The sequence below is a fragment of the Herpailurus yagouaroundi genome, unplaced genomic scaffold, assembly GCF_014898765.1.
Source record: "Herpailurus yagouaroundi ecotype Mexico unplaced genomic scaffold, PumYag 77, whole genome shotgun sequence".
Taxonomy (NCBI): domain Eukaryota; kingdom Metazoa; phylum Chordata; class Mammalia; order Carnivora; family Felidae; genus Herpailurus; species Herpailurus yagouaroundi.
Genome location: NW_024412388.1, coordinates 52,737,608 through 52,809,696, shown reverse-complemented (window position 1 = coordinate 52,809,696; position 72,089 = coordinate 52,737,608). Strand labels below are relative to the sequence as shown.

The following is a 72,089-nucleotide window of genomic DNA, read 5'->3' as shown; positions in this document are numbered from 1 at the left end:
TGGTGGGACATCCATCTCTTGATTTTGGCTCAGGTCATGATCTCATGGTTCATGGGGTCAGGCCCCGTGTCAGGCTCTGTGCTGATAGTGGAGAGCCTGCTTGGGAATCTCTCTCCTTCTCTCTACCCTTCCCTGCTCATGCTCTCTCTCTCTCCCAATAAATAATTTTCTTAAATGAGTTTTCTCCTTAAAAAAAAAGAAAGAAAAGAAAAGAAGAAAGATCTAAAATCATGATCTAAGCTTCTAAGCTAGAAAAGAAAGAAGAAAAAAAAAGCCTAAAGTAAGCAGAAGAAAGTAATAAGGATTTTTAAAATTCAATGAGATAGAAGACAAATAATAGAGAAAATCAACCAAGCAAAAAGTTGGTTCTTTGAAAGTATTAATACAATTGATAAACTGCTAATGATTTTGATTAATAAAAATCAGAGAAAAGATGGGGTGCCTGGCTGGCTCAGTCCATGGAGTGTGCAACTCTTAATCTTGGGGCTGTAAATTAGAGCCACATTGGGTGTAGAGATTACTTGAAAATAAAATCTAAAAAAAGAATAAATAAGAGAAATGAATCCACAAATTACCAACATCAAGATCAGATCCTAGATACATTAAAGGAGAACTTCATGCTAACCCATTAAACAAGGTAGATGAAATAAATGAATGTTTTGAATACCACAACTTAACACAACTGATAGATTTAGATAGCTGTGTACCTATGAAAGAAAATTGAATTCTTCACTTAAAACCTCTCCATAAAGAAAATCCCTAGCCTAGATAGCTTTATAGGTAAATTCTATTCAACATTTAAAGAAGAAATAATACCAATACTACACAAACTCTTTTACAAAATAGAGGAATAGAGAACGGAGAACACTTTCTAACTTATTTTATAAGCTACATGGCCTTAATATCAAAGCCTGATAAAAGATATTTCAAGAAAGGAAATATTCAAACCAATATCTCTCATGAACTAGATATAAAACTCTAACAAAATATTAGCAAATTAAATTCAATAATATAAAAAGGATAATATATTGTGACTAGGTTGGGTTTATCCCAGTAATGCAAGGTCGCTTTGACTTTCTAAAATAATGTAATTCACAAATCTAATCAATGTAATTAACAGAGTTAAAGATAAAATTATTTAATGAGCTCAATAGTTAAAGAAAAAGCACTTGAAAAACTCCAACAGGCATTTGTGATTTTAAAAAGAAATATCTTATAAAACTGTAAATAAAAGAGAACCTCCTCAATCTGATAGAAGGAAAATCTATAGCTAACATCATGATTAATGGTGAAATATCAAACATGTTCCCCTTAATATGGGGGACAAAGCAAGGATGTAGAATCTCACCATTTCTATTCAATATCACATTAATGTGCTTGCCAGTGTCATAACACAAGATCAATAAAAGGCATAAATATTGGGGAAAAAATAAAATTGTCTTTATTTGGAGGCAACATGAGCAGACATAGAACACCCAAAAGAATCAACAATACAATGTTTAAAACCCTAGTACTGATGGGCGCCCGGGTGGCTCAGTCGGTTAAGCGTCCGACTTCAGCTCAGGTCACCATCTCGCGGTGTGTGAGTTCGAGCCACGCGTCAGGCTCTGTGCTGTCTGCTCAGAGCCTGGAGCCTGTTTCAGATTCTGTGTCTCCCTCTCTCTCTGACCCTCCCCCGTTCATGCTCTGTCTCTCTCTGTCTCAAAAATAAATAAATGTTAAAAAAAAAAAATTAAAAAAAAAAAAACCAAAAAAAAAAAAACCCTAGTACTGAATTTGGCAAATGAATTTAGCAAGGTCTCAGTATACAGGACCAATATATAAAAAGCCATTGTATGTCTGTCTTTTAGCAACAAGCAAGTGGAAATTAAATTTTAAAATAAATTCCATTTATAATAGCACCAAAGGACATAAAGAATCTATGAATAAATTTAACAAAAATAAAAAGACCTCTGCGTTGAAAAACTACAACACATTATTGAGAGAAATTAAAGAAGACCTAAATAGATGGAATGCTATATCATGCTTGTAGGTTGGAAAAATACTGTAAATATGTCATAGAGGCAGAAAAATATATAAATAAAAAGGAATAGAGTCCAAAAACCAAAGCAAAACAAAACAAAACAATAGAGGGTCCAGAATAGGCTCACACATATACTGACAATTGAATTCTTTTTGCAAAGGCAGCAGTGCAATTCAATGAAAAAAGGAAAGTCTAACAAATTGTGCTGGGGAAAAAAGTGAATCTTATCTGTGCTTTATGCTATAAAAAAAACTAATTTGAGATGAATTAGGGCTTAAATGTAAAAGCTAAATTATAAAGCTCTTAGGATAAAATATACATTAATATCTTTGTAAATAGGGGCTAAGCAAAGATTTCTTTGGACAGGGAAACGAGAAATTCTAAAAGAGAAAATTGATAAATTAGAATTCAACAAAATTAAAAGCGTTTGTTCATCAAAAGACACCTTTCAGTGAATGATCAATAACTCACAGAAAAATGCTCAACATCATTAGTCATCAGGAAAATGCAAATTAAAATCACAATAAGCTATTCACATATCCACTAGCAATGGCCAAAATTAGAGAGACTAAAACACCAAATGTTAAGAGCCTGAAACCCACTGGGTTTCTCATATATTGCTGATAAGAGTAAAAAATGTTATAACCACTATGGTAAAGTTTTAAGAGCATTTTATAAAGCTAAATATATACCTACTTAAAATTGAACCATTTCATTCAGAGCTACTTACCCAAAAGAAAATAAAAATAAATGTACAAATGTTTATATACCAATATTCATTGCAGGTTTATTCATAACAGTGAAACTTTGGAAACAACCAAATGTCCATCAACAGAAATATAAATAAAATGTGGCAAACTCATCTTATGGCATAGTAATTAATAATGGCATAATAATGCCATCTTATGGCATAATAATTAATAAAAAAAGGAAGAGGTGGCCAAAGGATGCAACAGCATGGATAAATCTCAAAAATATTATGCTCAGAATAAGAAGTCAGACACAGAAGAGTACTTACTCTATGGGTCATTTTTTTTTAATTTCAAGAACACACAAAATTCAGCTACAGTTAGGTGTTTTATAAGTGCTTGACTCTAGATGGGGAGCTAGGATACCTCTCTATTTCTCCCATGGATAAACTGGAGAGGGACAGGAGGGAAATTTTTCTGGTGATGGAAATGTTATATATCATAATTAAGGTGGTACTTATAATTTTGAAAACATAACAAACTGCACATATTAAAATAATGTACATTTTAATGGTGTATACTTACACTTGAAGTTTTTTTTTTTTAATTTACAGCAGAAAACAAATGAGAAAGACTTGGGAGTAGGTAGATGCCCAGAGCTCAAATCATCACTTTCAGGTTTAAACTATTTCAAAAATTTCCCCAGATTGTTAAGCCACACTCCTGTGGCAGAAGTGAAGATACTAACTACAGTGATCCTTCCAGAATCTCAAGGTTGATTCCAGGTCCGCTGCAGAGTAGCTCATTCGCTTAACCTCCTGAAGGAGGCTCATATGTAATAATAAATAGAATATTTATAGAATTGCCGAGGCTTAACATTGCAAAGGGTGATAGAGGGCATGTAGCACTGGGGTAAGAGATCTATGCACCAAGAGTAGCAAGGCTGGGAATGGAAATGAATGAGTCCAGAGCAGTGGGACCTAGGTAGACCAGAGCATCATTTAGGTCCTATGGAGCACCATCATGTGGGAATGCAGGCCAGTATACCCAGATTTTCTGTTTCTTAGACAAACTAGAATTTCATGTTTATTTTAAAAAAATTTTTTTAATGTTTGTTTATTTTTGAGAGAGAGAGAGACAGAGCATGAGCAGGGGAGGGGCAGGGAGGGAGAGAGAGAAAGACACAGAATCCGAAGCAGGATCCAGGCTGTCAGCACAGAGCCTGGCACAGGGCTCAAACTCATGGACCCTGAGATCATGACCTGAGCCAAAGTCGGATGCTTAACTGACTGAGCCACCCAGGCGCCACTCAAGTTTCTTACATAAAATCATCTAACTTTTAAATATTGGCAAATAATTTTTAAATTCTATAGAAAAAAATGTAAAAATATAGGAGAAAACTTTGTGACCTTGGAATAGGCAAATATTTTTAAATTATTGACCAAAAGCACAATCCATAAAAAAATTTATAAATTTGACTTTATCTAAATTAAGAACTCCTCCTTTTCAAAGGACACTGTTGAAAGATGAAAAGATAGGCCATAGACTGAGAGAAAATATTTGTAAGTCATATATCTGATAAAGGACTTATACCCAGAATTTACAAAGGATATTCAAAACTTAATAATAAGGAAAAAGAGGGACTTCTGGGGGAGATAGTGGAGTAGGAGGACCCAAAGCTCACCTCATCCCACAGACACAATTAAATAACACCCACATCAGCATAAATAACCCAGAAAGCAACCTGAAGACTGGCAGAATGGATTCATGCTCCACAGCTACATGTAGAGAAGAGGCCATATTGAAAAGGCTAGGAAGGGCAGAGCTAAAAGGACCAATGGGACTGTCCTTAGGAGGGAGGGACACAGCAGTAATGGAGAGGGGGAAGAAACAGACTGTCACACTGGCTAGCCCACACAGAGAAGATGAATCCCCATTAACATAAAGCTTTCAAAGCCAGAGGAGCATAATTTCATGAGTTCTTACACTCAGCAGTAACTTTAGCATGGAACTTTAAAAATCAGTAGGCTCAGCTCTGGGAGAGCCAGGAGAGTGAGAAGAAACGGAGGGGCGCCTGGGTGGCGCAGTCGGTTAAGCGTCCGACTTCAGCCAGGTCACGATCTCGCGGTCCGGGAGTTCGAGCCCCGCGTCAGGCCCTGGGCTGATGGCTCAGAGCCTGGAGCCTCTTTCCGATTCTGTGTCTCCCTCTCTCTCTGCCCCTCCCCCGTTCATGCTCTGTCTCTCTCTGTCCTAAAAATAAATAAACGTTGGGAAAAAAAAAAATTAAAAAAAAAAAAAAAAAAAAAAAGAAGAAACGGAGTCCCTCCCCTTAAAGAGACAGCACAACAAACAGCCTCATAAAATTACAGCATAGAAGCAACAGCTTGAAAAATGCCTGGTGTATACAGGAGGGAGATTTTTTTTTTTTTTTTTTACTAATCTCAGATCATGTGCTGGAGGTACAGAGAACTTTGAGAGACTTTTCTAGGAACAAAAGAACTGGTAGGTGCCATTTCCTTCCCTTGCCCCTCATCCTAGACACATGGACACCTGCAGGAACCAGCACAGTACCAACACTTTCTACCTAACTTAATAGGGCACCCAGGCCCTGAGTTCTCCTGCAGACATGCCTCCTCCTGCCTGACCTGGTTCTGGTACCCCTCACACCACACACCTGCCCAAACACTGCTAACACTGCACTCCCCACCTCCACATTCTCCTGTTAACCTGCCCCCTTGAATACACCCTTGACCAAACCCATCCAAAGTGGTGCCACAAACCTGGAAGTGTGCAAGCAGCCCCAATGGGCCACCACCACTCCAAAGGGACTCCTGAACTGGGGAGAAAGGAAGAAAACCACACATGCCCGTCCAACTGGGGCCTTAACAACAAGCTTGGGGTAGATATTAGGTCTGACTTCAGGCCCTATCCACCAATGAGAGAGTCTCAGGGAACAACACAGGGAATGAGCCCTGAAGTTCAGTACTACTGCATCTTTTTTTTTTTTTAACGTTTATTTATTTTTGAGACAGAGAGAGACAGAGCATGAACGGGGGAGGGTCAGAGAAAGAGGGAGACACAGAATCTGAAACAGGCTCCAGGCTCTGAGCTGTCAGCACAGAGCCCGACGTGGGGCTCGAACTCACGGACTGTGAGATCATGACCTGAGCCGAAGTCAGCCACTTAACCAACTGAGCCACCCAGGCGCCCCAGTACTACTGCATCTTTACCAAATGCCTAGTCTGACTCAGCTCAAGCCCAAGGTGGCCCCTGACTAGCCCATTAACAACACAGGGACCAAACTCTGCCCATAACAGGCAGAGAGAGCCATTGCAGATACCTGGAATACAGGCAAATGTGGCTCAGCCACAACAGTTGGGCTCACGCAACACACATAGGTGACAACCCTGAAGTACCAGTTTCTAGTGAACGGAGGACACTGCACTGCAGAGCACTATAGGACCTTTTCTTCATAAAGCCACTATTTTCAAGACCAGGAGACATAGCTGAATTTTCTAACACATGGAAACAGACACAGAAAGTTACACACATGAGGAGACAGAGGAATATGTCCCAAATGAAAGAACAGGACAAAACCACAGCAAGAGAGCTAAATGAAATGGAGATAAGTAATATGCCTGATAGAGAATTTAAAGTAATGGTAATAAAGATATTCAGTGGACTTGAGAAAAGAGCAGAGGACCTCAGTGAGACTCTCAACAAAGAGATAGAAAACATAAAAAATAAAGAACCAATCAAAGACGAAGAACTCAGTACCTACAATTAATAATACACTAGATGGGGGGCACCTGGGTGGCTCAGTTGATTGGGCATCTGACTCTTGATTTTGGCTCAGGTCATGATCTCATGGTTTGTGGTATCAAGTCTCACATGGGGTTCTGCACTGACAGCATGAAGCCTACTTGGAATTCTCTCTCTCCTCTCTCTCTGCCCCTCCTGCCACTTGTGCAAGTGCTCACTTGCTCGCGCTCTCTCTCTCTCAAAATAAATAAACATTTCTAAAAAATAAACTAGATGGAATAAATAGTAGACTAGACAAAGCAGAAGAACAGACCAGCAATCTGGAGGACTGAGTAATAGAAAGCAATCAAGCTGAACAGGAGAGAGACCAAAAATAATAATAAATGAAAATAGACTGAGGGAACTCAGTGACACCATCAAGCATAACAATATTCTCATTACAGGGATCCCAGAAGGAGAAGAGAGAGAGAAAAAAGGTGGCAGAAGTTTTATTGAAGGAATAATAGGTGAAAATTTCCCAAATCAGGGGAGGGAAACAGAAATCCAGATCCAGGAGGCACAGAGATTCCAACAAAATCAACCCAAGGAGGTCCACACCAAGACACATAGTAATTAAAATGGCAAAAACTAGTGATGAAGAGAAACTTTTAAAAGCAGCAAGAGAAAAGAAAACAGTTACATACAACAGAAACCCCATAAGGCTACTAGCTGATTTTTCAACAGAAACTGCAGGCCAGAAGGGAGTGGCATAATATATTCAAAGTTCTGAAAGGAAAATACCTGCAACCAAGAATGCTTTACCCAGCAAGGATATGATACAGAGTAGAAGGAGAGACAAAGAGTTTCCCAGACAAATAAAAGTTAAAGAAATTCATGACCACTAAACCAGCCCTATGAGAGATGTTAAAGACAACTCTGAGTGGAAAGGAAAGACCATAAGCAGGAGTAAGAAAAGTAGGAAGCACAAAAGCAGTAAGATTAAGTATATCTATAGAAATCAGTCAAGGAATTTACAAAATAAAGAGATGTACAGTATGACACCATATACCGAAAACATGGGCAAGAAAGGAATAAAGAATGGGTTCAAACTTAAGTGACCACCAAATTTAATATACACAGCTATATGCATAAGATGTTATATACAAACCTAATGATAAGCACAAATCAAAAACTGTTAATAGATATGCAAAAAATAAAAAGCAAAGAATCCAAGTATATTACTAAAGAAAGCCAGCAAATCATGAGAGAAGAGAGCAATGGAAGAAGGGAACAGAAAAGAACTACAAAATAACCATAAAACAAATAACAAAATGGCAATAAGTACATGCCTATCAATAATTACTTTGAAGTAAATGGGCTAAATGCCCCAGTCAGAAGGGTGATGGAATGGATAAAGAAGCAAGACTCATCTGTATGCTGCCTATAACAGACTTATTTCAGAACTAAAGACACATGCAGATTGAAAGTGAAGGGATGGAAAAGCATTTATTATGAAAATGGAAGTGAAAAGAAACCTAAGGTAGCAGTATTTATATTGGACAAAGTAGAGTTTAAAATAAAGACTGTAACAAGAGACAAAGAAGGACACTATAATCATAAAGGGGAAAATCCAACAAGAATATATAACCTTTGTAAATATTTATGCACCCAACATGAAAGCACCCAAATATATAAACAGCTAGTAACAAACATACAGGAAGTAATTGGTAATGATACAATAATAGTAAGGGACTTTAACATCCCACTCAATGGATAGATCATCCAAACAGAAAATCAACAAGGAAACAGTGGCTTTAACATCCCACTCAATGGATAGATCATCCAAACAGAAAATCAACAAGGAAACAGTGGCTTTGAATGACACATTGGAACATATGTATCTAACAAATATATTCAGAATATGATCCTAAAACAGCCGAATACACATTCTTGGTGCACATGGAACATTCTCTAGAATAGATCACATGGTAGGCCACAAAACAAGTCTCAACAAATTCAGAAAGTTTGGAGTCATACCATGCATCTTTTTCTGACCACAATGCTATGAAACTACAAATCAACAGCAAGAAAAAGTCTAGAAAGAACATAACTACATGGAGAATAAATAACATGCTACTAAACAATGAATGGATTAACTATAAAACCAAACAGGAAATTAAAAAATAGATGGAGACAAATGAAAATGAAGACACAATGGTCCAAAATCTTTGGGATGCAGCAAAAGCTGTTCTAAGAGGGAAGTTTGTAGCAATACAGGCCTACCTCAAGAAGAAGAAAAATCTCAAACTAACAACCAAACCTTACACCTAAAGGAGCTGGAAAAAGAAGAACAAACAAAACCCAAAACAAGCAAGAGAAAACAATAAAGATTAGAGCAGAAATAAACAAAATAGAAACTAAAAAAAAAAAAAAAAAAAAAAAAAAAACAATAAAACATATCAATGGAACCAGTAACTGGTTCCTTAAAAAGATCAATAAAACTGATAAACCTTTAGTCAGACTTACAAGAGAGAGAGAGAGAGAAAGGACTCAAAGAAAAGCAGAAATGAAAGAGGAGAAATCACAACTGACACCACAGAAATACAAAAGATTGTAAGAGAATATTATGAAAACCTACATACCAACAAATTGGAAAATCTAGGAAAAAATGGATAAATGCCTAGAAATATATAACCTCCCAAAACTGAATCAGGAAGAAATAGAAAATTTGAACAGATTGATAACCAGCAATGAAATTGAATCAGTAATCAAAAAAAAAAAAAAAAACTCCCAACAAACAAAAGTCCAGGACCAGATGGCTTCACAGGTGAATTCCACCAAACATTTAAAGAAGTTATTATCCATTCTTCTCAAACTATTCAAAAAAATAGATGAGACAGGAAAACTTTCAATTTCACTCTATGAGGCCAGCATTGCCCTGATACCAAAACCAGACACAGACACTAGAAGGAGAACTACAGACCAGTATCTCTGATGACGAAAGATGCAAAAATCCTCAACAAAAATTTAGCAAATCAAACCCAGCAATACATTTAAAAAAATATGTAATCAAGTGGGATTTATCCCTGGAATGCAAAGGCGATTCAATATTCACAAATCAATCAACATGATACATCAACAAGAGAAAGGATAAAAACCATATGATCATTTCAGTAGATGTAGAAAAAGCATTTGACCAACTACCACATCCATTCATGATAAAAACCTCAATAAAGTAAGATTAGATGCAACATACCTCAACATAATAAAGGCCATATGTGACAAATCCACAATTAACATCATACTCAATGGTGAATAACTGAGAGCTTTTCCCCTAAAATCAGGAACAAGACAACGATGTCCTCTCTCACCACTTTTATTCAACCTCGTACTGGAATTCATAGCCACAGCAGTAAGACAAAAAGAAATAAAAGGCATCCAGAATGGTATAGAAGAAGTAAAACTTTTATTATTTGCAGGTGACATGATACTATATATAGAAAACTCAACTAAAGAAATTCTAGAACTGACAAATGAATTCAGTAAAGTTGAAGGATACAAAATCAATGTACAGAACTCCATTGCATTTCTATATACTAATGATGAAGCAGCAGAAAAAGAAGCTAAGAAAACAATCCTGGGTCACCTGGCTGGGTCAGTCAGTAGAGAATGTGATACTTGATCTTTGGGTCATGAGTTCAAGCCCAACATTGGGCACAGAGTTTACTGAATGAATGAATGAATTTAATTTAAAAATAAATAAAATTTAAAAATAAAAATAGTTTTTAAACATAACTATCTTAAAAAAAAGAAAAGAAAAGAATCCCACTTACAATTGCACCAAAAATAACAAAATATCTAGGAATAAACTTAACCAAGGAGGTGAAAGACCTGTACTCTGAAAACTACAAAACATGGATGAAAGAAATTGAAGACAATACCAACAAATGGAAAGACATTCCATGCTCATGGATTGAAAGAACAAATATTGTTAAAATATCCATACTACCCAAAGCAATCTACAGATTTAATGTAATCCCTATCAAAATACCAACAGCATTTTTCACAGAACTAGAACAAATAATCCTAACTTTGTATGAAACCACAAAATACCTCAAATAGCCAAAGCAATCTTGAAAGAGAAGAACAAAACTGGAAGTATTATAATCCCAGATTTCAAGATAACTACACAAAGCCGTAGTAATCAAAATAGTATTGTACCTGCACAAAAATAGATAGTGGAACATAGATCAGTGGAACAAAGACCCCAGAAATAAACCCATGATTATATGGTCAATTAATCTATGACAAAAAAGGCAAGAATATGCAATGGGAAAAAGAGAGTCTCTTCAACAAATGGTATTGAGAAAGCTGGACAGCCCACATGCAAAAGCATGAAACTGGACCACTTTCTTATAGCATACACAAAAATAAGCTCAAAATAGATTAAGGACATAAATGTGAGACCTGAAACCATAAAAATCCTAGAAGAGATCATAGGCAGTAATTTCTCTGACATTGGCTATAGCAGCATTTTTCTAGATATGTTTCCTAAGGCGAGGAAATAAAAGTAAAAATAAACTATTAGGACTACATAAAAATAAAAAGCTTCTGCACAGCAAAGGAAACAACCAACAAAACTCAAAGACAACCTACTGAATGGGGAAGATATTTGGAAATGGCAAATCTGATAAAGGGTTAGTATACAAAATACATAAAGAACTTATACAACGCAACACCAAAATTACAAATAATACAATTTAAAAAATGGATGGAAGATATGAACAGACATTTCTTCAAAGAAGACATACAGCTCGCCAAAGGACACATGAAAAGATACTTGATATCACTCATTATCAGGGAAATGCAAATCTGACACCTGTCAGAATGGCTAAAATAAAAAACATAAGAAACAGCAAGTGTTGGCGAAGCTGTGGGAATAAAGGAACCCTTTTGTACTGATGGTGGGAATGCAGACTGGTGCAGCCGCTGTAGAGGAGCCACAGTACAGAGGTTCCTCAAAAAATTAAAAATAGAATTACCAAGTGATCTAGTAATTCCACTACTGAATATTTACTTATAGACTACAAAAACATTAATTCAAAAAGATACATGCACCCTTGTATTTATTGCAGCATCATTTACAATAGCTAAATTATGAAAGCATAATTTATGTCCATAAACATGCCCATTGACAGACTAATGGATAAAGAAGAAGTGGTATAGTTCCTCAAAAAATTAAAAATAGAACTACCTTATGACCCAGCAATTGCACTACAGGAATTTATCCAAAGGACACAAAAATGTTGATTCAAAGGGGCACATGCACCCCAATGTTTATAGCAGCACTTATAACAATAGCTAAATTATCGAAAGAGCCCAAATGTCCATCAACTGATGAATGGATTAAGAAGATGTGGTGTGTGTATACACACACACACACACACACACACACACACACACACACAGTGGAACATTGCTAGGCAATAAAAAAAGAACGAAATCTTGCCATTTGCAATAACATGGTTGGAACTGAAGTGTATTATGCTGCATGAAATAAGTCGGTCAGAAAGACCAATATCATATGATTTCACTCCTATGTGGAATTTGAGATACTTAACAGATGAACATAGAGGAAGAGAAGGAAAAATAAGATAAAAACAGAGAGGTAAGCAAAACATAAGAGACTCTTAAATACAGAGAACAAACTGAGGCTGATGGGGGTGGATTAAAAGGGTGATGGGCATTAAGGGGGGAACTTTTCAGGATGAGCATTGGGTGTCATATATAAGTGATGAATCACTTGGTTCTACTCCGGAAGCCAAGACTGCACTGTATGCTAACTAACTTGGGGGAAAAAAAAGAAGTGGTATACATATGCAATGGAATATTATTCAGCCATAAAAAAGAAATCTCGCCATTTGCAACAAGATGGGTGGAGCTAGAGAGTATAATGCTAAGTAATATAAGTCAGAGAATGACAAGTACCATATGATTTCACACATATGCAGAATTTAAGAAACAAAACAAATACACTATGAAAAAAGAGACAAACCAAAAACAAACTCTTAAGTAGAGAGAATAAACTAGTGGTTACCAGAGGGGAAGTGGAGGTCTTGGGATGGATGAAATAAGTGAAGGGGATTAAGAGTACACTTACCATGATGAGCAGTGAGTAATGTATAGAATTGTCGGATCGGTATATTGTACACCAGAAACTAATATAACACTGTATGTTAACTACACTGGGATTAAAAGTAAGTAAATAAATAAATAAGAAAGTAATGTGATAAAAGCAAGCAAAAGACTCACATTACCAAAGAAGATATGCAGATGGAAATTAAGCACATGAAAAGATATTCAACATCATTAGTCACTAAGGGACTTTAGATTAAAACCACATTAAGGACAAATACATACTGATTAGAATGGAAATTATAAAGATTTCTTATCCAAAAGTTGACCATGATGAGGAGAAACTGGAACTCTCAGACATCGCTGGTAGGAATGTAAAATGGTACAGCTTTGGAAAGCAATTTAGCAGTTTCTTTAATAGTTAAATATACACCTACTTATAATCCAGCCATACCACTCCTAGGATTTTAACCCAAAGAAATCATATGTTCATACAAAGACTTCTAATAGAGTTATGGCAGGTATATTTATACTAGCCCCAATCTGGAACAGCCCAAACTGTCCATCAACAGGTGAACAAATAAACTATGGTACTTCCATATAATGGAAGTATTCAGCTATCATAAGGAATGAACACACTACAACATGGACAGATAACAAAATAGTTAAGCTGAGTGAGAGAAACCAGACCAAAAAGAAGAAGAAGAAAAAGAAGAAGAAGAAGAAAAAGAAGAAGAAGAAGAAAAGTACAACCTGTATGTTTCCATTTATATAAAATTCTAGGGAATATAAAAAAATGTATAGTAAAAAGAAAGCAGGTGAGTTGTTACCTGGAACAAAGAGTGGAAAGTCAGGGATGGATTACAAAGGGACATAAGGAAACTTTGGGGGGTGATGGATACGCTCATTATCTTGATTGTGGTAATAGTTTTCATGAGTATGTTCTCGTGTCAAAATTTATCAATTTGTACACTTATAACATGTGCCCTCTCTTTTGTGTCAGCCATACTGCCTCAATAACTTAGTTTTTTAAAAAAACAAAACAAAACAGAAGAACATTATTTAGGTCTAACCAAAGATATCTCTGAGTGAAATATAGCCATTTAAATATCAATTTGAATTTTTGCTTCAATCTTACTTCTCCCACTTAAGAGTCAAAAAAACTGAGACCTAGAGAGATGTAGTGATTTCCTACGTAAGATTCTACTTGTAAATTCTGTATCTAGGGGCTAGACAAGAACAGGCCAAAACGATGTTGATGAGAATGAGGGTTTAAAATTTTTTTTTCCAACGTTTATTTTTGGGACAGGGAGAGACAGAGCATGAACGGGGGAGGGGCAGAGAGAGAGAGGGAGACACAGAATCGGAAACAGGCTCCAGGCTCTGAGCCATCAGCCCAGAGCCCGACGCGGGGCTCAAACTCACGGACCGCGAGATCGTGACCTGGCTGAAGTCGGACGCCTAACCGACTGCGCCACCCAGGCGCCCGAGAATGAGGGTTTAAATGAATGACAGCTCCTTATCTATTTTAAGAATTGCTTTCACAATGGAAAGCAGAGCTTAAAATCAAAAGAATCTGAATCTCCACTCCATCATCACTAATTAGGTCTATGACCTTCAGCAGTTTCCTTAAAATTTGCAGAATCTGTTTCTTCATCTCTACATCCATGTTAAGAATATCTACCTCATAAAGCCTTCTTGAGAATTAAGTAAAATAGGATATGCTCATGTAACTTTTTAATAATTAATAATTGGGTGAATTTTATCTGTGACATGGATGGGTAGAACATGTATTATGCATTGATATATTATAAAACTGTGGATGAGAAAATCTAAGTGTTTTCCCTTGATCATGCAGTCAGGAAAGACAGAGTTGGCTTACCCCATCTCCTAATTCCCAGTCCGGTGTTTTAAAGAAAAAAAAAAAAAAAAGACACTCACCAAGGTTACTGGAAAAACCCATCTCTAAATGTAGAGTAGGGAGGTTCTTCTCTTCTCAGAGTCATTTAATTCAAAAGTCTTGAAACAGCAGCCTGAAGGCCATATTTAGCCTTCTGAAGTATTTAGATTCTAAGTGAACAGTGTTTGAAAAAATTGAAATCAACATTTAAAGTTTGAGAGATTTCACATAAAAATCTGAATTTCTTGCTTGTTTTGGAAAAAATGAGCAGATCTTGCAACACTGAACCTCTACTGAAGAAGGGCAGTGGAGAGCTGGATGTGAGGAACAGGTGCCCCTTCAGATGGGTGGGTCCCCCTCAGGTCCTCACAGTCCCCACCATCCCTCACACCCTGACACTGAGTCTGCCTTACTTATAATATAAACCTGGCACATGTGGACATTTATTTATATGTGCAACCAATGTTTTCCACAATTCTGCCTCACACAGTTAACCATCATTTCCGGAGGGCCAACCATGTTTATGATTTGTCATCTAGAAATGACGATGCGCTGTGTTGACATTCAGACAGCCATTCAACAGAACTGACTCCCTCTAGGCTGCACGTGTAAGCAGTTTCCACGCACACCAATTGAAGCAGAGATGTGGCAATGTTCCAGCATATTTGGGCAATGTAGATATTCAATCTGATTTTCTTGGGCACCACAGTGGATATATTTTGGGGGTCCTGACTCTTGAATGATCCAACTTGACATTCTACCTTGATCACATCTACCAGACAACTGCCCTATTTCCACAGACCTGTGCTCCCATAGCCACAGTTTTAAGTGGTTCATAACCACTTTAAATTGTCTAAGGAAGCTGATGGGTATAAAAATCAGTGCTGCCAAGGACCTTGAGATAGTTCCACATTAACCCTTAGATGAGCCCATGAAGTAAACACACAAAACATATCCAGGATGAGAGAGAGAGCAAAACCAACAGATAACACATACAAATGTTATTTTTTGATATACAAAAATTACCAAACTGCCTACAATTAGTGAATACAAATCACTTTTTGGCTCTGAAATAGTTCCTTACAGCACACAAAAGTAAGTTAAAACGTATGCTTGAGACCTTGGTGTACATCTGCTGTTGATCTTCTGTAAATACAAAATACGTTTCTTCTTTCAACCTAAACAGTGGATCAGGAAGCCCGTAGTGAACTGTACAGTACTAGCCAATCTAAAAGCGTTTTGGAAACCCAAGGTCTAGAAATAGATAAATTTTCTCATTTGTCTCTCACCATAACTACAAAATACAAAGAATAACCAACTTTTAAGTATTCTGACTATCCTGGATTTTGCCACGATGAAACACAGGTCACCGTGAGGATAACTGCCTTAGACAGTTATACACAGCTATGGAAGGGCCACCCATGGGAGGAGAATCAGCTGACTCTCTGTATGGCTATGGTTTGTTTTGTTTTGCTTTTTCAAACAGTGAAATGCTTGTGGTTAATTATTTTTTTGATTTCACTCCCTAGAGAAAATGCACTACACGCCATCCACTTTCTATTATTATTTTGTAATAACAGAGTTAAAGATCTATCGCCTGGTGTGATTGGCAAACACTAGCAAGCCAAGAAGAGAGAACTCCACAAACTAGCAATCATTTTAAGGGAATATGTTAAAAATTCTAAATAATAAACCCAGTTACCGCCAGACCCAAGACAAAGGTTGGTAACGATGTACAGAAATGTTCCTGTTTTCCTGTCTTACTCAGAGCATACCATTTACTCCAGGCTTCCTTATCTCTCTAATAAATGCCAGATTTTATTGACACATTTTATCTGCTTTTTGCCATAGACACCAAAGCTCTGGAATGTGAGGTCTCTTTCTGAGCCACCATTTATCCCCACACATTTGCTGGGAGAGCACCATTATAATTTTTCCAGTCTCCTGACTTTGTTTTCTAAACACAGTCCCAATACACACACGGCGCATCTGTTTTCCCCTCAGAAGAGAAGCATTCTTGATTACTCTCTCTTTTCCCCTCAGAGAAATGTACTACCCACAGATGACACGGATCTTTTGATCAACAAGCTTCCAAAGAGATACAGATTTGTTCTCCACAATCAGCAAGGAAGCTGTGCTCAATTTTTTCTTTACTACAGTTAAAAAAAAAAAAAAAAGCGGGTGGGAATCCTATAAAACTATGATGGAGAAGGCCTCCTTTAGAGGGAAAGAGTAGAAAAACATTTACAAGATCACCCGCAGGAAGTTTGTGATCTCCCAAAATTATGCACAAAATACCCCAGTTTGAGCAGAGAGCACTTTGGGTTTTTCCTCTTAGATGCTGGATTTTTTTTTTTTCAATCTCATTGAACTCTGAGCTCTAGACTCATAACAGTGTTAGGCATGCATTGTCACTACAGGGTTTTTCATCTCTGTGTCATTTTACAGACTAGCTCAGAGAATCCTTGAGCTAGAAGGAATTATTTGGATTCCTGTTTTACAGCTGAAGAAACTGAAGAAGAGAAGCAAAGAGTTTCCCACTGAGACACAGAAAGAGCCTGTTTGAGGGGCTCAGTCTGCAGGGTTTCAGAGTTCAAACGCCTACTCAGAATCCTACAACAGGGGCACAAGACAGCCTTCTAAATCCAGCATGAAACACTGGATTTTGTTATTCTGTCTATATAATGTAATGTAGTATGGTTGCGTGGGGAGGGACAGAGCAGGGAAAGGTGATGAAATTGTGGCTCCATCTAAAATAATCTTACTTTACATAATCGGATACGATTTAAGAAATAAGTCATTCTCCCTTGCCACAACATTAGTTAAACCCTTGGTGCCAGAGAGATCTAAAGCCTTCCATTTTATTGTGTATTTGATAGTAGCTGTTCTCACAGTCTAAAAAAGATATCGTTTGGGCATAGTTGAACTATATACCAACACTACTCTCAGAAGATGTAACTTGTAAGTATAGAAAGCAAAAGCTTTTGGGTCACTATAAAGAGGTATGCTTCCTGGGCATATAAATTTGCCAAAATTTCCAGTTATAATGTGAAGACTTTATTTCATGTGCAGAAAAAAAAAAAAAAAAAGAAAAAAACAAACAAAAAAAGCCTAATGGTGATTTGTGAATCCTGTTGGAAGCAACAGGAGGAACGGAAAGAGGGGGAGATAGAAGGCCAGGCTAACCTGGCTTTAGTGTTGGTAAGTAATACTCATACGATTGTATCTACCATTCAGTGAGCACTTTACATGCATTTGTTATTTAATCCACACAACTCTTTGCATTTGATATCTGTGCTTCCATTTTACAGATGGGAATAGTGAAATTGGAGGGGCAAAGTGACTCACTTATGATTATATTCAGTGCCAGCGTGCTCAATAAGGCTTCTTTTGAAACCAGACAGAGAGGGGAGTGTCAAATACATTTTTCAGTTGTAGAGTGGCCAACCATCCTAGTTTGCTCCAGACTCAGAGGTTTCCTGGAAAGTAGGAATTTCAGGGCAAACCAGGATGATGGCTCACACATCAAGTTGTGTAGCCTTAAAGAAACTACCTCCCTGCTCTGGACCACAGAGGAATTTGGACCAGGATGATCTCTACAATTCATTGGAGTGTTACTGTCTGATTTCCTTCTCTGCAGAGGGACAGAGGGTCATCTTTCTGATCCCAACCTCAAGGAATCTTTACTGTTTCCTTCTTTATGACTGAGTTCTTCCAGTGTATTCTAGAAAGCCCCCTCTGATTGGATCTACACAGCTACAAGAAAACTCATAACAACAGCTTTCAACTGAACAGGCCTGAGTGTGATAAACTTCCATTGGTATCTGCCTTCACATTGTAAGGGATACTTCACATTTATCACATCTACTCAATCTCTCTCAGCCTCTGTTTTCCCATCAAAAGGAGAATAATAAAAATTGTATTTCATAGAATTAGTGAGAATCAAGTGAGATCAAAGATGTAAAAGTGCTTTTATAAATTGTAGAAAAATATAAAAATGTATCCATGCTGTCTCTTAAAAGAGAGTGGGTATGTGATTCACAAACCCACTTACATGTAGCCCCAGGTCTGTGTCTACCCCCATAGTCTTGCCCCACACAGCACCTAACCCGTATGGGCTGTTGAAGATGGAATTTTATATTCTAAAGGCTCTGGATCCTTTCTCATTTTAGCCATGATTCTAGCCATTTGCTGTCTATAACCTCCTAATTCAATAATCAAGAAGCAGAAAACTTGTACTCTACATCAGGATTGGATATCGAGATTAGGAAAACAGGATGAGAAAAACTCAAACTCTGGGACATTAATTAAAACGTTTAGAAGAGAAAAAAGGAAACCACATCATTATGGTCGTGCAATTGTCTAATCTCTTATATAGGCAAAATGGCCTCTATCCAGTATAATTCATAGAGGTATTTTGAGGATCATTGGGACAGGAATATGAAGGCCCTCTCAAAAACATGTAAAGGAGGCTACAAAATTAAGCACTAGGCACGCCTATGTATATGAAAATAGATGGCACACGTATATTTCATCTCGTCTGACATTCTTATTTTACAAGTGATAATATGAAGAGCTAGAGACAATTTGTGCACAGAGACAAGAGCCATGATGAAAACTCAAATCTCTTGACATTCAGCCAGTGCTCACTAATCATAAGGATTACCTTACTTTGGGATCCCCCAGAAGCAGGTTTTGAGGCAAGAATTCAAGTGCACATGGTTTATTTAGGAAGTAGCTCCTAAGACCTCTAGTTGGGCAGTGGGAAGTGAGATAGGGACAAGAAGGAACCAATCAAGCAAGGCTCCACTGTGGACAACTGGAGTGTCCTCCTGCTGAGAAACTGAGAGAAACAGGATAGATCCTGGGTCTCAGAGTTATTCCAACTGAAAGACAACAAGATCAGGGTATTTAGCCTATCCTTCATTTGGTGACAGCTGCTGGAACAGTTGTCAATTCCTCCATCACTTCTAGCATACAGGTAGAATAGGCTCCAGTGACCAAAGACTGCCCTTGGAAAAGATTCACAGGATTTGGGAATTAGAGGTTGAGACAGCATACCCAGCAGTGGTACAAGCTGGTACAAGTAGACACTGGCAGGCACAGATGGCCATCTATGACTGGTATCTTGGGGGTCTGCTAGTCGAATATACCAGAGAATGGTGCAATTACCACTATATTCTGTTGCAATGTAAACCCCATTAAGGCAAAACTGTATATATTTTTTGGTCTGTTTTGTTCATTGTTGAATCTTTAAGGTCTAAAACAGTGATAGCACATCACAGCTACTTATTAAATATTGGTTGAGTAAATGAATAACACCCCTCACAATTGGCCAGTCTGCTTCTCCTTAAATGCTCCACCAGTGAGGAGGTACTGGTGAAAAGTTAAGGCAGCTGGATCATTTACTGAACCATCCTCTGATAGAAATTTCTTCCTGACATTAACTTCCTATGTGCTTCCCTGTAACACTTATCTTCTGGTTCTAATTTTCTCTGGGACCAAAGAGGAATAAATTTAGCTCCCCGTTCCACTTGATATATTTCAGATATATTTGGATAGCTGTGTGTGCCTGGTTTCTTCAGCTGTCCTCTTATGATATGGTTTTTAAGATCTTTCACTTTGATGGTAGTGGGAAGAACATGGTATTAGGAGTCAGCCCTGTCACCTTCAAGGGGAGTAATCTTGGACAAGCTTCTTCCTCTAAAAATATGTAGATGAGGTTAATAACACCTATATTTCAAGGTTGGTGTTGAAGATGTACTGAGACCATGTAAATAATGCCCTAGCCCCATGCCTGATACTTGGAAGGCCCCCACAAAAGTGGGTTATTTTCCACTACCCACAGCCCAGTCAGCAGCCTCTGGTTATGATTCATCTTGTCAATAGATGGTTTAGGTATGACATCCACAAATGGGCTTTCTTGTACATCTCTACTTAAATGCAGAATATAAAGGGACTACAGTAACCCTCACTCTGCAACGTTTAAAAGACCCGAGTCAGTCTGTGATAAAGTCAGGACTAGAAAGCAACCCTATTAATGCACTCTAAGAATACAATAGGCTTTTTAGGCATCCCCATAGCAATACTGTTTCCTGTTAAGCTTATACTACACAACTAAAATCCCAAGGCCCTCTTTTTGTGAAATATTCTACTATACCCTGCATCTGGTACAGTTGATTTTTTGAATCTAAGTGTAGGACTTTCTATTGATCCCTACTGGATTTCTTTTTTAGTTATTCCCTCTTTTCACCACATCGTATCTGCCCTTACAACAGACAAGACTACCCTTAAACTCCTTACTACGTCTTCCCTGTCTTCCAGTTCACATCATCATTTGGTGGCCTGTCCTCCAAAGATTAACAGAAGACAGAGAATATTAAAATCCCTCTGCCAATTTTGCTACTTTTCAGCTGCTCTTTTAAAACTTCTACATAAGGATGGAAGTGGAAGCTCTTAAACCACTAGACGTTTGTAGAGAATGCGCATTTGCTTTATCCAAACTCTTTTTGACCTCTAATTCCGCAACTATGAGAGAAACAGTAGTTTAGCAAATGGATGCAAATAATGAAAGGAGATCCTAAAACACAAACTCTAGAAAATGTCAGAAAACCAGCCCACTAAAGTAGCAGAAGTGCTGGATTAGAGGTTGAAGAGTCACTTTTGAGTCATGACTGTGTCACCAACTAGCTGTAGGACTTGAGCCGGTTTTCTTAACTTCATTAGGATTCACTTTTCTCACCTATAAAATTAGAGGAATTGGGCTAAAAATTAAAAAAAAAACCTTAATAAATAAACTATAGCTCTTTGTCACATCTACTGCAAGAATGAGCAGCAATCAGACTGTTGACATTCCAGGAAATGTCCACATCACTCTGAAGGGACCCACCGTTATTGTGAAGGGCCCTAGAGGAACCCTGTGAAGGGAATTCAATCACATCAATGTAGAGCTCAGTCTCCTTGGAAAGAAAAAGAAGAGGCTCCGAATTGACAAATGATGGGGAAATAGGAGAGGAGAGAGCTGGCTGCTGTTCACACTATCTGTAGTCATGTGCAGAACATGATCAAGGGCGTTACACTGGGATTCCATTACCAGATGAAGTCTGTGTGTGCTCACTTCCCCATCAATGTTGTTATTCAGGAGAATGTTTCTCTTGTTGAAATTTGCAATTTCTTGGGTGAAAAAAAATACATCCACAGAGTTCGGATGAGGCCAGGTGTTGCTTGTTCGGTATCTCAAGCCCACAAAGATGAGTTAGTTCTTGAAGGAAATGACACCGAACTTGTAACAAACTCAGCTGCTTTGAGTAAGCAAGCCACAACAGTTGAAAAAAAGGATATCAGAAAATTGTCAGATGGTGTCTATGTTTCTGAAAAAGGAACAGTTCTGCAAGCTAATGAATAAGATCTAAGTTGTCCAGCTACAGGAACAGCAAGATGCCAGATGATTTTTCAGACTTGTTTGTGATATTTTAAAGATGCAGTAAAAGCTGTATTGATTCGGGAAGATATAAATAAATACATAAGCTATAATGATCCAGACAATGGAATATTATTCAGCACTGAAAAGAAATGAACTATCAAGCAGTGAAATGACATACAGGAAATTTAAGCGTATATTGTTAAGTGAAAGAAGCCAATCTGAAAAGGCTAAATATTATATGACTCCTACTACAGGACATTCTGGAAAAGGTACAACTACGGAGACAGTAAAAAGATCAGTGATTGTTAGGGATTGGGAGGGCAAAGGAGGGATATATAGGTGGAGCACAGAGGATTTTTAGAACACTAAAACTTCTTCATGATACTAGAATGGTAGACACATGCTATTATATACTTGTCAAAATCCTTAGAATGTACAACACCAAGAGTGAACTACAATGCAAAAACAAAAACATCAACAACAATAAAAAACAAAAAACCCACCTTGCACATGTTAAATAATAACTACCACATATGCCTTATCATTTACCTCCCACAGGTAGGTTTTGCCATCACCTCCATCTTACAAATGAGGAAACTGAGGCTGGAATGTGAGCACCAAAGATGGGATTTGAACCTAGATCTTCTGACCACAAGCTCAGGGTCCTTTGCTTTTCCTCCTATTGCCTACCTCCCAGATCTCAAATCCTATGACATTTTCTTGGAAGTCAATTTGTATCTATTTAGTGTCCAGACTACAAAGGAGATTCTCTGCAAAACCGTTTCATTTGTTTTGTGCTATTTAAAGTTTATGCAGTTTACATGGAAGGCAGTAAAATAGAATGATTAAGAGGATGGGCTTTCGAGTCATTTACTAGCTATGGAATATCCAGCAAGTTAGCATCTCTGAGCCTCAGATTCCTCATTTAGAAAATAGAAGTAACGACAGGACTTTCTCTCCAGGAATGTTTTAAGGATTATGGGACATAGAGCATGTCAAGCCCTCAGCACAGTGCTTGATATAAATATGACTAAAGAAGGTTCTGTTACTATTATTCTTGGGTACACTGTGTAGGTCGCGAGATGCGGTATAGTATGGTTCAAAGTGTGGAGTCCCTGGGTTGAAATTCCAGTTCTGCTACATACTAATCATTTACTTTGGGCAAGTTGCTTACCCTCTCTGTGCTTTAGTGTCTTTACTCATGAAAAGGGGATGACCATAATAGCACTTACCTTGTAGGACTGTGGTGAGAAGATAATGAGCTAATGCATTTGATGCTTAGATTAGTGCTTGGCACATAGGAAGCTTACCTACGTGCTAGCTATGGAGATCATCCCCCTTTCCTTCCTTCAGTAAATCTCAAGTCCATGGTTGCAACCAATCAAACGCAAGACCACTTTGGAATATATTCCCATTTTCTTAAAACCCACACCAAAGGAATCAGCTGTCACTGCAGTCTCCCCACGTCTGACTCGAGGCTATGTGTCATCTGTTCTGATGAGCGCGCTGCAATTGTCCCTAACACCTGTGCAGATTGCTGGCACCAGGAGGCCTCTCTGGAGCAAACAGCCCACTAGCAAGGGTCTGGGATGATCAGCCAATGTTGGCAACGCTAGCTGGAGTCAGCAGAGCCCTTTGGAGTCAGAGTGACAATTTAGAGATCCTTGGCTTCTTGCAGGGAGTGGAGAGAAGAGTGTTCCCTGGGTGATGGTGGAATCAGCACTCTGCCTAGGAAGAGTTGCCCAAAGGGTTATGTAAGGTGCTACACCTAGCTTACAACCACTCCAAGGACCTAAATCTTGTGTTCAGCCCCTTCAACTGAATGTCCCACAGCCAGTTGTGTGGCTGGGCTTGCTCCCCAGTTTGTGTTTCTGCCTAGAGAGCATGTTTTCTGCTCTGCACATGCACTCAGTGCATCTGGCAATGCCCAAAAGCTCATTCTTTCAGCCTCTCAGATGCTAAACATACCTTACAAACATGTGTCTTTCCATTGTCAACATAGGATGGAATGCTTGAGGCAGATGGTTTAAAGGAAGACCCAGCCAACAATACCAATTAAAAAATAACATCCTTACTGGGGTAAGGGCTAAAATAAAGCATTTCTTCAGGTGGTTGCTGTGGTTATGTGAGTGTCTGTTGCACACTCATCTTGCCGACTGGTTGGAAGTATCTAGAACCTAGTGGCGCAAACCTCCACAGTTACCAGGGGTTAAGCAAAGCTATATTCCTGAAGTATTTATCTGAAAGAAGCTACAATAAAACCTTACTTTTATATTAAGAATATAAACTATACCTGGCACCTGGGTGGCTCAGCTGGTTAAGCATCTGACTTTGGCTCAGGTCATGATCTTGTGGTTTGTGAGTTCAAGCCACACGTCAGGCTCTGTGCTGACAGCTCAGAGCCTGGAGCCTGCTTCAGATTCTGTGTCTCCCTCTCTGTGCCCCTCCCCAGATCATGCTCTGTCTCTCTCTGTCTCTCAATAATAAATAAACATTAAAACAAATTTAAAGAACATAAACTATATCTAATATAATATGACATAATTATTAAATTAAAATTCATAGTTTGAGTGAATCTTTTTAGATAAAACATAGAGGGGCACCTGGGTGACTCAGTCAGTTAGGCATCCAGCTTTGGCTCAGGTCATGATCTCATGGTCCGTGGGTTCAAGCCCTACATTGGGCTCTATGCTGACAGCTCAGAGCCTGGAGCCTGCTTCAGATTCTCTGTCTCCCTCTCTCTCTCTGCCCCTCCCCTGCTCTCTCTCTCTCTCTCTCTCTCTCTCTCTCTCTCTCTCAGAAATAAATAAACATTAAAAAAAATTTTTTTAAAGATAAAACACAGAATCTGGTAGTAATTTTGCATTTCTAGGATATTCATTCCCCTCTGCCATAAGGAATGTTTCTATGGGAAAGTTTTACAAATGTTGGGCCTAAGTCATGGTGTGAAATACAAGAGAGAAGACAGCATAATACAGAGGATGGAGGGCTGGGTGTGGGGTCCAGAGACCTGAGTGTGGGCTGGGACTCTGTCACCCAACTTGCCGTGTGACCTCATGGTTAAACAGGGATGTTAATCCTTGTCCCATCTGCCTCCCAGGGCTGTTGTGAGAATTGAACGAGACAATGCGTGTGAAAAGAGTTTTCCAAACTACAGTGCGCCACAAATGTAAGTTATTATGACTCAGCCTTGTTGTTTTTGGAAAGCGTGTTTCATTTTATATATCACATGTATTCTCCACCCCGCCCCTCCCCCCACAGTCAGATCAAAAGTGTTTGCCTTCCTCCTCAGAGTGAGGGACCTCTGATCTGACAAAAAGAAATGAAGTCACCAGGCTTGCTCTTGCCCAGTTTTATGTCCAGGCCATGGGAGAAGCACGCTCCCCACAAGGCTGAGCGGCCCAGCCCTCGTCGCCCATACTGAGGGGAAGCAGACAGAGCCCAGCAGTCACCACTGTCTGAATTTCATTATGCAGGTCTCCAGACAAGCAGAGGGGAAAAGTGCAAAGGAGCCGGTCAGCGTCTGAAATGTGAGAGGGACAGCAGTCTCTGAAGTGTATGGGAATGGAAGGAAACTTAATACTGCTCCAAAGGGGAGAGGGAACATTGCATCATGTGAAAATAATAGCAAGCGGTCAGTAGAGCTTGGGGTTTGGGAAGGCAGGCTTGCCCACTGACCCATTTGCAAAAAGGCTTTGATGCCATTCTGTGCCAATCCAAGGTGAATCTGCACCAGGAGACTGATGTAGAGTACAGGAGGCTGGGTGCTCACAGGGACTGGAGATTGAGCTCAGGTCCTGAGCAACCTGAGAAGACTGCTGGCGGTGGAGCGGGCAGTGTGAATCCGAAACAGAGCTCTGAAAGGAAGCCCCAGAGTTGGGAATTGGAGAGAACCGGTCGAGTAACCAACCAATTAGTCAAAAGTACTCTTTATTGAGCACTTAATATGTCCTGAATACATACTTCACTTATTCCTCACAATAACCCTAGAGATAGAGAGCATAATCCCCATTTTTAGTACAAAGAAACTGAGGGCCAATGAGCTAAGGGACATTTCCAAGGTCACAGAGCTAGTAAGCAGCAGAGCCAGAGTCTGATCCAGATCTGTGCAACTCCAGGTTTCTTGATTCTGAACTCTCAGCTAGCCCTCTCCAAAGCAGAATGGTTGGGAATTGAGTGGAAATGGATTAAAACATAAGCATGGAAACAAGAGAGAAAGGTCTGGATTTTTTCCATGTCAGTGACTTACTTTTCTGGGCTAGAGGAACATGAGTGTGGTTTCCTGTGGACATATGTAACACAAGAATTGGCCACCTTTCCCAAGTAGGTTACTCATAGCCTATCTTCTGTGGGTCTGGGTGAGGATGGAACTGAAGCCACTATTGAGAGCAAATGCAAAAGTTAGCAGGAACCTGGGGAAGAGTGCATGTTGGAGGGGAACAGACTTCCTGTGTCACTGATGAGATCTGCCCTTGGTACTTTCATCATTGATCTATTGCCATAATAAGGCTGCATAACAAACCATCCCAGCATTGAGTGGCTTAAAATCGCAACCATTTGTCGTTTCTCATGCCTTTCAGGGCTGGCTGAACAACTACACTGATCTGAAATGGGCTCATAGGATGTCAGCTGGGTTTGCTCAGGTGTCTGCCCACCAGCTGGAAAATCTGTTGGAAATGGTTGATCTAGGATGGCCTCAGCTAGGATGATGCAGCTCTGCTCCCCATGTTGTCTCATCTCCCAGCAGGCTAGTTCAGTGTTGTTCTCATGGTGAAGGCAGAAGAAAACGAGAGAAAGAAGAGGTGTGCGAGATCTTGGGCTTAGAACTGACATGCCGTCTCTTCTGCCCCATTCTAGCAGCCAAATCAAGTCACAAGACAGCCCAGATTCAAGAGGTAGGGGAAAAGATTCCATCTCTTAATGCCTGACAAAGTCACATTGCAAAGCACTTGAAGAACTGCAGGCATTTTTTTTTTTTTTTGGCAGTCTACCACAGGATTCCATCTCAATCCCAAAAGGAGATGAAAGGCAGCGTCATTTGCCAATATTCTGGGCCATGCCCATTTCCCTGCCAAAAACCCTTTGTCCGCTAAATGTCATTTCTTTTTTTTTAATTTTATTTAAATCCAAGTTAGTTAACGTACAGTATAATAATGGTGTCAGATGCAGAATTTAGTGATTCATCACTTCCATGTAACACCCAGTGCTCATCCCAACAAGTGCCCTCCTTCATGCCCATCACCCATTTAGCCCATCCCCCCACCTGCCTCCCCTCCAGCAACCCTAAGTTGGTTCTCTGTATTTGAGTTTCTTATGGATTGCCTCCCTCTCTGTTTTTCATTAAATGTCATTTCTTTGTCCAATTTTTATGTGTCTTGCTGGCACTAGACTGAGAAAGAAGTGACACAATGACTCTATAGTTGGGCAAATAAAAGAATGCCTTCTTTTTTTAGTAGTAGTAAAATTCAGACTGCTTACCCACTGACTTCATCTCTCATTTCCTAAGAAAGTTGCATTAGGAATTATACTTACACTTTCTCAGTGAACCATCCCAGCCTATCTATATGCGTATGGAAATGCTATCAAATTCCAGGAAACAGAAGTTCATTTAATATGATGAATAATACTGGGGTTTTTTTTTTTTATTGTTTAAATCCAAGTTAGTTAACCTATAGTATAATAATGGTTTAAGGACGGGGGCCTGGGTGGCTCGTTGGTTGAGCATCCTACTTCGGCTCAGGTCATGATCTCACAGTTCGTGAGTTTGAGCCCCGCGTTGGGCTCTGTGCTGACAGCTCAGGGCCTGCAGCCTGCTTTGGATTCTGTGTCTCCCTCTCTCTGCCCCTTCCCTACTTGTGCTCTGTCTGTCTCTATCTCTCAGAAATGAATAAACATTAAAAAAATTTTTTAAATAATGGTTTAAGGAGTAGAATTCAGTGATTCATCACTTCCATAAAACATTCAGTGCTCATCCCAACAAGTGCCCTCCTTAATGCCCATCACCCATTTTGCCCATCTCCTCACCCACCTCCCCTCCAGCAACCTTCAGTTTGTTCTCTACATTTAAGAGTCTCTTATGGCTTCCTGGAGACTACTTTAGATTATAAATATGTAGAGGACAAATATCATTTTCAATGACCTTGCTATATGCTTTACCTAGTACCAGCTTTTTTACTTTGCAAAGTGTATCTTTTTTGTCATTGAAAGTTTTTACAATCTAATTAAGGAGACAGGACTAAAACAAGATAAATTAGAGAAATAACACAGCCAAAGATTTATTAAGCCAAGTGTTTTAGAAATCTTATCTTATTTAATCTTCATAAGGGGCAGATCTAGGATATGAACTCACTGTTATCTGACTATCAAAACTTTTTTTAGCCTAAAATAATTATTTCCCAAACATTTGGCATTCATATTTTTCATATCTGAGTGTCACCTGCACTAATAGTTCTTTGACATTTTTCTTCAAATTGGTCTCAGGTTTTGTTTTGTCTTTTAAGTTTATTTATTTATTTATTTTAGTAATCTCTACACCCAATATGGGGCTTGAACTCACAGCCCCAAGATGAAGAGTTGCATACTCTTCTGACTGAGCCAACTCAGCACACTGGCCCCACTTTTTATCTTAGCATTATTCTAAACTGTAATACCCATGAGTTTCAAGGGTAGGATAGATATCTATTTCTCCTGATTTACATTAAAATAAATATGTAGCTATTAAAATAGAAAAAAATGTTTATCTGTGTGCCATCTAAAATTATATCAAGACTTCAGTGATCATTGTACCACTCGTTGGGAAATAGTACACGTTTTTAGATGAGCAATGATATTAAACATAAGGAAGCTCTAACCATTGCTATAGATTGTCCAAAATGGGAGAAAGTCACTGCTGACTGTGGCTGATTTCACCTCATTCTAATACACCCTCCATGAAATTAACAACAACAACAACAAAGGTAAATGCTACTACCACTGCCACCCCACTGCTAAGACTGCGCTTGTGATCTCAATTGAAGACACTGAGCCAGTAATTTATTTCCTACAATGAGGAAATCATGAGTTCCCCAGAGGTGTGCCTTTGAAATCCCTTATATATTAAATTGTTGGCATCACGTTTGACATTGCTATGCAAAGAGCTGGCTGTAAATGTATTGAAAAGACCAGACTTCACTGGTGCTGAAGTCAAAGGAGCAACATGGTTGTCTGCTCTGATGCCAGACTTCCTGGATTTGAATTCCAGTTCTATCATATATGATTTGTAACCCTGAGCAGGTTACTTACATTCTCTGTATCTTGGTTTCCCCATCTGTAAAATGGGGATTATACAAGTGCCAATGTCACAGGGAAGACATGATTCAAATAAGATGCTGAAAACAAGGAAACAAAATCACTATCTCCAAAAGATAGCTGTATGCTCGGGTTCTTTGCAGCATTATTTACAACAGCCAAGACATGAGGGCACCTGGGGGGCTCAGTTGGCTAAGCATCCAACTTCAGCCCAGGTCATTATCCCGTGGTTCATGAGTTCAAGCCTCGCATCAGGCTCTGCACTGACAATGTGGAGCCTGCTTGAGATTCTCGCTCTCTCTCTCTCTCTCTCTCTCTTTCTGCTGCTACCCCACTTGTGTGTACGCTCTCAAAATAAAGAAATAAACCTAAAAAATATATTTTAAGAAAATAATAGCTAAGACATGGAAACAACTTAAGGGTCCACTGATAGATGAATGGCTAAAGAAAATGTGATATACATATATATATATATATATACACACACACACACACACACACACTCATATGAATATTATTCAACAATAAAACAAAATAAAGAAATCTGCCATTTGTGACAAGATGGGTGGTTGTTGAGGGTATTATGCTAAGCGAAATAAGTCAAAGATAAATACAGTATGATCTCACTTATATGTGGAATCTCAGACACTGAACTCATAGATACAGAGAACAGATTGGTGGTTGCCAGAGGCCAGGGATGGGGGGTTGATGAAATGGGTGAAGGTGGTCAAAAGGTATAAACTTCCAGTTATAAGATAAATAAATCCTGAGGATGTAACTAACATACAGTATGGTGACTATAATTAATACTACATTGTATATTTGAAACTTGTTGAGAGAGTATATCTTAAAAGTTCTCATCACAAGGAAAAAGAAATTGTAACTATGTGAGGTGATCAAACTTATTGTGTCATCATTTCACAATATAGAGAGATTTCAAATAATTACTTTGTATGCCTTGGATTAATGATATCTCAAACTAGAAAGAAAAAAAAAGATGCTGAGAACAATGTCTACAGAGTACCTACCACCAGAGATTTATTTGTCATTATTGGCTTTAGGCCTTGCAGCCTGGAAGACAGTGAGCAAGTTACTTAGTCTCCCTGGGCTTGAATATCATCATTTAAAAAATGGGAGAAATACTACCTGTCAAACCTACAGCACTCACCTTATTGGATCTTTCAACTTCAGACCTCGGATGGGCTTTCCTGCTTCTGAGATCCCCTTGTAACAAAGCCATGGTTCAGGCTGACTCACAAAGATAGGGCACCTGAAAGGGGAGAGAGGGACTCAGTCATTCTTCTACTCTCAGTACATGCTTCTACTACTGATTCAGTACGAATGGTGTCCTTCCATGTGCATGACACATGCTAGCTCAGCTCACTTGCTCTGCTCTCGGGAATTTGGTGGAGGTACACAAGACTCCTTCTTGCTCCCTGCCTACTTGCTACTCTGTCAGCCACCATCTGGAAAGCCCTTTCTAGATTGACCTGCAGCTACTCTGCCCCAAATATGCAGGAAAAACCAAGCTGTGCATGCCTTCCCTGCCTTTGGGGTCTATCCCTCCTGATGTCCCCCTTTCTTTGACCCTGGGCCCCAGATAGTAAGAAACAACTTCTCTGTTGTCCTCAGGGCAAGAGCAGGGAGGGGGATGAGACTCTCAACACAGAGCAATGTGCACTCCGGTTTGGGGACTGGAAAGCAATAATGCACCCAGTCGTCCAAATTAGAAAATTCGATTCAGTCATGCTCGATAGGTCCCCCCACCAAGTCCTGGCAATCCTAATTAACTGATATTTATTCAAAGTAGTACATTTTTCATCATCCCTATTGCTATTACCTTAGTTTTAGTCTCATCCTGAGCCACCCGGAACATGGCAAACATTCCCACCCTGCTCCAGCCTCTTCCTCCATGCCAGAAAAAAACTTGCTAATTACTTAGCCATTTTCCAGTGGTTCCCCAGCTCCTATGGGATAATCAAAACCTTGCACTTATGAACCTTAATAGTTCAGCTGTGGCTTTCCTCCATTCCCATGCCATGCCATTTCCCCCATACACAAGCTTTGCTGCAACCAAATTGAATTTCTCCCCAGGCCACGAACATACCATCTTCTCAACAAGCTCAGCCTTTGAATAGCATCTTAAATGCCACTGCCTCGGGCGCCTGGGTGGCGCAGTCGGTTAAGCGTCCGACTTCAGCCAGGTCATGATCTCGCGGTCTGTGAGTTCGAGCCCCGCTTCGGGCTCTGGGCTGATGGCTCAGAGCCTGGAGCCTGTTTCCAATTCTGTGTCTCCCTCTCTCTCTGCCCCTCCCCCGTTCATGCTCTGTCTCTCTCTGTCCCAAAAATAAATAAACGTTGAAAAAAAAATTTTTTTTTTAAATGTCACTGCCTCTAGGAAGCCTCCCAGCTCTTCCAAGCAGGACTAGCTATTGGGCTTCACAGCACTTTGTACCTATTTCCATCAGCACACATACCATGTTATGGTGTAGTTGTGTGTCTATACAGGCAATCCAGATCTTAGTCCCATAAGGTTCGTTGAATTCCAGTTCTATGCCCTGTGGAAATCTGAAGCCTTTCCTATAGTTTTTGTGAATTCCCAAAGGTCTGTATTTTCCTTGTCCCCCAACTGCAATTCCTGCTTCTATGCATGCTGCCTCTGGTCTGCACAATGTTGACCCCAGTGTGACCAGGGCCACCATGTAAGGCTATATAAATTTTGCCCTGCTCAAGGGCACAAAGCTAAGGGGGAAAGGAGGTCTGAAAAACCAGCCTGTGCCCTACTCACCTTCTATACCCACCCAGAAGGGGCACCTTTCTCCAATTTGCACAAATGTGTAATGAGGGCTGGCAGTGGTCCTGTGCCCTTCCCAAATTTCCAATACAAACCCTTCCTTATAGTGAACATTTGTGATACCAAAGACTACTTAAATGGTGGGTGGGGGGAGAGCAGGGTAAAATGCAGGCAGTGGCATTTCTATTCTTAAAATACTGTTTTAAGTTTCCTCTCCACCAGGGAAATTTTACTGCCATTTCCTATACATAATCCCCAACCTCACACCAACTCATTGGATCCTCTCATCCCTCCCATTTCTGTTCTACTACCCTTCTTTTCCCTTCCCTTCTCTCCTTCTCCCCCACCCCTTCTTCCTCTTCCTTTCCTTCCTCCCCTCTTCCTCCTCTCTCCCCTTCCTCTCCTTCTCCTATCTCTCATTTTCCCAGGAGCAACTTAACCACTTTATTTGTTCTTCATTTTCTGGCCAACACAGACTCTCTCTTTCACCTCAGAAGTTTATCAAGATGTTTTTGCAAACAAATAATGTTCATTCCCTAAAGGATGCCAGTTAACATCTACTGTTAATGCACATTTCAAATTATTACACATATGTCTGTTTCCCCCCATGTCTATTAATTCTTGGAGGGTAGAAGTTGTGTTTCTGGGGTGCCCTTCTTAGATTTAGTCAATATTTAGTAAAGGACTGAAGCCATTTGGAGCTAATTAAGACCAGGCTCAAGTTTTCACTCTGCCACTTATTCACTGAGGACTTTAGACAATTAGCCTAACTCTTAGAGCCTCAGTTCCTTCATCTACAAAAGCATCAGGACTAGCATGAGGGAAGTGAGGCACACAGGGCTCAAAATTTAAGGAGGCGCTCACTTGTAGGTTTGACAAAATTTAAGGAGCCTGAGAGTGAGTGCCTCCTTAAATTTTGTACTTTGGGAAACTTACTTGCTTTGCCCTAGTCCTGACCCAGATTATAAAATAGGGATAATAATGGTATCCATATTGTGAGCCACTAGCATTTTTTTACTGAGTTTTAGTGAGTGTTATAAATGTAGTTCCTATTATCATTTCAAGCTGCTTTATATGAGATTGTTCAGGAGAATTGTTAAATTTAATAGAAGCTATTTGAAAAGTAATGTTTAGAGTTATAATGATTCAAACAGACTTCTAATAATTTTCAACTTGGTGGAAAACAATGTTTTATACACATATTTGTTGTCCTAGGAGTTGGAATATATATGAATACCTCTTCACGTCTTGTCCCGAGTTATTATTACATAGAGTTGTCATGTGAGAAGCAGTTCATTGTTTATCTTGGAATATCTGTCCACAGGAATTTTGGTTAAGCCTCATATTTGACATCATTGTTGGATTTATATGTCCATAGCATCTTAATCCAATGCCTGTCTCTCCCAATTGGCATCATAGATGCCTATATTTGTACCTCAAGTTTCATTGCTCTAAAAGACAAATGCCCATCAAGTTGGGTGTTTCAACTCTCCCAGGTTGGACATGTGCCCCAGATGCCCTTGGAAAAGTGTGCCTCTCCTGGTAAACTGCCATGAAAATTCTCATTGCATGTCTCCTCTTTGGTTTTCAAACAAGATCCCATTCTGACATGTCTGACTCCTCTAATGTTCTCTTTTTTAAAAAATTCTTCCTAACTTGTGATGAGCACTGGATATTATATGTAAGTGATAAGTCACTAAACTCTACTCCTGAAACCAACACTACCCTATATGGTAACTAACTTGAATTTAAATAAAATATTGGAAAAAAAATCTTCCTGACATTAAAACAATGCCTTCAGAGGGCATTAGGTCAGGTATAATGCATACTCAGGTATAATATATATAATCTCTTATATGAACCTCTGGGGAAAAAATTTACGATTATTTTGAAATATACTAAACTCACCCATAAAGTTAGAGCAAGCTTTTAAAACTGTAAATGTCTGGACTCAACTTAGTAAAATCTTCACAAGGAAGTGTCATAGTGCTCCCTCTGGGTAAATATAAAAAAGCTGAGCCACCCCCACCTCCTCCCCCCACTCCCCTCCCCCAGTCAACACATACACCTGAGGCTTCCCATGGTGAAAATTCCATGTCATGTAGCTCATCTGAAGTAAGATCATCCTCAAATAGCCTTTAAACTGGGTGAAACTTCATCCAGCTGTTTTCCCACAATGTGATGTCAAAGAAATGCTCAGGGACTTAAACACATTTATGTAGTGGTGGTTGATGATTGACAGGTGAGAATGTCAGGTGGGCTGAGGGACACCGAACAGCGGCAGGCCGTACTCGGCACATAGCAAGGCTTCCATCGATGCTATTATCTGTTGTGTAGGACATGCAGAGTGCAGAAGGGTACACACTCCGTCATTACGTCTACGAGAAACAAATGAGGAAATACACGTAAAGCAAAAAGACATCCAGAAACTACATGAAAATGTCAACAATAGTTGTGTTTGGACGACCAGGAATTCTTTCCCTTTCTTCTTTTCGATATATTCTCATTTTTCTTTAATGAATTGTATTATGTTTATCATGTTACTAAATTTTGAAAGATAGTTTTGAGCTGGTCTGTTTTGTCTGCTCTCAGCCTTTATAAATCAAATACTCTCAAGACCTCTGAGGTGTTTGTCCTGAGAGAAAGGATGTGAGGGTGACTTCAGGGGAACTGACAGGGAGCCGTCCTCTGGCAATAAAGCTAATTGCTTTTTTACTTTTTCTTTTTGTCTTTTTCTTTTTTGTTTTCCCTTTTCTTTTTCTTCTTCCACCCTCCTTCCCTCCCTAAGTGGAGCTGAATCAATGATTTGCAGCTGGGAGAGCGGCCACAATTATTTCTCTAATTATTTTTTTCTACCAAATATTCCCATTGCCAAAGCTGCCTGTGCAAAATGAAAACACATAAACATTTACAAGCTTGTTGTTATTGCTTTTTAAGCAAAACAAAAATGAATTTATCCTAAAAGCAGCCATACGGTGTGAGTCGACCTATTTTTTTTTTAAGTTCCCTTTTTTACACCAGCAGATTTAGTAGCCAGAAACTGCCGGAGTCTCTTCACAGAATCTGAGCAACATAAAGACATTGACCTCTGTTAAACTCCTGACCAGCCCATCCAGTGAATAAAGTAAACAAAAAGCCCACAACTAAAGCTTGATTTTATGCCCCAGCTGTGGGACAGGATGTGAATTTTTTAAAACAAACAAACCAACAACAAAATGCAACCACTACCACCAACACCCCAGCATAAGGTGTGGCCCCACTCACCCAGAGCAGCACGAGTCCTTCCCCGAATGCTCCTGCACTAAACCCTGCATGAAACATGACTCAGAGCTCTGGGACTGTAAGAGCCCAGCCAGAGTTCACCTGGCATTAATTAAAAGCTCTGACTCAGGTGGTATATATGGAGGGACTTAGCATAAGTCAGTGCAGCAGTTGACGACCTTGAATGCACTGTCCTGATTCTTTGTGGTGAAAGGAGGGAGGGGGTTAAAATGATTGAGCACCCCTACAGCTCAGGCCCCCTCACCTACCTTAGCTCGGTTCATCTCTACAACGACCCTATGAGGTGAGGATTAGTGTTCCCATTTTGCAGGAACAAAATGAGGAAACTGGGGCCTAAAGAAGTAAAGTAACTTGGGGAGTGTCACCCAGTAAGTTCTTGGCAGAGCTAGGAATAAAACCCAGCTCCCCTTCCAGTTGCCCAGTAAGGATGGACTGGGAACTCCATAGTTTGAAGGATGCATCCCAGGAATCTCAAACCTGTTCTTTACCCAAATATTCAAGTACCTCAGCCCGACCCTGTGTCTAAACGGGCTTCTGAGTCGTTTAAAGGAAAGGTGGGGTTCTTTTTTAAATGACATTTTGGCTCATGTTGTGCTGATGACACCATAGCAACCATAACTTCCCATGGAGTCCGTGACCAGGTCTTAGGAGATGAAGAGGGTGATCCCGTCTTGTCTCTGAATCTTGTCACCAGATAGCACAGGAGCCAGGCTCTTCCAGCCTGATCCTAAAGTGGCTACAGCTCCCTCAGCAGGCTTTAGTTTAGCCTGGAAGGTTATGGGGTTAGAAGATAATGGGCAAATATTTTAGGACCAACTCCTCATAAAAGAACAGGAAGGCCTGGGAGAGGATTTCCCCAAATCTTATCTATTCCTGGTTGGACAACAGTCAATCTTCAGGACGGTGACACATCACAGTAAAAGGGCTGATTGCTGTAAACTTGATAAAGTTCTCAACCCAATGTTAAAATCAGGAGAAGATGCTTTTTGAAAAAATGTATGTCATAAGGAGGTCTTTTCAGAATTAACAGTATATTTTAAGGCACTCAAATAATTTGTCTATTCTAAAGCCTCATGTCTTAATCAACTATTACAAAATCTTCCCTCTTCAGAATCTTGGCAGGATTTTGAATTGGGCACTGATTAGTTTGGGGCAAGAGGGGATTGGTAGGCATTCACTTGGGGTAGGGAGAGATTTAGTTCTTTTTGAAAAGAAGGAGCAGAAGTGAAATAGATATAAAAAGGTAACCCTCCTCACCAGGCCTTGGTTCCCACCGCTGAACTGCTGAGTCTATAAGCAGGCTCCTGCTTCATAAGAAAATGACCCCTTAATTTTGGCTCAAATTTCCTTTTAGTCATAATTACCTGTTATTATAATAATCTTATTACCACAATACAAAGCTCTAGAGGATAGGGAAAATATAAAAATCACCACTAATCCTATCACCAGCCCATAACAACATTTCAGGGTTTTTTGTTTTTTTCCCCCCTGCAAGTCTTTTTCCCTCTGTACGAGCTTCATTCATCCATTCAACAAATATTTACTGGAGAACTGCTATGTGTCAGATACTGAGTTCTCCATTGTTATAGCTATTGTGCTAAACACAACCTTTCCCTCATTCTCACTGAATAGTACAAACAGCTTATATTTCTAGCGTCAGAAAAAAAAAAGGCAACATAAAACCCCTCAAAATTAAACTCTATCCTTGAAGCCCAAGGTGATGTCCCAGGAGCACCTTAGGAGATCCTCAATGTGGGAAATGACTGGAGATCTAAACTCTGGTTATTTCCTATTCATTTGTGCAAGGAGAGGGGACCTCAGCTGGTCAGAGAGCCTGGTCTATCACTCATATCCAGGCCCGTCAGCCCCAATTACATGAGACCTTGACTGGAGGACAAATGTCCTCCCAGAAAGGAGCAAGCCTTCCCCTCCACATCTCCTGCACCTTCTCACCTCCACTGACCTGGAGCCTGGGCAATCTGGAGGCCTTGGGCACTTTGTCCCAAAGAGCACAAAACTAGATAATCTAGACAATCTGTTGTGCTCCTTGGGCCCTTGGAACAAACAAGATAGTAGTCCCCAGTTTGCCCATCTTGCCCTCCATGACAGTCAGCCTGGAGCCATACTCCCTCCAGGTCCTTGGCCCCCTGTGCCACCAACGTTGGAACATAAATGCAGAAACCACCAATCTTTCCAGCCAGCACAGGGTGCCTGTGTCTCCAGCCCACCTGGCAGGAACCCAGCACTGTCCTCCCACCCCTCTTGTCGCCCTCTCCCCTCCCCAACTTCACGGTCCTAAACTGCCTCTTCCCGTGTTCATCACATCCCCACACAAAGCTCGGGAGGGAAATTGAGCTGAGAGCACATGGGGAGACAATGGGTCCAGCAGACTTCTTGGAGGCCTCCTCCTAATGCAGAGGGGCTTTCTCAATGTGAAAGGCCCTGAGGAAATAGGGCCTTCATCTCCTTCCCCAAGGGTCACTCACCCCAACTTCCATCATGGTGTTTGTTCTTAGAACAAAAGCAGCATACATGAGGCCAGAAAAAAAAAAATTCATGTGACTATAGATACAGTCAAAATCTCTTGATGATGATTTGTTCCCATTTTAAACATGAGGAAATTTAGGCTCAGAGAGGTTCTGTGACCTGCCCAAGGTCACACAGCTAGTAAGTAGAGAAGGTGGGATTTGGACCCAGGCAATCTCACGGCAGAGCATGAGTCCTAAAAACTGTCCTACATCACCTCCATGCCAGTTACATGGTACCTACTATGTGCCAGGCATTATGCTGGGCCCTTTATACAGGTTTCTTTAGTAACAAAACAACCCTATGAGGAGATTGTATCTAATCACAGTAAGTAATTTTCTGGACTCAAATGGACTCTGCCTACAATCTTTTAAATTCAGTTAAGGCTATCACCTCTGATTTTGTGCCCTTTCTCCTCTGCTTTGATGTGCCACATTACAACGAATGTGAATTTCAGTGTGGAATAGGCCTGCATTCAAATCCCAGCTCCCCCATATAGCAGCTCTATAACCTTGAGGCTCAGTTTCTTCACACATAAAACAGAGGTACATAGAACTTCCCAGTGGGTTGGGGGAAGAGGTAGTTAAGTGAGAGATTACGGGTAAAGCATGATACCTAACATCGGTGTCCAGTAAATGACAATGCTTATTAGTAATAAACAGCAAGTATCAAAACGATGCACGTTCGGGGCTTCCTGGCTTTGCCGCAGAAGCTCCACAAGTCGGCACGTGGTGTATTAGAAAAGAGTTCAGTGATATTTATCCAACGTCCTTATTTACATGAGAAACATGATAAGACAGCTTTGCTCCTTGTCAGCTTCAAGCGTGAGCACCTTGAGTCATACTACCTGTTCATAAAACAAGGATAATAATGTACTTATTCAACTCACCTGAACCATATGCTTCCCCACACTTCTCCATTCTCACTCTTCCTAATATCCACAAGATAAAATGTTACTTTCTCTGTGGAGAAACTCTCAGACACAGAATCCAAAGCAGGTTCCAGGCTCTGAGCTGTCAACAGAGAGCCCCATGTGGGGCTTGAACCCATGGACTGTGAGATCATGACCTGAGCCAAAGTTGGATGCTCAAGTGACTGAGCCACCCAGGCACCCCAGGATATTTGTCATCTAAAAAAAAAAGTGTCAACTTTGGGGTTTGGGCATGGTGGGAACAGTTTCAATCTTGGATGGTGGCAATGAAGAATGCACAATTTTTTTCATTCTATCCAGCCCTACTTTTAACTGAGTTTGGCCTTATAAGTAGCTCCTAACTGTAGTAAAAGGAAAGAATGCTGAGCCTGACGTCAGGAAACCTGCTTTTTATTTTTCTTATTCATTTTTTTAATGTTTATTTATTTTTGAGAGAGAGAGCACAAGTGGAGCAGGAACAGAGAGAGAGAGAGAGAGAGAGAGAGAGAGAGAGAATCCAAAGCAGACTTCGTGCTGTCAACACAGAGCCCGACCTGGGGCTCAAACTCACAAACCATGAGATCATGACCTGAGATGAAATCAAAAGTCACACACTCAGCCAAATGAGCCACCCAGGCACCTAGAAAACCTGCTTTTTAGCTTTACCCTTGTCAAACACTAGCTCTCGAATTCCAAGTGAGTCAACAGATTCCTGGGAATCTCCGTTTTCCTATCTGTAAAAAGGGAGAAAACGCCTAGCTGCTAGTGTTGTGAGGCTTAAAAAAGATAATGGACACAAAAGCACTCTGAAAATCCTGGATAGCCAAAAGACATGAGATGTTATTGTGGACTGTACTGATTAAACTCTAAATTATCATTGATAACCATAATACTAACAGTAAGTTCCAGTTGCATTTAATTTCTGGTAAAAAGCACTTTCCAGAATGACATCCAGCTTTGGTCTGTGGTCATATAGTTTACTGGTAAATACTTGTGTATGGGTAGCAAGTGACATCCCAGATGTGTCTATGCCAACAGTAATGCAAGACAGCAATCGTTCCGATGTCTGATTCCTCCTCTCTGAAAGATGTCCCATTGTAAGTAATGGCACACATTTGGTATATTTGGAGAGTGGCAAGTGGCCATTGTGGCTAGAGGAGAGTGAGCCAGGGAGATGGCGGGAGGGAATGAGTTCAAAGAAGCAGTAATAGACAAGGGTTTGTGGCATCATGGAAGGGGAAAGCCACCCAGAGGGCTGTGAGCAGAGCATGATGTGATCCAGCTTGGGTCTAACTGAATTAGTCCTTGTGGAAACAGGGAGGCCATGAGAAGAACATAATCTCTACAAGAGGCATGGTGGCTTGGAGTAGGGAGCTAGTGGTAGAGATGGTGAGAAGTGACAGGAGTCTGAATAGAAGAAATGATGTGTAGGAGAGAATGATGTCAAGGATGAACCCAGATTTTGGCCTGAGCCACTGGAAAGAAGACAGTGGAGCAGGTCATGGGGAGACCAAGAGTTCTGCTTTTAAAAATATTTGCAAGCATTATACTTTTGAGTTTTACTAAAAAAATTTCCCATATATGATTTAAAAAAAAATAGGGGCTCCTGGGTGGCTCAGTCGGTTAAGCTGCCGACTTTGGCTCAGGTCATGATCTCGTGGTCCGTGAGTTCGAGCCCCGCGTTGGGCTCTGTGCTGACAAGCTCGGAGCTTGGAGCCTGTTTCGGATTCTGTGTCTCCCTCTCTCTCTGACCCTCCCCTGTTCATGCTCTGTCTCTCTCTGTCTCAAAAATAAAACATTAAAAAAATAAAAATAAAAATAAATTTTTTTAAAATAAAAAATAAAGGGACCACATACACATAACCTGCATTATACTTTTCAAAACAATTTCTCATCCACAACCTCATTTGGTCCTTGTGAAAAGCAGTCTTGTGAAATTGCTGCTACTATCCCTACTGTATCAGTGAGATTTCAAGCAGAGACGTGGGATCAGAGACAGAAAATAAGGGATTTGTTCGAGAATTAAGACCTTCTGCAAGTGTATGAACTGCCGGAGAAGTGTGTTGGGTGTTGTGCCTACTGTTGACACAGGTCAGTGGACTGCAAGTTGGGAAGGAAAGCTAGATGTGAAGTGATACGAGCAAGAACAAACCGGAACCCACATGAAAAATCTGGACCTCATATAGATTGACTGGAACCCTTGTCTGTCTTCTGCCACCTCCAATCTCAGTGTCATGGATGAGCTGTAGGAGAAGCTGTGACCTTTGCACCCAACTACACATACTCTGGCCAGGACTTGACAAAGCTAGGATCGAGGATCTAGGAGGATCTAGGAGGAGCTAGAGGCCCTGTGGGCCCACCTCTGTCAACTAGCTGAGTTAGTAGATCAGCAGCAAAGTGCATGTGCTGCCACAGTGCCTGCCACAGCTTGAACATTGCCCTCTTGCAATGTTGGTGGGAATGCAAACTGGTGCAGCCACTCTGGAAAACAGTGTGGAGGTTCCTCAAAAAATTAAAAATAGACCTACCCTATGACCCAGCAATAGCACTGCTAGGAATTTCCCATGGGATACAGGAGTACTGATGCATAGGGGCACTTGTACCCCAATGTTTACAGCAGCACTCTCAACAATAGCCAAATTATGGAAAGAGCCTAAATGTCCAGCAACTGATGAATGGATAAAGAAATTGTGGTTTATATACACAATGGAGTACTATGTGGCAATGAAAAAGAATGAAATATGGCCCTTTGTAGCAACGTGGATGGAACTGGAGAGTGTGATGCTAAGTGAAATAAGCCATACAGAGAAAGACAGATACCATATGTTTTCACTCTTATGCGGATCCTGAGAAACTTAACAGAAACCCATGGGGGAGGGGAAGGAAAAAAAAAAAAAGAGGTTAGAGTGGGAGAGAGCCAAAGTATAAGAGACTGTTGAGAACTGAGAGCAAACTGAGGGTTGATGGGGGGTGGGAGGGAGGAGAGGGTGGGTGATGGGTATTGAGGAGGGCACCTTTTGGGATGAGCACTGGGTGTTGTATGGAAACCAATTTGACAATAAATTTCATACATAAAAAAAAAACTGAGAACAAACTGAGGGCTGATGGGGGATGGGAGGGACGAGAAGGTGGGTGATGGGTATTGAGGAGGGCACCTTTTGGGATGAGCACTCGCTGTTGTATGGAAACCAATTTGACAATAAACTTCATATATTGAAAAAAAAAAAAAAGAGAAGGGTTCCTGTTTCACTCCCACCTTTCAAATCTAGCAAAATGTGCCTTGGAGCCAACTTGAAATGGAATCCACCAGCTTATGAGTTGCTAGAAAGACTCATAGCTTTGAATACCCAAGTGGACAATTTGTTAAATAAAGGGAAAGAAATTCTGGGAACCAGGATCCCAGCTTAGCTAAGTTGACATGGTATAAAACCACCACACTTACTTTACAAGTGAAGAAAATTACCACCCAGAGAAGTCAACCAACTTGCCCATTGCCTTGCAGAACATTGGTAGCATTTTATCAGGTCCCAGGTTTGCTGACCTCTTGCCAACTGACTTTAGTTTATATTCTTTGAATGCTTGCTATGTGGCAGACACTGAATCATCACATCCTATGCTCGCCACAAGTCTATAGAATAGGTATTATTATGCCCGTTTATAGATGAACATGCTGAGGCTCAAACAGAAGTCAATGAACCAATGTAACATGGCTATGGAAAGGGAAAGCTGAGACTCAAACACAGGCTGGTCAGACCTCAAGCCTCACACTCTTAGCCTCCCTCTGGGCGTGTGGTCTTTCCTGCCACTAACTCCATGCCTGCCCTCTTTCCCAGGGTGGAGTATCCGAACATGGCTCACACTAAGAGAAATCCTGACACCCCAGTTTCTCCTCTGTAGTCTGTGGTGCTGGTCTGCGGCCAGTTCCCTGCCACTCCAGGGACAGTGTAAACCCACGGTGGGAAGTGCTCTGGTTTGTGCAATTAGGAGGTGCACCGAAGGAAACATGTACTCCAAACACAATGGGCCAAAAGCACCAGAACACAGCTCGGACCTGGAAGAAGCCCGTCTGCTCTTGGCCACAGTAACCAGAAGCCTAAAAATCAAGCAAATGTTCCCTCAATGCTGAGAAATTTCCCATGATTCCAGAGAGGCCAGGAAATAGAGCTGGGTGGGGGTAGGGGAAGGCCTAATGAATGCTTTAGTAATGAAACTTAAGATCTGTGGCTTTGGAGTTAGCAAATAACTCTATATTCATTTAATTCTCTTGATGATGACCCTAATAATATTAATAACATCCATTATTATTCATTGCACTTGACTGTTTATTTTGTGCCAGGCTCTCTTCTAAGCATTTCACATTAATTAACCCAGTTATCCCACACAGTAAGCATTTAGAGTAGAGAGTATTATTGTCACCATTTTACAAATGGGGATGCTGAGGCACAGAAAGTTTAAATAACTAGCCCACAATTATAGGAGCCCAGGGAGTCTGCCTCCAGAGCATAACCTCTCAACCTTTACCCTAATCTGTCCCTCAACAACCCTGTGACAGAGGGAGACAGAAAGGGAGAGTGGCAGGACTATGGTTCCCATTTTGCAGATGAGGAAACTGAAGCTTGGGATGGTTGAATAAGACATCTAAAGCCTTCCTGGCAAGCCAGGTTTGAAGCCAGAGCTGTTGGACTACAAAGCCCATGCTCTTTCCACTCTGCCACTCAGCCCTGTTAAGTGAGTGGCACATTCAGGACTTGAAACCAAGTCTAACACAAGCCCAACCGCAGTTGCTTATGATTTGCTAGAAAGACTCATAGCTTTGAATACCCAAGTGGACAATTTGTTAAATAAAGTCAGCCTAGAGGCCCAAAGATATCTGCCTGGTGAGTGAAAGGGTGCTCTCACACTTTCAGCCAGGAAAGTACCAACACTGACTTCCCCACCTTGGAAATGTTGCCTCACACCCTGGAACCAAAAGAACAAAAATATTCTGATTCTTGGAAGTCAGACAACCCCAACTCTGGTCTATGGCCCTAACTGGGGTCACCTCAGTGTTCAGCCCCTTGGAGAAAATGGTGTACCCACTTATCCATAATTCAACAAAATTAATTCATCCAGCATGGCCTTACTAGGCATCCTCTCCATACAGACACACTACGGGGGGTGGGGAGGACATACACAAAGGAGCTCACACACAGCTCCTGCCCTCAGTGACTTTATTGGGTACCTGGAGAATTCCAGTTCCTTCCCACGACCTTCCCCACCTATACCACTTAACCAAATAATGTCAAGAAACACTATCACAGGAACCAATGGAAGTTAGTAGGAAACAGCTGATAAAAATTTCTTTCATCATTGACTCAGTTAATAAGTAAATATACGTTGAGTTTCTCTTATTTGTCAGGCACTCTGCTAGGCACTTTGGAGGCGAATCACATTTAATCTTCAAAACACCCCTGTAAAGGAGGTATTACTATCTTTATTTTACAGATAAGGAAACTGAGACACATGGAAGGAGAATGACTTGCTCAAGATTATCCTGAGGGTTAGTGTTAGTAATTATAGAACCCAAATCTGACTTCCAACTCGGAGTTCTTTTATTTCATTGATCTATTTTTTTTAATGTAAGCTCTATGCCCAACATGGGGCTTGAACTCATGTCCCTGAGATCAAGAGTCATAAGCTCTACCAAGCAAGCCAGCCAGGTGCCAGGTTCTTTTAATCCCATCATACTAGAAAGGGAATTACAAGATCCTGGAGATCCAAGAAACGGGGAGTGAGAGGGGCAAATTGATGAGAAGCTAATTAAAGTTTTCTTTTTTTACCTACCAGTGAAAAGCAGAAGTGACTAAGACAGCTAGTTACCCAACAACGTGACCTGTTCCCCATCCATAGTGGACAGATGTTGCAGGAAGTGACTGCCAAGCCAGGTCTCCCTTTCCCCTTGCATCATGCTATGGCCATGTGACTTGTTCTCACCAATAGAATGTGGACAAAGGCAATGTATATCACTTTTATGTCTGAGTATTTAAGAAGTAGATGTGCTTTCTACTCCCACTTCTCCCATCGGCTGGTGGACGGCAGAGAGTCCTGTGGACCCTGGGATCCTGCAACCCTCTTGGGAGAAGAGCACCTTGGTAAACAGATATGTCTGAGCTTGATGTGAACGAGAAATGAATTTCTATTCTGTTGGTCCATTATACATTTGGGAGGAGCTGTTACTTATTACAGCATCTAGCATGACCTTAACTAAATGTGGTGGCCATATTTAGACCAACATGCTAGGCTCTGGGTTATTCATTCCACCTTATAGGTAGTAAAGAAATCAATCTATCTGTACCTGTATCAAATCACAGTTACATACAGGCTAATCAGCCTTTCTTTTTTTTTTTTTTTTTTTTTAACTTTTATTTATTTTTGAGACAGAGAGACACAGAGTATGAATGGGGGGGTGGTCAGAGAGAGAGAGGGAGACACAGAATCTGAAACAGGCTCCAGCTCTGAGCTGTCAGCACAGAGCCCGATGCGGGGCTTGAACTCACGAACCGCGAGATCATGACCTGAGCCGAAGTCGGATGCTTAACCGACTGAGCCACCCAGGCACCCCTAATCAGCCTTTCTAAGGACAGGAAAGGCCCTTGATCAGAGGTGCAACCTTCACTAGACAGTGAGGACTCCAAGGACAAGAGCTGTCTCACTGTTCTCTGCATCCCATGTCTCGGACAGTGCCTGGCTCCTGGTGGACAACCAATGTGTGCTTAATGAACAGATAATTTCCCAGGACCTCTTTGCCACCAGAAGATAGTAAACGGATGCAAGACTGAAACTTAGTGGCAGATACCTTGAAACCAGAAACAAAGGGAGTATTTCTAAAATCTCCAGGAGAGAATCTTAACTAAGTCTTGAGCCTCCTCTCCACCAGACAGACCTGACAAACACAACAGCAGATAGCAATACGGAAATATTTGAGACTTACAACAACATTACACTTATAGTAAAACAAAAGAAGAAATCCCTCAATAAAATACCCTTGTGAAGGCCCCAACAGGGAAGGTTTCCTATGTCATGAGCTGAAGGGTTTCAATCCTGTCCTAATCCATGACCGGCCCTCGTATTCCCAAAGGATTTTTCTGCTTAGAAAGTTTTATGGGGAGGGCCTTGAAATACCCTGGGGGAGAGCTTATGGTAAATGTTTTAACAGGGTACAGTAGCCAAAATATGATACTTGATGTGGAAGAAAACCCAGATGGTGGCTGAGATGTCAGGAAATACAATTTTCTGTTTTCTCTGGGGAAAATTTTTTCCCTGAATTCCAGAACCTTTGGTGATCTGGCCTCATAGAGAGTCAACTTGAAGCCTCAACACGAAAGGATCTCTTTGTATTTGTTAGGGAGGGGGTCCTGGACCACTACATCTGGGACCACTCAGCAGCTGGACTAGGTCCCTCTAACTAAGCTGCAGCAGAATTCAAATGATTTGACTAAGAAAGAGATTCATTCATTTGAAGGCCTGTGGGCTGATAAACATGAATGAGTTGATGAGAGCCCATGCTAGGTGACATGTGCCCTGCAGATATTGCTTCTTTACCATGGATACTTTGAAGATATTTATCTTCACAATAACCCTGAAAAGAGGTATCATGCTACCACCTTACAGATTCATCAACTGAGGCATGTCGGCCATCCAGCCAGGAAATGGCAGGGTCTGGCTTCAAGTCCAAGTCTTAGAGGATGCCAAAACTGCAGACGCCCCTTGGGTAGTACCCTCCTGACTCCTGATCCAACATGTTTCCCACCACAGCACCGCTGCCTGGGGCAAAGGGAAAGACATTCCTGCCTTAAATTACACACAGTGCCTCCACGTTAGGATTTGGTTTTGCTAAAGGGACAGGGCTAAAATATCTATAATTTAAAGGCTCAGGAGATACCATAAATACATGAGCTCTCAGGAAACTCCTTGGCCCCTCACTTTGGTGTCTAGTTAATTCAATTGCCATCACCACCAAAGGCAATAGCATACATTTCTCCTCTTTTGCTTCTATCCTTATGAGCACAGCGTTAGCTGTTGTTCTATAACCTTCTTTTACGATGAGGTGCCTGAAATATAACACTCTCAGCAGTTTAGAGCACAAAACTGACTTTAACACATTATGGTACATTTGGGGATTCAAACCTCTTGGAAGCAGGTCAAATGCAGGTACCGAGTTTGCTGCAGAATTCGGCTAGCTGAGTCGGACACATAAAGCTGCCTTTGCATTCCAACCTGTTATACCTCTAAGCCCAGCTTGATGATTTCCCCAAGCCCCAAAGCTGGGGAATGCCAAGCTGATTCTGGCCGGGAACCAAGTACAGTCTCCAGAGCTTAGACCAAAATTGTTTTTTCCAGGACCCCTTGACATGTCTATGTCACCTGCCTCCTTTTCTGAGCCCCTCTGAATTCCCCTCTCTCTAGGCCAGCCATTCTTGCTCTCTACCCCAACCTCCTCTCATAAAGTTTTCTTTTCCTTTTTTATCCTTGTCCTGCGGAATAATCATTTAAAAATTTTTTATATCCCTTGGTATTTAAAACTGCCTACTTATCACAAAAATAGGACAAAAAGCATCATCCACATCCTGCCACTTGCCCTTCCCTAGTTCATTTGCAGACATAATACCTACAGAGTTAGCATATTTATATCATAGGTACAATTTGGGCAGCTGCTATAGTCCTTTATGGCTGGGTGGCAAATGGATTTCATCTCTTGTCCTGACTCTGTTCAGCCTACCTGGGCAGCTGACTTAAAAGATCCTAGACTCAGCAGGTAAGTGTGGTGGGACAATTCGTGTTTTTGCCATTGACTCATGTTATGGAGAAAGGACAGTGTGGGAGCACACAGACATACTTGCTTTTCTATATTGTCAATGTTTGTGGTAGTTGTCTGATAATATCATCTGTACCAATTCTTCCCATCCCTGGGGGCATGGAAGTCGAGTCTATTTCCCATTGAATCTGGGCTGGCTTTTTGACCAGTTTTGACCACTAAAAGGCAGTGAAAGTGACACCGTGACTTCTAGCCCTTTGAGGTTTTTTTTTTTTTTTCTTTAGTTTATTTATTTATTTTAAGGTGGGGACAGAGAGAGAAGGAGAGAGAATCCCAGGCAGGCTTCTTGCTGTCAGCACAGAGCCTGACATGGGACTTGATCTCACAAACCATGAGATCATTACCTGATCCAAAATTAAGAGTCAGACACTTAACTGACTGAGCCACACAAGTGTCCTAGTCCTTTGAGGTCTTAAAGCCTCTTGGGATCTAGCCACCATGTAAAGAAATTTCAGTTGGACTAGATGGGAGATCCCATAGAAAGAAAGAGAAGCCCAGTCAGCCCCAGATGTTCCAGCCACCTCAGTGTAGCACCAGGCACGGGAATGAAACTACCTTGGTTACATAGCCCACGCCAGGTTCCTAGCTAAATGCAACCACATGAGTGACTCCGTCAGTATGACATGCACCAGAAGAATTTTCCAGTAGAACCCAGCCAATCCACGGAATCATGAGAAATAATACAATGTTGTGGGTTGGACCACAATTTGGGGTATTCTGTTACATAGCAGTAGATAACGCATATGACACAATTATTTTACTGGCTGATTTTCCTAATTTCCACTTTAGACCATCAAGTCACCTCTTGCATAACATATTCCCTGACCCTTCTCCACCCAGATGGAAATTGCAATTCTCTCTTTTGTGTCCCTTCTGACTCTTCAGCTGTCTCCTCTCCTGGACTGTGGATTGCTGGAGGCCACCGTCTGGATTTCATTCATATGTGTACCACCAGCTGGCATAGTGAGTGGTAAGAGCTCAATAAGTGTTTGATGAATGAACCCAATAAATAAGTTTACCATTGCACTGTGTCTTCCCTCTGCTTGCACTACTGCCTCCCCTCCCCCATGCACTGGCAAGTCTCCCTCACTTCACCAAATCTCTTATCAGCAAGGACTTCCTCTACCGCCATATTCAAAATAGCAACTTCCTCTATCCCTCTATAGCCTTTTATCACTTTTATTTTCCTTGATAACATGTATAACTCTCTGAGAGCTTATATACCTATTTCCGGCATGTCTCTCCCCATTAAACTGTAAGCTCATGATGTCAGAGACTTGTTTTATTCACTGCCATGCCCCAGTACCAAGAACAACACTTGACATCTAGTAGGTTTTCAATAAATATCGTTGGATGAATAAATAACTTAATATATGTATCATAACAAGAACTACAAATTTTGGTAGTTTTCTCACTTTGAATTTGGGCTGTCCTGTATTTCATCTTTGAGCCTTTGTGGTAGGCATGGTTAGCACACACCAATATCCAGTTCTCTCTTCCTGCCTGGGCCTATAGAAGACTAGTCATCCCAACAATTTTGCAGTTAGGTGTGGCCATGTGAGTAGATCTGGCCACAGGAAGTGAGCGGAAGTGACAGCTAGCACTTCCAGGCTGAAGCACAGCTGAGAGAATGTGTTTTCTCCACAAGCTCTCACCCTGCCTTATGTTGAGATGATGGGGACACCAAATCAAAGGAGTGTGGGATTGTGGAGACACTGTATGGAGAACAGCTGCCCTGGAGAGTCGCCCATAACCACAGGGGACTTTTCATGAGTCAGAAATAAACTTGTGTTAAGTCACTGAGATTTTAGAGTGGGCTGTTAGTACAACAGCCTAGCCCAACCTGATCCAAAAGAGCCTATTTGGTTCAAATTCCTTTAAATCTGAGAAATAGATGAGGCGCATGTGTGGGAAGGAGGGAAGGAATGAGGTGTTTCCATCACCCAACTACTAATCTACAATTTCAAAGCACAGAAGTGCAGACACTCAGAGAAGTGTCTGCTCTGAGCCAGGCACGATGCCAGATCCTAAGCGAGGCACTGAGGAAACAGGGATGGATGTGACCCTATCCTTCTCCTCACAGAGCTCACAGACCAGTAAGAGAGACAGGCATGTTACTAAAATATGATGGAATAGTGCATGGGTATAGTTCTACTATGTACAAAATGCTCAGAGCACACAGAGGGTGGGACAATTCTTTCTGCCTGTTTCCGTATTAAGGTCACTCTGGGCTCAGCTGAACAGGCACTGTTCCTAGAATACTCACAGGAGCCAGACCAGGTCAGACTATGTCTGGCAGTTAAAGTGGGCAAACAAGAAAAGGGGGCAAAGTTTTCCTTCCTTCCTTATCATCCCTGCTGTTGTCTCCTGCATTCTGGCTGTCCTTTCCCAATGTGGAAGGCCTCCCCTGGCTCTGCATGTCTTCCCTGAGGCCTGTCCCCTAAAATCAAAGCTCTAAGCTGCTGTACTAGTCAGGATTCTCCAGAGAAACAGGGTGATTGATTGATTGATTGTAAGGAATTGGCTCACGTAGTTATGGAGGCTGAGAAGTCCCAAAATCTATAATCACAAAGTCGGAAACCCAGGAGAACCAGTGTTGTAGTTCTAGTCCAAGTTCACAGGCTTGAGAATTAAGACAGGCAACAGTGTAACTTCTGGCCTGAAAACCTGCAGTCTCAAGACCCAAGAAGAGCCAATGTTTCAGTTCAAGTCCCAGGGCAGCAGTCAAGCAGGAGTTCCCTCTTACTCAGCTTTTTTTGTTCTATTCAGACCTTCAATCGATTGCATGAGGCCCACCCACATAAGAGAGTGCAATCTGCTTTACTCAGTCTATTGATTCAAATGTTAATCTTATCCAAAAAGAGCCTCACGGGCAAATCCAAAAAATATTTGACCAAATGTCTGGGCACCCCATGGCCAGTCAAGCTGACACATAAAATTAGCCATCACAGCTGGTGACAATTGTCCTGCCTGCTTTCCCATTGATTCACAGTCAGTTCACCTTAGGAAGCAAAAAGGAGAGGAAGAGAATCCAATAAAACATTGCACAATGACAATGAAAATAAATCTCATTCATTTAGTGGCTATGGATAGCCAGGCATGTTAGACACATGCTCTCTAATCTTTGTAACAACTCTGCAACATGAGAAGAATGAGCCTTATTCTCTAGAAGGAACTTCAAGGTCAGAGAGGTTGAGTACCTGGCCCAAAGTCGCACTACCAATAAGTCATTGTATCTGCTAGTGGCTCTTAGAAGTCTGTACAGCACAGGCTTCTATCTCCTGCCCTGTGATCCCTGCCCAAGATCCTGACTTTCACATCTGTTCTGCCTGCTCTGGAGCCCTATGGTTATAGTTTCCTTCCTATGTATGTGCAATAGTGAAGTAAAAAATCCCAGCTACCTGCCACTTAATAAAAGGATGTGGTCATGTCAACATGAAGACAGCAGGGCAGTAGATCAGTCGATTGCAAGAGTTTCAGGAACTCATATTCCCTGACTTCTCCCAGCAACCTCATCTTGCTACTTCTGCAAAGTCATTAAAGGAACAGCTTCTGGCCCGGAAGGTGCCTTTCAAGGGCACCCATGGGAAGACAATTCAGAAGCTGGTGCTCTGATGACAAGGGTCTTCTGTATCTGTTGCCCTTGAGCCTGGAGACCTCTATCATTTCTGCCTAGGTTAGTTTTATAGACTCTTGAGGAACCATGAGGCTGCCACTTTAAAACAGCTCCTTACCCTTTATTCACTGGTCACTTCAAGTATGTGATCCAGTTGCTTCTCCAATCAGAAACAATTAAGGAGGAGGTAGTGAAGTCAACCAGCTGGAGTGCAGGTGCAGGTGGCCTCAGGAAAAGTCAGAAGGACTGTTGTCACTGTACCTTTGGGTGCACGACGAGAGGACAATGAGTCAAAACATGAGCATAAGCCAATGTCTTCACCCGTTCTGGCTGCTGTAACAGAAAACTGCATAGTGGATGGTTTATAACAACAAAAGCTTATTTCTCAGAGTTCTGGAGACTGGAAAGTCCAAGATCGAGGTTCTGGTGGATTCGGTGTCTGTTGGGCCCATTTCCTGGTTCACAAACAGCTGTCTTCTTGCTATAACCTGACATGGCTAGAGGGGAAGAGAGGGCTCTCTGGGACCTCTCTTTTAAGGATACTATTCCCAGTTCACGAGGGCTCTGCCAAAGGCCCAACTTCCAAATATCACCACATTGGGAATTAGGTTTTAACAGATAGTTTTAGGGGGCACAAATATTCAGTCAATAGCAGGCAAGGAGCACAAGATCTTTAGGAACAAAACATTTTTAATGTTCATCTTCTGTTGAGAAACTGTTAGCCCAAGAACCAGGACATTTCCTTGGTTACAAAATTAAACTCTGTAAAAAAAAAAAAAAAAAAAAAAAAAAAAAAAAAAAACAAAATTAAACTCTGTGAGGGTAAAGGGCAAGATAAACATGCCATTCTAAGAGTTTCTGAGGACAAACCCAGAGACTGTGTGTGTGTGTGTGTGTGTGTGTGTGTGTGTGTGTGTGTGTCTTTAAAATAGTTCTTACTGGGTCGCCTGGGTGGCTCAGTTGGTTGAGCGGCCGACTTCGGCTCAGGTCATGATCTCACGGTCCGTGAGTTTAAGCCCCGTGTCGGGCTCTGTGCTGACAGCTCAGAGCCTGGAGCCTGTTTCGGATTCTGTGTCTCCCTCTCTCTGACCCTCCCCCGTTCATGCTCTGTCTCTCTCTGTCTCAAAAATAAATCAACGTTAAAAAAATTTTTTTAAATAAATAAATAAAATAATAAAATAGTTCTTACCTACAATTGCAGTTGGGCCAAGACCAGAACGCTTACTCTAAAATCCACACAAACACCATGCATCCTCCATTTCATCCAACGTCACCTGTACAAGAGGCACGTTTAGTATAAGAAAACACTTATTCTTCCCATCTGAAATACAAGCTCTTGGGATTTCACAGGGACCTTTTGAGGAAAATCTATAACCAGTGATTTTTCAGTCTTTGTTTTGGACTCCAAACAAATAAAAAAAATAAATATTGGTGTTTCTACCAGCAACAATAACTCATTATGGCGTAGACATAGGGTTTTACTGCAGGATGGGAGGGTGGGGTGAAGAGAGGGCATGTGTGAACTAAACAAGCCCCTCAAATGATTTGGATGCACAATGGAGAGATAATTAGCGTGGACTTCTACATGACACAGATCCTAATAGGGGACTGCCTAGTCCAGCTTCGTAGACCAGACAGATCTCACTTTATTTCTCCTTTGTCTAATTTAAATTTAAACAAATATTTATTAATAAGACAATTAAAAATAAACTTGAATCTCTTTGGATCACTCTCTGTTTTCTTTTTATCTTTTCTAGAAAATTGAACCAGCCAGGAGCTGCATTTGCAGGAGGACATGGACTTTGGAATCAGAGAGATCCAGGCTTGAATTCTAGTTCCTCTCGACGCAGGGCACTAAATCCCTTGAACCTCAGTTTCCTCATCCTTGGACCCAGATAATCCTATCACCTTTTAGCATTTGAAGTGTCTTTTATGCAACAGACACTCACTAAATTTTTTCTGGTCCGCTGCTTCTCACTGTAGGTTACCTCCCAAGTACATTTCTAAGAATTGGCCTATTGTATATATTTGTCATTTTTAATAGCTCTAGAGTATTCCATTGTGATAATGTCAAAATTTTCCCTGCCATTTCTCCAGTGGCATTTGGATCGTTTCTATTTTCCTTTCTTATGAATTGTACTGCTATGAACATCTTTAGACAGATTACTTTTTTCTCCTTATTTCCGTGAAATAAATTCCCAGCAGTAGAATTACTGGATTGAAGAGTAGGAACAGCTTTGTAGCCCTTGTTATTTATTGCCAGATGAATTTTCATTTTCTTTTTTTTTTATTTTCTTAAAAAAAAATTTTTTTTCAACATTTATTTATTTTTGGGAAAGAGAGAGACATAGTATGAATGGGGGAGGGGCAGAGAGAGAGGGAGACACAGAATCGGAAACAGGCTCCAGGCTCTGAGCCATCAGCCCAGAGCCTGACGCAGGGCTCGAACTCATGGACCGTGAGATCGTGACCTGGCTGAAGTCGGACGCTTAACTGACTGCGCCACCCAGGCGCCCCTGAATTTTCATTTTCTAAGAAACTGTCATCTGAGAGAGCCCAGCATATGTGGTAGATATTACGAACGGTTTCCATCTGTCACTGCTGTTCCTGTCACAAGACGTCCTGGAGAAACCATTCCCAGACCCTCAAATCCCATGAAGGGCACTAAGTGGTAGGAAATGTGGAGTAAATAGAGAAGAAATATAAAGACCTGGAATGTGTACAGATGCAGGGCTGGGAGAGTGAAGGTTGATCAAGTTCTCTGCATTTAGGGATTAGGATATGACAAGACCAAGTACTTTTGTCTGAGGATGCTGACATCTAAAGGATGTCAGCATCTAAAGGATGCTGGGGGACAATTCTTCAAATAAGTTCATGTTTACTCTTTTTATTCTATATACATTTATGAGCACTTACCTAACTTAACTCACCACCGGCATTTATGTGGTGTCAGAACCTGCCCACCCCACCCCCACCCCCACCCCCACCCCCGCCGCCCCTACTCATTTTAAAGTTTGAGAAAGGTGAGAGGTGCAAGTCTGGCCCTGCCTACCAAGGGCTTCTTTCTACTAAGATACTGGAAGAGAAGAGACTTGCTTAAGAAGCTAAGGAAGCCACATTAAGGGTATGAGTAGAGCCTAAAATCAGAGGCAAAGAATAAAACTGAGGTACAGAACACAAACAAGAGCTTCCCTGGGATAGGCAAATAAAAGAGAAGCAAGAGTGTCGGGGACATATTTGGAATAAAGAAGGAATCTGGACAGGAGTAGGGGTGGAGACAGGGGTAAGACAATAGTAAACCAAGGCAATTTCTTAAAGCTTTTTAATAGTGCTATTCAAATCTCAAATATCTTTGCCAATGTTGTTTCCTGCTTGATCTATCTATAACCAAGAAAGCTGTATTAAAATAGTGAAGGATTTGTTAATAACTCTTTGTAGATCTAACAAAGACTTTACATATTTTGAAGCTATGCTCTTAGATAAATGGGTTTTCAACTATCTTCCTGATAAATTGAACTTCATAGTATCATGCTAAGTGATTATCTTTTTAAAGTTTTCCCCTCAAAGTCTATTTTAATTTGCATCAATTTCACTGACCCTGCTTTCCCTTGGTTAATATTTTTCCTGTTATATTTTTTTCTAGCCTCTGACTTTAAAACTTGTCTGTGTTCATACATTATAATTGAGTCTTTTATGGAAAGCATGTGCTAAATTTTGGTTTTATATAGCCTGAGAGTCTTTGTGTTTTAACAAGAGAGTTTAATCCATTTACATTTATTTGGATTACTGATTGATTTGCATTTATTTCTACTCTCCTATTTCTATTTGTCTTTTTTTTTCTATTTGTCTTTTCTATTCATACCACTTTTACTGTCTTATGCCCACTCTTCTTACCTTCTTTGGATTGATTGCATTTTTTTCTTTTATCCATTCCTATTCTTTTCACCAAAGTTAAATAGTTCCATTACCTTTTTCTCAAAAAATACCATGTGCTTAGAATGCCTTAAATCTGATCACCCACTTCTCCACACTTACACACTATTTTTGTCCATATTATAGTTCTATTCTCTTTGCCCCAAACAGACATTAGACATTATCATTATTTTGGAAATTAAATGTTTTCTTGGTTTTGTCTACAAATCTACCAAAATCTTTACTCACCCTTATCTTTCTTCAAAAACATCAATTGCTTCCAACCACACCCATCCAATTCCATTCTCTTCATGGGTGTTTTCTCCTTATTACCCAAACACCTGACCCATCACTGTATGGAAGTACACTTGTATACCTTCTCAGTTTACCATGGGGAAAATTTTAACAATCACACTGCCTCCTTTTGCCAGGAAACCATGAGCTTTATCTACCATGAGTGATGGCATTCTTATTGCCAGCAATCAGCTCAAAAGTTTCATGTTAACATTTGCATTCTTGGACATTCCAGGAACTGTCTGCTGTGGGTCAGATTTCCTGGAAAGCAGACTCTGATATGGATATTAACATATAATAAACTTACTGGGGGAATAATCTCAGAATAAACACAATGAAGGGCATGAAAAAGCAGAATTAAACTGAGGGAGAAGTTAGGGTATTGAAACACTCACAGGAAAGTTCTCACCTAATCCTGGATGGAGCTCTGAAGCTTGGATGGATCTTCAGTCTCTCAGGACCCCTCAGAAAGGGGGTGTGACCTTGGACAAGAGCAATGTTCACATAAGTTTCAAGTCAAAGAGAAGGAGAGCAATGGAGCGACAGCTTGAGGATGTGGTATGGTCAGGAAGAGATTTCTTTATTTTTTTTTAAGTTTATTTATTTACTTCTGAAAGAGAGAGAGTGCAAGCAGGGCAGGGGCAGAGAGAAAGGGGAACAGAAGACCTGAAGTGGGCTCTGTGCTGACAGCAGAGAGCCTGATGTGGGGCTTGCACTCACAAACCATGAGATCATGACCTGAGCCAAGGTCAGATGCTTAACCGACTGAGCCACCTAGGCACTCCAGGGAAAGATTTCTTTAAATGAAAGAAATGTTAGCACTTTTTAGGTTAAAGGTAAGGAACTAGAGGAAATGGGGTTTTCCAACCATCAGGAGGCCTGGTAGTGGGAGGGAGGCCCTTTGTTGAGACACTATGGCACTGTGAGAGAAGCAGCCTTGAAAACTCTGGACCACTAGGGAAAATAACTCTGTGTATGAGTGCAGATGTGCATGTTTGAGAGTTACTCATTAAACAATCGTGAGAATGGAGAGGTATGCCTGAACCTCACACAGATGGGGAGATCTTGAAGGGAACCAGACCTAGAAAAGAATCTATGCTTTAATCTATTTAAAAAACCTGTTGAACTTACTGAATCACTATTTCCCAAACTTCTATAACCACAGAACTTTTCATTTTTCTGGAATATCTGTTGATGTGTCTCATAGCATTCCTCAAAACATAGTTTGGGAAATAATGGGCCAAGTAACAACCTCAAGACTTTACTCAGTCTTCCAATGACCAATTCATAAACCAGGACATAAATTGAATGAAATAGAAGGCTGATTTAAAAAAAACACAACTTTTTTATTAACGGTGTTTCAATTTGGAAAACATTTACAGAGTGTCTATTATGTACTAGAAACTGCTCTGTACCCTAAGGACATGGAGATGACAAAGGCAAGAAGGGCCTTCCTTCCACGAGCTGGCAGCCTGTAGGGGGTCTCAGGTGGTCTCTAAATAAATGTTACACTGAGCAGCAGACCCCTTGATAGGAAGACAGACCCTGGGTGACCAGCACAGAGTGACCTTGCGTGTTCAGACATCGCCTGGACACCTCCCCTTTGTGACGATGGCTCTGAGGAAGGAGAAAGGCACAAACCAGGCCTTGGTGAGGTGAGTTCTGGAGAGTCTGCAGAGTGCAGGGGGAAGCCAGGAGTTGGGGCAAGGGTCCACCCAGACTGATACTGTCATTATCTGCTCACATAATCCCAGCCCAGGCCGGGTTTCTTAATCTCCTGGAGCTTCTGTCTCATTTGCAAAATGACGATAGTAATAATTCATCCTCACAAGGTCTCCATGAGGATCAAACAGGAGAAAAGGGATGTAAAAAAATTACGTAAACGGTAAAGCACTCCACAAAGAGGGATCTTATGACTTACTTATTCCTTCACAAAGTGCATTTCAAAGAAAGCTAAACAACTCCCCCAAACTTTCCACTCTCAGGGCTATTTTTATTTTGTGATTTTCCAAGCCTCAAAATGAAATTGAAAAAAAAAAAACCCAAAACCTTCCGCGGCTGCTTTTTATATGGTAGTTTATAAGAGTCAGGATGAAATAGAAATCATGATAGCACAAGGCCCCAAGTTTACATTCTCAGAGGGAGGCCGAGGGCTGGGAGCACTGATGACTTTAGAGAGGGCAGCTGAAATCACTAACGCCAGCCCCGCTCTAACCAGCCTGTGTAGTTTTAAGTGGTCTAATCAGCCCTACTTTTCACAAACACAAATAAATAAAAATTGACATTACATCGGGCAACAATATGGCATGCCCTGTGCAATTAGAACCAGCTGAGTTTATGCACCCCATGGTTTACAGAGAAGGCAGCCATGCACTGCGCTCTGGGGACAGATGTCTATGTGGCTTCTTTTTTTTTTTTTTTTAATTTTTTTTCAACGTTTATTTATTTTTGGGACAGAGAGAGACAGAGCATGAACAGGGGAGGGGCAGAGAGAGAGGGAGACACAGAATCGGAAGCAGGCTCCAGGCTCTGAGCCATCAGCCCAGAGCCCGACGCGGGGCTCGAACTCACGGACCGCGAGATCGTGACCTGGCTGAAGTCGGACGCTTAACCGACTGCGCCACCCAGGCGCCCCGTCTATGTGGCTTCTTAACACACATGTTCCAGAGCAGTGGTTCCCAGTCCCTCGGGGGGATGCAGACTTCTTTCAAATGGCTCTGGGGATCCATATGTTGCAACAGTCATGTCAATAGACTAGCTAAATATTGGCTCCCACATATACGTGGGCAAAATTTTCAAGCGTGCATGCATCTACTACAGGCTTTGTTCTTCAGGTATTTTCTCAATTAACTTATACTAAAATCACAAGACTGTGACATGGGGATGAAGTCTTATGTTAACAAAGGGTTGTCATGCTCAAAAAGGTTGGATCCCATTGCTTTAATGTGACAAAATCCCCAGAATTTATTAGAATCAAATTTGAGAATGCTGTGGTACATGGAAACAAGGAACAACAGGGGTAGGAGAAAGGACAGGTACCAAAATTTGTTCTCGAAGTTCCAAAGCCTGGACCTGCTCTTGGATTCAAGATTCTTCTGCACTATTATTCCTTTTAGGCCATATCTGGTCCTCTAGCCTTGCCTTCCTCCAGAGGGAGTTCCCAACTGCAGTGAGAGTGGTCTCCCTAAAATGCATATCTGAATGTGACACTCCCCAGCTCCAGAAACTCCTTACTACCCTGGGCACAGATGGCTCACAAGGCTCTGGCCAAGACCTGCCCCACTGCCCTGCCTCTCAGACCTCATTGTCCCTTCACACTCTCCACTTAGCCACTCAGCCCCCCTATTGATATACCCCCACCTCCCCTTCTTCATTTATACGCATTTATACCCTCAGCCCCCCTCCTCACCTTTGCCTGAATAACTTCTACTCTCCCAATTTCACATCTCAGTTTGGAAGGTTTGCCAGAAGCTTCCCCCTCAAAGCAGGTGTGCAAAAAGGAAACTTCATTTAGAAAGGAGTCAAGAGGCCAGCAGGAGTAAGCACTCACAGCCTCCCATTCCTTGTCATTTGCAGACCCAACAGGAAGAAACCATCTGGGTGAGGTTACCACTTTAGTATCCCAGTAGGAGGAAGAAAATTTTTCCTCCTCCCCCCTTCAACAGCCCAGCCAATAAGAGCCTGTCACAGCTTAGCCAATGAAAAACCACTGTGCTTCAAACTCCCAGTTTACTCCAATGGACTTTTTGTTTATAACAACCAACCTTCCCCTCTTCCTCTATAAAAGAGCCATCCTCTCCTTTGTTCTGTGGATTTGCCTATGGTTGTGTCATAGCTTGCATTGTATATTGTACATTATATTGTAATTCTCAGTTATTCCCAAATAAACCCTTTTTTGCTGATAAATAACTGGCAATTTTATTTTTTTAAGGTTAACAGGTCTGTGTTAGTTAGCCCTCCTATAGATATAGCTTCCTGTACCTGTGTCCTGGGAGCATGAAATGAGCCTGATTCCTTAACCATTTCTCCATTACCAGACCTTAAACTTCATGAGGTTGGGGTCTGAGCTTTGTTCCCTAGTGTAGCAGAAGGTCAATAAATAGTTACTGAATAAATGTGTTTCAGCACTTAGCCCCATCACATCACCCCACATAGTCAACCACCTACTCCACAAGCCCAGAGGTCCTGGGCACAGGTACTAGCTCTTGTTGAAGAACAGAGTAAAGGCTCTCAGAAGGTTTTGACATTGGTTACAAGCTCTTTGAAAAAGAGATGCTCTAGTTGGGGGGAAAAGTTGACTTAGTGGGAAAGACTGAAAAAGAGACCACTACAGCTCGCTCTCGCTCTCTCTCTCTCTCTCTCTCTCTCTCTCTCTCCTGAGTCACTCACTGATTGAAAAACTACTGATATTCTCTCTTGAAGTCCTAAGATGCTACTAAAAACAAAAGTTTCCAGTTTACCCAACAAGAGAGGGGCAGAGCTCAAATAAGAACCCAGGTCTCCCAACGCCAAGTTGCTTCCTTTTTGCAGAATGCCACGGTGCTTGAGCCTGTGTGCACACTTCCCTGGAGAAATTGTACCAGCTCCCAGAAGTAGCATATGTGCCCTTCAGCCGGAGACTGCCTGGGTAAATACGTATTGCTCCTTGACTTGCAAAGCAAATATTTACCCAAAACCCACATAGCGTGGAGCATAAATTCCTGACAGCCCTGGGCAGTTTCTAACTCACTTATCGTTTATTTTTAATTTGTTTTTTAGTGTGTATATTTTCTGCATTAGACCTGGAATAAACAAGAGTTCAGAGTAGAAGGCTAGGGGAACTGAAAAGTGGTTTTTACTAAAAAACCCTAGTCCGTGCCTATTACCTCTAAATTCCAGTTTCTGACAAGTCCATGAGTGAAATCAATCAAGTTTAAGTGGAGTCAATGCTCCATGTAAGGGTGGTCTTGAAGGCAATGTGACATGCTGAAGAATTGAGACACGAGTAGCTCAGCACATGCATCAGATTGAGACTCGGGATATCTGGGTTCTGGTCCTGCTCTGTCTCTAACTACTTGGTGACACAGAGCATGTCACTTAACCTCTCTGAACTTCAGTTTCTTCAACTGTATAATGTGACTAACGATGTTCTACCTAGTTGACTGTGTTCTCAAAAGACTGAATTGAAGGTGAAGTTTAATATGTATCCACCAAGTATTTATCAATGGCCTACGAGGAGCTTGGCAGTTCTAGGAACTGAGAAGACAACAGCAAACAAAATGAAATTCTGTCTTCAAGGAGCTTTCACTCAGTGTGGGTGATGCAGAAGGTGATCCATCTGGAGATGGATAGTTGAGGCAAATCCTCCTCCTTGCCATCCCAGTGGTCTGGAGAGATGGCCATATTCTCTGGACAGATTTAGGGTTCAATAGAGGAGAAGGGTCCATGTTCCCTAAGGGCTCTGTTGATCTGGCCCTTTAAAGGGGATGCCCATCTCTTTACCATCAGAGCCCTCATCCTTGGTGTCCCTTTAGTCTGGGCAGGGCTTCCGGCACTGGGCACCTATTCCCCTTCACATCGACCCAGCACCCAGCTACCCAGCCAGCCCAGCTGGCTGACTCAGAGATGTTGGCCTAACTTTTGTGTCTCCCCCTGTCTGAAACACTGACTTGTTTTATAACCATCTGCCTCTGCTTCCTTCTTCCTTCTTGGGCTTGTTGGCACTCACTCCCATTTGCGGGCACCCTTGTTAATGGAATATCATCTGCAAATATGGGAATCTCTGCGCCAGCCCCACATTGTTGATATCTCTGGAGTCGTTTATAAAAATATCCCTGGCATTCCCTGCCCGACATGGTTCCATGTCATGCTCTACTTGCAGGCAGCTTTGCCAGCTTGATAAGGAGCCCTTTATTTGCCCTTTAGGGAAGTTATGAGTCAGATCACCAGCTTTCCTTCCCTTTCTAGAGCTCATGTTATCCATAAAAGGAGCCACTATAAAGGTCATGGAGAAGATTAATCCCAGTCCTGGCTTTTAAATATTCTCTTCAGGACAACAGTAACTTCAGGACAACTACTTTGATTTGGAACTAGTTAGCTTAACTGGAGGTTGGTTATCTTAGTGACCTGTCTACACATCTTGGGACTGGCTAGTTTAGCAAGGCGCTGGATTGCTCAGCTGAAATCTGGTTAGCAAAATCTTGGACTGGTTAGCTCATATTTGGATTGGAAATTACAGCTCAGGGGTTAGTTAATGTATTTTTCTAGCTGATTAACTCAAGTTTCTATAACACTGGGCTTTGGAAGAAAGAGTCTGATCTTTATCTCTCTGAGAATAAGTCAGCACCACTCCACTAGGTTCATTAACCACATACCTCAGGACTAACCCCCAGTAGCAAACATCCTGGGGCTGAGTATGAATGGATCCCTGAAACACATCAGCATGACAGGAGGAACCACTCCAAGTACAAGCCCAACCTTTAGCTCATATTTAGGAAATTGGGTCTCTATTATCTTTGAACCTCAAGCAAGGCACAGGTAGAAAAGTGATGGCAAGCAAATGAGATAAAGTTCATCTCTGCATTTATTCAGTGGTGCTTAATGAGCATCCAGCCTATTCTAGAAAGTGTGCTAGGCACTGAGAATGCAGACAATACAGTATTGTGCACACCATTTGATATTTCCCAGCCTCCCTTGCAGCTAAGAGTGGCCATATGATTGAGGTTAAGTCAATGGAATGTGGGCAAAAGTGATGGGCAACGCTTCCAAGAATGGCCTATGAAGGCTTCTCCACAATCCTCCACTGTCTTTTGTCTTGTGTTTTCCAGCAGATGCAGAAGGTCCAGAATGGGACTCAGAGATCCTGCAGAGCCATAAAATGAGGAAAGCCATAAAACTTATGGAGACTAATTTCCTGACCACTGCACAAAACAGAGGCCTCTCCTAAGCCACTAAAACTGAGGGATGGTTTGTTACAGTTTTAATCTATCCTGACTGATGCACTGCCTTTCACATTATACTCATCACTTTCTCAGAGGACTTGGCCTCTTTTTGTTCCAAGAAAGACAGGCCATCCAGAGAGTTCCTTAACTTCCTTCTGCTACATCCTTGACTTGTCTATGTGTCTTTACCCTTGTTTTCCCCATCTGCACCACCCCAGAGGATGGATCCACCAACCCAGGGGCTTGATTCCATTCCCTCATCTGCTTTGCACCTACATCTTGTTAACTGTCCTCTGCCCCCCCCCCCAATGCATTGAACCCTCCTGTCTCCTTAAAAAAAAGAGAGTCCCACCTAGAAGCTGAGTAGTTGAGGCAAGTCATCCTCCTTGTCATCCCAGAAGTCGGGACAGATTACCAAATTCTCCAAATAGACTTAGGGCCAATGTTCTTTGAAAGCCCCATTCATCTGGCCCTTTGAAGGAGACGGTTCTTTCCCTAGATAATGTTTGTAAGAGAGGGCTGTTTATCCATCATGTATCTCACTAAGACAACTGACCTATGTCTCCAACCCTTCACGACCTGATTTCTGGTGAATAGGCCAGAGTTACTATTTCTACCTTATCGGCCATTGATGCCTTAACCTGCAGCAATCTGGCTTCCTCTCTTGCTGTTATCCTGATACTTTCATGCAAAGGTCACTAATGACCTCTAACTGTCAACTCCGGGGAATTTTTCTCTGCCTCTTCCCGCTTAATCTCTCAAAAGCACTTGACACCTGACCAGCCTCTCTTCTAACTCACTCTTGTCCAACATTTTCAACTCTTCTCTCTCCTGGCTCCTTCTGATGCCCCTAAATGGAGGAATGCCCTTATGTTCTTCCCTCTGCCAACTATTTTCTCTCAAGATCCTCTTGGTTGGAAAATAGGGCTATTACCATTAATAATAGTAATAATAACTAGCATTTATTGAATACAAATGTCAGACAGGTGCCAGCATATCACATGTGTTATCCTACACATCCTAGCAAGCACCCTCTGAGGTTGGGGTGCTGTAACCCCATTCTACAAATGAGGAATCAAGGCAAAAAGCTGAATTAAGGAACTTGTGCAAGGCCACTGGAGATGGAACCAGACGAGCTCAGTTCCTGCCCATAGGTGTCTTTTCTCCACATTTGAAAAAGGAGCCCCCCTTCCTCTGGGCAGATGCAACCCCGATCCAGAGAGCTTAGTTTGGCAAACACAGAGGGCATTTAGCCCCAGTTGCCTCCTTAGCGAAGTCCCCACACACAGGGCCCAAAGTGCAGGACTGTGCCAGGCACTCATGGAGGTGACCCTCATACCCCTGGCCTCTCTGACTCCAGAGATGCAGTGCCCCTAACAGTGTCCTCTGTCATTGACCTCACAGGGCATTGCAGAGATGAAAACTAAATTGGTCACAGATCTAAAGCTCTTGGCTCGGAGTTGGCATGTGAGGAATACATTATATAAGAGACTTACTATCATTGTCATTACTATTCCTATCACCATTCTCAACCACCTCCAAAGTCTCAATAAGCAAACTCATCAAAGACTTAATTACATCCACTGTGCCAAACAGTATGCTAGGTGCTCAAGTTACAAAGGAACAAAACACTGTTCCTGCCTCCTGGAATTAAAAATCCAGCAGAAGAGAAAGGCACACAAACAATGAATTAAAGTAAAAAGTAACAAGTGCTATAACAGAGGTGGTACAAAGTGTTGTGTGAGCAAAGAGGAGAGAGCATGATGCCAGCCTAGGGAAAGGATCGGCACCGAGGCAGCTTTGCTGGCACCTTTGAAGATCAGGGGACATTTCACAAGCATTTGGATCACTAGGAGGGGCAATCCAGAGAGGGAAAACTGCATAAACAAAAGCATGCAGGTGGGCAGTTACTTGGTATGTGTGAGTTGGAGTTTGTACTTGGCAACGGGAAGTCATTGAAAGTATCTAAGCAGGGCTGTGACATAATCAGATCCTGGTTTTAGAAAGAAAGCCTAGCACCTAAAACCATGTTTTGCACACAGTGGTGTGCAATAAACATTTGATGGATGAATAGATGGATGGAGGAATGAAAGAATGAATGAGCAACTCTAAGGAAACCCAACTTTGCCTCCTGGTGTAAGCACTGACATTCCATGTGAATTTCAAAGTCCTCTGGGGTTGTGTAAACATGTACGCTCATGTATTTATTTTAATCCACTGTGGAACAAACTTGGACTCAGATGGAGAATGTTAGCACTAGAAGAGTCCCTAATGAAGAATTGTTCCTGTCCAACCCTTCCAGCTCAGAAGCTGAGGCCCAGAGAGGGAAGTGGTTTATTGAAGTGATTTGTCTCATGAGCCAGTCACAGTTTTGGTTGGCTGTCCCTGAGTCTAATGATCTTTCTGAATTTCTTTCTTTTTTTAAAGTTTATTTATTTATTCTCAGAGAGAGAGAGAGAGAGAGAGAATCCCAAGCAGGTCTCATGCTGTCATCACAGAGCCCAATGTCGGGCTCAAACTCACAAACCATGAGATCATAACCTGAGCCAAAACCAAGAGTCAGATGCTCAACTGACTGAGCCACCCAGGCACCCCTGTAAGTTTCTGACTTGAGAGGTTCTCCATTTGGGGACCTTACCCTCTGTTAAGCATACCTTTTATATTTCTACTCCATGCCTTGCTTAGATGTCTGTGCCCTGCCTAGAATGCCTCCTTTTCTATTCTTTCCAAAGACTATCCTTCAAGGCTCTTTTCCTCCAGGAAGACTTCCCTGACTACCTTGGCATGAAGTAATCTTCTCTTCCACTAGCAGTAGTTCTTGAATATTTATTATGTGCCAAGAATCATGCTCGGCAATTTACACCCTTTATTACACTTAATCCTTACAAGAACCCTATGAAATATGGATTATTGTTATCTGCAGTTTACAGAAAAGGAAACTGAGGCACAATCAAGATAATAAAAGCTAATTATGTACCAGAAGCTGGACTAAATACCTTTCATGGATTGCCTGCGTTATCCATATAACAACCCCATTAAGTCAGCACTGTTATTATAATTTCCACTTAACTGATTAGAAAACTGAGGCTCAGAGAGGTGAGCTTGTCCAAGTTGCCAGAGATGAGGAGCTGGTTCCAGGATCAAACCCCGTATTCTGTCTCTATAGCCCTGTTGGCTTCCCAGTGAGGTTAGGACTTATGCAGGGCCAGCCCCCAACTCAGCAGAGCCAAGGTGCCCACTGACCTGAAAGCTCACACTGCATCCCCTGTGCTAGCCAGTCTTCCGTGTCCCAACTATCCACCCGAAGCACCCATGTGGCTCTTTCCATTGTTATTAAATAGCATGTCTGTTCCCATGTTTTACTCTAGCTGGATTGCAAGTGACTTCTGGATAGAGAATATGCCTTGGAGATCTCATTATCCCTCAGGACCCCCAACAAATTGTCACCAACACATGGGAGCTTATGCCCTATTGGTCAATTGATCGACTAATGAGACAACTCAGTGATGGAAATAAATCTTGCACCTTCTTGAGTATGGAGAGGTTTGTGAAAGGCAGCACCCCAAAGCTATACTGCAGAAACAGTGGTTGCCTATCCCATTTACTTTCCATACCCTATAAAGCAGATCCCAGAACAAAAACGTTCAGCTTATTGTGATGTGCTCAGTTTGTAAAAATCTTAAAATTTCTATTTCCTTTGAAGGTGGATTGCCTTCTTTGAATGCCACACCATAGTTGCTAGAACACCACCAAGTAGTTGCTCTCTAAATACTGCTGATCAGGGGCCCCTGGGTGGCTCCCTCAGTTAAGCGTCTGACTTAGTGTCATGATCTCATAGTTCAAGAGTTCGAGCCCCACATCGGGCTCTGTGCTGACAGCTTAGAGCCTAGAGCCTGCTTCAGATTATGTGTCTCCCCCTTCTCTGCCCCTCCCCCACTCATGCTCTGTCACTCTCTCTCTCTCTCAAAAAACAAATAAACTTTAAAAACATTTTTTAAAAAATAAATATCGTTGATCAATTGGTACATAAGGACAGATTATATCTCAACACTGAGGAATATATTAGGTTTTTATTAGGTTTTTGGTCCCCTGGACTCGTTATTATAGCCTAAATCCTACTGCTTTCACACTGGACCTGATTTCTTTATGTGAATTTCCTTCCTCACTAACATAAAGACGTACTCCCTGAGAACAGACTGTAAAGTTTTGAAACAGCTTTCTATGAGAAAAAAAATGTATATATATTTTATTGCCAGACTTTGTTTTTCCAGCTTCTCCATGAGGTTAGATGTTTCCTGTAGGGTTCCTTCTCCAGGACAAGCCTTAATCCATCGTGTTGTCGCCCCCTACTGGTGACAAATGGAGGGTGACTTGCTCTGTAAGGTTAGGGCTTGGAGCTTCTTGCCTGGAGTCCGGATGCCTTTGCAGCTAAGAACATTTTGGTTTTGATAGTAAATCTGCCAATCAGAGGCAAACGTGCTTCACCTAAAGTTTTCCCCCATTCTCAGAGCCCTCCAGCACTAACTGTACAATAACTCCTACTTGCAGTTTATTGTGATCATATCCTATATTCTCATTGCTCAGAGCTCCTTCTGAAGAATTCCATTTTGTTCATCTTTGTTTCCTCTGCACCTAGCACAGGACCTGAGCCATATAAAGTATTCAATAAAATTTTGTTACACACATGTATGCATAACCAAATGAAAGCACAAAAAGAAGGGAGGGAAGGATGAGGGAGGGAAGAAGGTGGGAGAGAGGGAAAAAGGAAGGGCATTTTTTAAAGACTTTGTTTAAGTTTATTTATTTTTGAGAGAGAGAGTCCAGGGGAGGGACAGAGAGAGCAAGGGAGAGAGAGAATTCCAAGCAGGCTCCTCACTGGCAGTGCAGAAAAGAAGGGAGGGAAGTTGGAAGGGAGAGAGGGGAAGAAGGAAGGGAATTTTTAAAAAATTTTTTTAAGTTTATTTATTTTTGAGAGAGAGCAGGCGAGGGGAAGGAAGGGGGGGGGGCGGGAATGAAAATCCCAAGCAGGCTCCACACTGCCAGTGCAGAGCCAGACCTGGAACTCTATCTCACAAACCATGAGATCATGACCTGAGCTAAAATCAAGAGTCTGACACTTAACCAACTGAGCCACCCAGGCGCCCTGAGCATTTTCTAAGCCTCTCAGTTCTGTGTGAACTACAGAGAGCCACGTTTGGTTTACAGAATCATTTAGTTATCAACAAGTGCTTCAGAATTTTCATCAGCAGGTTCTAAAATTAGGGTAAAACTGTGTTTTTCCTGTTTCCCTTTCTCCTGTAGTTGAGCAGAATCAAAAGCTTGGTGTTACTCAAATTGTGGTCATTAGACTCTCAGGGTCACAGGCTGTACTTTTCACTTTTTTCCTTGAGGCTTTCAGTAATTGCACAGCAGCCGAGGCATTTTCTCTTTTCCAGAAGGAAGAGGACACTAGCCCTGCATAGCTGTGGTGGACATTTGCAGGTCTGGTGTCCAGCATCAGCCCCCTGTCTATTAGGGGACTGCCTGCTGGAGTAGCCTGTGAGGGGCAGTGCCCTGCCTTCCCCCGGTCCCCTGGCAGCCATGGTCCTAGTATATAGCCCAATATCAGCCAATTTATCATTCTTGCCCTTGATTTGGACTCCTGAAGGGATGGTGCAAAAGGAATGGTCATTAAAATCCTTTTGTAGTAGCAGCTCTTGTGGGGAGCAGAGGGGTATCTTTGGCCACCGTGGCCATGTCTGCATCAGGAGGCAGTGAAAGAGTCCCAGCTCTTGATAAACAGCGGGGGTTAGGGTTCTGGCTTCTTGGCCCTCTGGAGCTGTCTGGCTTCTAGCCTCTCTTCCAAGCATGGTCCTCCAGACTTTCTGAGAAATCTGTGAGCCCATATAGTCTTCCAATCAATTTCTCTTTTGACTCAATGAAACAAGAGTCAGTTTCTGTTACTAGCATCTGAAAAAAATTTTAACTAATACAATAGTAATCAAAGGGAAAAGAGAAATCAAAAGGGAGAAAGAAATAGAACAAGAGAGAAAAGGAAGGAAGGAAGGAAGGAAGGAAGGAAGGAAGGAAGGAAGGGGGGAGGGAAGTCCTCTGATCAGCAAACGGGTGTGTAGCACATGCTCAAGGCATAGTAAGTACTCAATAAAGTTGGATGCAAGGAAAGTCCCTTTATAAAAAATTAATGTAGTAGAAGATGTTTGTTTGGTAGTCTCCTAACTCGATCCCCATCTCAGTTCTAGGGGTCTTTAAGGGGCAGGGAAACTCAAGTCAACTATTAACTAGCCCTTGCTACTCAAAAGTGTGTGGTCCACAGACCAACAGGAGCCACCTGGAAACTTGTAGAAATGTGGAATCCACCCCTCTCCAAACCTACTGAACCAGAAGCTACCTGTAACCAGGCCCCCAGTGATTCATACACACAATACAACTTGAGAAACACCGATCTGAGATCATGATTAAGTGACTTGCCCTCTCAAGCCTCAGATTTCTCATCTATATAATGAGAATAACAATCAATAAGACCTAACCCATGTATAAAGTAGAAACATATGAAATTTTGGTATTTAACCATTTTGACCTAAAGAAATGACAGTTTTACATGGTTCAATCTAATACCCTGCTCTTAGGATTAAATAAAATTATCCATAGAAAGTGCTTACCACAGTGCTGGTAAGACCAGGAAATATGTCCCCAGCCTGAGTTCTGGCAGAATTTTTTCAATTCATGTTTCACACACTCAGGACATTGGAAGTAAACTCTGACAATTCTTGGATAGAAAGGGATAAGTTGATGAGTTAATTGACATAGGGTGAAAGCAAATGATTATTTTAATTCAACATTATTTCTCATGCACCTGCTCTGTGCCAGTCATTCTGCCAGTTGCTCAGGATACTGAGGACCCCCAACAGCCAGGGTCCCTAGGAGAGAAAGACACCAGACATATATTCAGCCATATATTCATGCAACAGTGGAAAGTCACTTACATACATTCTCTCATTTCGTTCTCATCCACGAGGTGGGAATTAGCTCCGTGTGTACATGAGAACTAAGGCTGAGAGTTTAACAAATGTCCAAGGCCAACAGCCAGGAGGTGATAAAACTACATTTAGAATCCAGACACGGTTAGCTAACCATTGAGCTCAACTGCCACAGTACGTCACCATGGTGGATTGGAAGCTTTCTTGAGAGCTTTGACATCTTCTCTCTCAATCCCTTTGCCTCTCCTGACATCCAATTCCAATTTGATAAAACATTGCCTCCCACATCAAATGGCTTGGGGACTGGACAGGGACAACTTGTAATTCTGGGACGAGGATGCAAACACAACATCAGTCTGGCGGGATTTCCTGGAGATCTGTGCAAAGTGTTGTAGACCTCCCTGAGTATCTTTTTGCCTCTCCAGCTTCAGATGCTTTAAGAATTTTCAAGTCTTTTCTTTATTTCCAACACAATGGAGTCCCAAGACCCCCAGGCAAAGTTGTATCCAAAAGCCTGGAGCATGAAGAGTTACCACACCCGGGTACCCTGCCATTTCACGTTGCACCCATGGGTTACATCGTCAGCCTTCACTGTGGCCTTTCCAAAACAGATGCATTTGTGGATTCATTCAGCTGGTGGAAAAATACTGAGTGCCAGCTGTGGCCGGTCACTGTGCTGGGGCTGACAATACTGCAAGGTAGCAGATGCTGTTGGTACCTGCTTTTATTCCCTCAGGCCTTCCCATTTCAGAGTGAGCTGATCCAACAGACACCCATGCTTTAGGGTTTTTTAATTTTTTTTTTTTTTTAACAAAGGGAATTTGCTCTGCCTATATACAAGGCAACACAGACACATCCTGGAATCAACACCCCCTGCGGAAGCCCTGTACCAATGATTTGTGGGAGATGGCGTATAAATACTCAGCTACTAGGCTCCTAGAGCAGGATGAATCTAAGCCAGGTATTCTACGTTAGCTCCCAGTGTTCCTCATTGGAGTCAGGCTCTAGCTTCCCACGATGGTGAGGTGATTGAAAATGCATTCTTCATTTGCTTCCTTCCTTTTCCTGTCCAGCCTCCCCACTCCCCTACTGGTGCTGGGATCACCTCCTCAGTAAACTGTCTACATTTTCCTGGTGTTGAAGATGGCCTCTGGGAAAAAGCCAATCAAGACAAACTGCACTACGGGGCACCTGGGTGGCTCAGTCGGTTGAGCGTCCGACTTCAGCTCAGGTCACGATCTCACGGTTTGTGAGTTCAAGCCCCACGTCAGGCTCTGGGCTGATGGCTCGGAGCCTGGAGCCTGCTTCCAATTCTGTGTCTCCCTCTCTCTCTGTCTCAAAAATAAACATTCATGCTCCCTCCCCCATTCATGCTCTGTCTCTCTCTGTCTCAAAAATAAACATTAAAAAAAAAATTAAAAAAAAAAAGACAAACTGCATGAAACTCACACCCTTGCCCGCTCAGGCAGCAAACACTTGTTATGCCTTTCAGATTATTATTCTCTGGTTTTATTCCCAGTTATTAAATGGGGGTTGCAATTTCCTATGGATAAATATTATGAAAAATTATGGATTTCCTATGAATAAATACTATTTACAGAAATAACTCAATTACTAGGACTGAAGCAGAATCAATGTTCAGGGAAATTTGACAAAATTGTGTCCCCCTTTCAGAATTTGTGATTCTCTCTTCAGTTTTCTTTGTTGACTTTCTGAAGTGGACTTCTTAAAGAGGGACTTTAAAGGATATTTTAAAAAATGTTTTAATGTTTATTTTTGAGAGAGAGAGAGAGACAGAGAGACAGAGAGACAGAAAGTGAGTGGGGAAGGGGTAGAGAGAGAGAGGGAGACACAGAATCCGAAGCAGGCCCCAAGCTCTGAGCTGTCAGCACAGACCCCGACATGGGGCTTGAACCCACAAGCTGGGAGATCATGACCTGAGCTGAAGTCAGATGCGTAACAGACTGAACCACCAAGGTGCCCCATAAAGGATTTTTAAATTTAGATAAAAAAATAAGTCATAAGTTCCCAATACACAACACTAACAATTCTATAGTTTTCAGAACTTCATTAGATTATGAGTCTCACAAAAACTCAACAGTAATTGGTAGGGGAGAGCAAGGAGCATTTTTCATTCCTGGTGATGTCATCTCTCTTAGTAGAAGCAGAAGCAACTTACATTTTGCTAATTTAGTCCCTTGTGAAAATCAGCATCCTGACTGGCCACTGCCTGGCCTACTCCTTGATTCAACTCCATCTGCCCTCGTGGTTCTCTGCCTTCCTTTGGTGTCCTTAGCTCTGGCATTAACAGAGTCTGATCAGCAGGAGCTCTGGATCTCCAGGGCCAGAGGTCAAGGTAAGTCCTGCACATCAATCAGACGTAGGACATGGCTTCAGCATCTGCCTTTCTCTCCACCCCACCCCTATCTCTTCCTTAGATGCTGGGTGGGAGCTTTACCGCTGTCAAAACAATCTGGCAAGGGCCACAATGACGGCAAGAACCCCAGGACATGAACACGGGGATTCAAAACAAGCATGCATGTGGGAGCCCTGGCCTGAGGCAGGGGTCTCAAGAAACTTCTGAGCAGATTTCTGGCTTCTTTCTTCTTGACAACTGAGAGAAGTGGGAGAAAGATTGACTTGAATTAGATCTGACAACTATGGAGTGTTCACTATGCCCTTAGCACTGTATTGAAACCCCATGCAGGGGGGACGAGTGTAAGATGTGCTCTATATATTTGAGGAATTAATAGGCTTCTTACCAGGGAAATGACTGATTTATACACATTAAACTATTCATTAACAG

The 72,089-nt window shown here is 41.5% G+C and overlaps 1 long non-coding RNA gene and 1 pseudogene across 2 annotated transcripts; one reads left to right on the top strand and one right to left on the bottom strand.

The window, feature by feature from the left end:
- The first annotated feature begins 21,315 nt into the window (after positions 1-21,315).
- Positions 21,316-21,995, top strand: LOC121017715 (60S ribosomal protein L9-like; annotated as a pseudogene).
- An 8,376-nt stretch (positions 21,996-30,371) lies between these two features.
- LOC121018493 (uncharacterized) lies at positions 30,372-51,933 on the bottom strand. Of its 2 annotated transcripts, XR_005785196.1 has the most exons (4): positions 51,299-51,933; positions 38,416-38,647; positions 34,061-34,370; positions 30,372-30,468 (listed from the first exon to the last, which is right to left on the bottom strand). It is a non-coding gene; the product is annotated as an uncharacterized LOC121018493 (long non-coding RNA). The 2 variants fall into 2 exon arrangements; XR_005785197.1 differs by lacking the exon at positions 38,416-38,647.
- Positions 51,934-72,089: the final 20,156 nt, after the last annotated feature.